The sequence below is a fragment of the Rattus norvegicus genome, chromosome 3 (assembly GCF_036323735.1).
Source record: "Rattus norvegicus strain BN/NHsdMcwi chromosome 3, GRCr8, whole genome shotgun sequence".
NCBI lineage: Eukaryota > Metazoa > Chordata > Mammalia > Rodentia > Muridae > Rattus > Rattus norvegicus.
In genome coordinates this window covers 179670084-179740533 of record NC_086021.1, presented here as the reverse complement: position 1 = coordinate 179740533, position 70450 = coordinate 179670084, and the positions used below count along the sequence as shown (strand labels likewise).

General features: G+C 48.3%; 2 protein-coding genes and 3 long non-coding RNA genes across 8 annotated transcripts in view; 2 read left to right on the top strand and 3 right to left on the bottom strand.

Moving 5' to 3' along the window:
* Positions 1-70, top strand: part of LOC134486492 (uncharacterized) — an 861-nt gene extending 791 nt beyond the window's left edge. Inside the window, exon 2 of the long non-coding RNA XR_010065503.1 lies at positions 1-70. This exon is cut by the window's left edge and continues 48 nt beyond it. This is a non-coding gene — a long non-coding RNA (uncharacterized LOC134486492).
* A 10562-nt stretch (positions 71-10632) lies between these two features.
* Positions 10633-18769, bottom strand: Pfdn4 (prefoldin subunit 4). Of its 3 annotated transcripts, none has more exon segments than NM_001399732.1 (6): positions 10633-10923; positions 10926-10993; positions 10996-11027; positions 12347-12487; positions 13365-13472; positions 18640-18671. In NM_001399732.1, coding segments are annotated over 6 exon segments (378 nt in total). In that variant the 5' UTR covers positions 18664-18671; the 3' UTR covers positions 10633-10918.
* Positions 18770-31450: 12681 nt separating this feature from the next.
* Positions 31451-45887, top strand: Cyp24a1 (cytochrome P450, family 24, subfamily a, polypeptide 1). Its single transcript, NM_201635.3, has 12 exons — positions 31451-32053; positions 32212-32402; positions 33157-33250; positions 35322-35418; positions 36953-37044; positions 37914-38025; positions 39240-39385; positions 41087-41253; positions 42291-42369; positions 43058-43255; positions 43356-43475; positions 44575-45887. The coding sequence occupies exons 1-11, from the start codon at positions 31796-31798 to the stop codon at positions 43464-43466; spliced, it is 1545 nt and encodes a 514-aa protein (NP_963966.1). The 5' UTR covers positions 31451-31795; the 3' UTR covers positions 43467-43475; positions 44575-45887.
* On the bottom strand, positions 41358-42195 carry LOC134486494 (uncharacterized). Its single transcript, XR_010065509.1, has 2 exons — positions 42015-42195; positions 41358-41584 (listed from the first exon to the last, which is right to left on the bottom strand). It is a non-coding gene; the product is annotated as an uncharacterized LOC134486494 (long non-coding RNA).
* Positions 45888-56946: 11059 nt separating the features above from the next.
* On the bottom strand, positions 56947-61709 carry LOC134486493 (uncharacterized). Of its 2 annotated transcripts, none has more exons than XR_010065508.1 (2): positions 58631-61709; positions 56947-57821 (listed from the first exon to the last, which is right to left on the bottom strand). It is a non-coding gene; the product is annotated as an uncharacterized LOC134486493 (long non-coding RNA). The 2 variants fall into 2 exon arrangements; XR_010065507.1 differs by having other exon boundaries at positions 60036-60518.
* Positions 61710-70450: the final 8741 nt, after the last annotated feature.

The window sequence follows — 70450 nt, the reverse complement described above, 5'->3', positions numbered from 1 at the left end:
CAAGCTGTGTGTCACCTCTCCCTTGCTTCCCACTCCTTAATGCCTTAACGTTGAATGATTTGAGAACGTTTGGTGTGATGGTTAGTGTCAATTATGGATTCTGGAGTCACGTGGGAGATGGGTGGCTGCGCATGACTGTTTGGGATCATCTTGATTGAGTGAATTGAGGCGGAAGACCTGTCCCCAGTGCGTGGCGCCATTCCTAGCCTAGGATCATAGACTATGTGAATGCAGAGAGGGAGCTGAGCAGCAAGAACTCATCGCTTTCCGCTTCTTGACTGTGGGTGCCTGTGACCAGCCCCCTAAAGCTCTGGCCACTCCGATGTCTCTGTCAGAAACAACTGGGCCCTGGAACGGTGAACCAGAATAACCCCTCCTTTCATTTAAGCTTCTTTTGTCAGGGTATTTTATCACAGCAACAGAAAAGGAATGATGACGGAAATAAACGGAGATGTCAAGCTTCTCCCAACCAGTCAGAATTCTGGCGTATATCCCAACATGGCAACAGCTGCCCAAAGCCGAGAGGCTGTTTCCTCCTGGTGATGAGCTAGGTTATCTGGTTACAGCCATTTCGCCAAATGCCAAGAGTCTAAGCAAGGGTGCTTTTAGCATAAAACAAAAATCCCTCTTTTATAGGAGCCAGCAACTTGGTTACTAAGTCCACTGAGTAGGTATAAACTGTGGTAGCCTAGAAAATTCGGTCACCTACAAGTCTCACTTAACTGTAGGAACCGGATGGGGGAGGGAAGATGGAGTCGCGTGATGAATCCCAGGAATCAGACCTGGAAGACCAGCATAAGAGTGCAATCTGAATTTATTACCCAGCACATAAACTCATATACAGTGTTTGAGCCAATCCCAAGCCTCTAAATCCTCAGCCAATCATATCTCACCACTCCGTCACTGTGCTCCAATGAAAGCCCTGACTGGTGAGGTAACTCAGAAGGAGCTGAGGAAGGGGAGTGGGAGGGGCATCGTCACCTGTTAGGACTTCCGTGAAGAAGAGGAAGTAGCCACAGCCCTGGCCTCAGTTCCTTTTTGCTGTCCCACCAGTGTTCCAGGAGCCATCTTTGATCTAATGCTGCGTACGGCAGATCAGGACACTTAGAGGCGTCGCAGGAGCCTGTGACGCCTCAACTCTCCATCCCACGTTTCCTTCCCAAGTTTGACCTCCACACCCCCCACAGCTTATCCAGTGTGCTTCATTCACTTAAATGTGCCCCATGGCTAACGGAAGTGTCTGAGGCAGACGAGCAAAGCAAGCCGTGATTTACTCCATTCATTGTGGTTAGTACCACAATCGTCCAACAATCACATGTGGGCTAACTCGGGCTCCTTGCATGGCAGTGGCTTTTCCGGGTATTGTGACCATCTCTTCTCACATTCCTTGTTCTGAGGAGCGGTGAAAACCCTCCACTCTTGACCAATCAGGAGGTGTGTATGAGTAGCAGCTGTAATGCGAAATTGAACCGCATTTTACACCGGCTGGCTGTCCTACACAGGACACACAGCTGTTGTCACACACACGGAATGAAGACAGGCGACTGTTGGCTTTGACTTTTCTCAGCCCTGATTTCAATAACGGCTCTTAAACGCTATAACCTCCCTTCTAGCCCACCACCCTCCAGAGGTAGTGGGAAAGAAAGGTTATTAGGATAAGGGGGAGGGGGACAGTTTAGAAATTGTTCTTCAGAACGAATCCCATCCACGTTGTCAGGAAATCAGCAGTTCAGTCTACAGGACTCATCAGTGGCAGTTCGATCCACTCGCAAACACTTCACACCAGCAGTCCAGTTTAGGAGTGTTGGGATAGCAATCAGGGATCACCAGCGGTGGCACGACCTAGCAGAGACAGCCAGGCCTCAGTCAAATCAGCATGAGTCAGCAGGAGGGACCAGGACCACCAAGGACACCAGGAGGAGTTCTTTGCAGTGCCTTTCTCGATGAAGTGAAGATTCGAGACCAAGAAGCATTGCAAAGCTAGCTATGCCAGCAAGTCCCCGTCACTGTCCATGGGGTCCTATTTATACTCCATTCAAGCATCTCGTGTCCTCTGTGGGTCTAGCCTCACCACATGGGTCTGCCTTAGCAAGGCCTGAGTCCGAGGAAGTGCCAAGAAGCCACGAGAGCGCCACCAGGAGTTTTTCGGTGTATTTCTCTCTATGAAGTCAGGGCAAACAGAGCTCAGGACGCAGTGAAAAGCAAGCCAATACACGTGTGTCATTCGCAAAGATTGTTTCATTAGGCCTTCTTTCACCCGTGACCACTTTTGAGACATCCCTTCGCCTGTTTGCTTTAGCAGAACACCACCCAACAAACTGACTTTAGGTTCCCACTAAATCGCCCGGGAGGATTGCCCGGGAGGATCCCATGCAGTGACTTTTCAAAGAACCCTTAGGTTCCCACTATAGGTGATCGCCCGGGAGGATCCCATGCAGCACCCGTATCACATTGACAGTTTCTCTGTGTGCCGTCTCCACTCGGTTCCGGTGTGTTGATTTGCCTTAAAAGACTTCCGTGAAAAGCTGCCAGCATCCTACTAGCAAAGAGCTATTTAAATCCCGTACACAAATCCGTATAAGGAGAGTGAGGGTTTCCTTCCCTCCCGCACTTTCTCTATGGCTTCCCGTAACCGTTCACGCGGTAAGCAAATAGGTAATTACTTTGGAGAGAACACGCATCCCGTGTCATGGTCTCCGCCTATTTAGATTGGCACCAATGAACTATTTAACCCGAGAGTAGACCTGGGCATTCTGCAGCCAGCCTGAAGGCGTGGCGTATTATTTACACAAGGACTTCGGGGGGGTCTAGAATTTTGTAATATTTCACTAATTATCCCTCTCTAATTCCGTTCTGTATCAGATCAAATCAGACAAAACACCAAAGCGTGGCTATGAGGCCAGCATCATCTGCACCATGGGGAGCTGTCTACAAACACCAATTTCCCACAGGACTCAACTCTGAAAGGAACGTCAGTTCACAGGGCAATGGCGTTCTTCGTGGTTTAACAGACCTTACAACTGTGTCGAGGAAACTTGGGGAAGGACCACCCGGTCTTTAGCAAGAGGCTGATTTTAGCGGCCTCACATGCTCAGTTCAAGTGTCGGAATGACCCTTGGTTTTTGTTTTGATTAAGAGCCTCGTGTAGCTCAGGCTAGCCTGGCGCTTCCAAGCCGTAAGGGAGTTCCTACCTTCGGAGGATGGGGAATACAGGTGCCACCGCATCCACTTTGTATTGTTTTAGCCCCAAATGCTACAGGATTGAGACATGAAGCAGGAGGTCTAAGTGGTTAGTGACAGGTGTGCTGGTGTGCAGTTATGTAACTCCAGCACTCAGGAGGCCGAGGCTTAGAGATAGGAAGTTTGAGTCCAGCCTGAGCTACATAATGAAATCCAAATCAGCCTAGGCTATGTAATGAGAGTCTGGAAAGATGCGTGCACACACACACACACACACACACAAATCTGGAAAGATACACACACACAAGTGTACAAGAGAGAGAGAGAGAGAGAGAGAGAGAAGAGAGAAAGAGACAGACAGACAGATGGACAGATGGACAGCATTTTAACTTTTCCTGTTTTGATTTTTCATTAAATCCAAGACATTCCAGTATCTTCAAACCCAAAATGCCCCTTCATCCCGCTGATTGGACACTTTATCTCTAGCAAGTATTTAAAGGAACTGAAAAAAAACAGATCCTTCTGTGTCAGAGTTCTGCCTTACAAGGTCCTTTTCAATCAGATCCCCTTCCTCCCCAAAGGACACCACTCCTCACCCGGCAATCCAGTGAGGACCCACTTCCCCACCAGCTAGCTACAGCCAGAAAAACATCTGGGACCATAGCCCTCACAACCCCAGGAAAGTGTTTTCCTTTTAAAAAATCAGAGGGTAGGGAAAAGTTAGCATAACAGAATCTGTTGTGTTTTATGCCCAGGGGTTCAGGCAGGTAAATTTACTTAGCACTCATGAATATCCCAGTGGAGGCGATGTGTTCAGAGTTCCTGCTGTAACCGACAGAAAATTCCTGAAAGCTATGCCTGCAAGCCCTGATCGACAGGTTAAATCTTCAGTCGTGTGGGGGAGGTTGGAATGTTGCAGGTTCAGAGTCTGATCATAGTTTCTCTTAGGCTAGCCTTAGCCCCAACTAGCCATTCCTTGCCTGTGTCCCTGTCTGCCCTAATGATCTGTGATTAACAGATTAAAAACCTCGGGGCTGTATTAACTTAACAAAAGCCCTATTTCCCACCAATCTAAGGGCTAAGAAAGCTCACAGGTATCATCTGAGGCTCACAGGTGAGGCTGTCTGCTTGGCTATATCATCTTTGATGCTTCCAATGCCTTGATTAATGCCTTTCTTTGTTCTGTTTCTGTACATGCTTCCCTGAACTACTGCCTTGTTGGATAATGGAGTCTGCAGTAGCCAAATGTGTGCTCCTTGGCTGCGGCCACTCACGCTTGGCTCCAGAATCAACTCTGATCACGTTGGGGGTGAGACTTGTGGTTCTGTGTTGGCACCACGGAAGTCACTTAAGAGTTGGTCCACACAGTATTAACTGTTGTGCACCCTGCACTCGTGTGAAGTCACCTAGTTGCATGGCTTTCAGTGGTCGCACAGAGCCTCTGGGCTTTCACAGGGCTAATCACAGTAGTCTCTCCAGCCCCCTTCCTTCCCTTCCCAGCATTTAATCCTCTAGAAAAAGCTCGTCTTAGTCAGGGTTTCTGTTGATTTGATGTAACACCATAACCAAAAGGCAAACTTGTAGCGGGAAATAGCAAAAAAGGAACACACCATCCCATGCTAGGGCCAGGTACTCTCTGGTCCCATCAGTCTTCTCCCCACCTCTATGTCTAGCCCCAACAGTGACTGCCCATCTTAAGTTCTCATGGTGGGTTGACGCCATGACAGCTCCATGCAGCGACTGCCCATCTCAAGGTTAGCTGTCACAAATCCCTGTCACCTGGCAAAAATCAAAACTCTAGAGGCTAGTAATTTATCGGTCAGATTTATATCAGTAAATTCTCACCCCACGGAATGTCCACACAATAAACTCAGAGCCAACTGATATTGATTAAAGATGCCCACTCAGATTGGACAAATCGTCCTGTATTAACCCATCCCTTCTATGATGTTCATAGCCACCTGAGGCTATTTAAAGCCACGCAGATCTGAGTTGTCCTTCTCTTCCTCCATCTTCCTTCCCTCTCCCCTCTTCGTACTCTGTCCCGTCTCTAAAGTTCTCAGCCCGCCTTTCTTTCATACAATTACAGGCTCTTGCCTTGTCTTGTGCGTCCCCTCTCCTGCATATAGACATCGACCCACACAAGCTGGGGAGGAAAGGGTTAATTTCAGCTTCTACTTCCAGGGAACAGCCCACCACTGAGGGAAGTCAGGACCCCAGAACTCCAACAGGGCAGGAACCTGGAGGCAGGAGCTGATGCAGAGGCCACGGAGGGGTGCTGCTTACTGGCTTGCTCCCCATGGCTTGCTCAGCCTGCTTCCTTATAGAACCCAGGATCACCAGCCCAGGGATGGCCCCACCCACAATGGGCTGACCCCGCCCACAACGGGCTGACCCCGCCCACAACGGGCTGACCCCGCCCACAACGGGCTGGGCCCTCCCACAATGTCACTAAGAAAATGCTGTTCAGACTTGCCTGCAGCCTGATCCTATGGAGGCATTTTCTTAATTGAGGCTCCCTCCTCTAACACTATCTTTAGCTTGTGCCAAGCTAGCCTAAAACTAGCCAGGACAAGCTTTTGCAGAAATTAAGAATATTCCTGATTTCCATATTGCCTAGGATAGCATTCATATAACCACTGTGTTGCCGTTTCCTTTTTAACTTTTATTTTATTTATTATTGTCTCGGAGGGTGGCTGTGAGGCAGCAGATGTGTTGACGGCAGAGGGCAGCTTTAGGGAATCCACCGACAGATCCATGTCAGATCTGTGTGGCAAGTGCTTACCCTGCTGAGCCTTTCCCCTGACCCATGGCATCCTTCTTACCTCTGGCTGTGCTCCCATATCTGTGCCTTCCCCAGCTGTGCTCCCATTCCCTGGCTGTGCTCCCATTCCCCTGGCCTTGTGCTCCCATTCCCTGGCTGTGCTCCAATTCCCCGGCTGTTCTCCTATTCCCTGGACTTGCCCCTGCTGGCTCCCCTGGGTCACCCACCTACTCCATATGTAACCTTCCTTTTAGGATCATGTTTGTGTATCTCTTCCACCCCCTTACTCTAATTCTGAAAAATAGACCCAAGAAATTAGAATTCTTGGCCAAGCCAGAGGACCTGAGTTCAACCCCCAGGATGTATGTGGTGGAATCAGAAAACTCCCACAGGTTGTCCTCGGCCCTCCACGCTGTGCACAGATCTCTCTCTCTCTCTCTCTCTCTCTCTCTCTCTCTCTCACACACACACACACACACACACACACACACACACACACACACACACGGGGGGAGGGGAGAGAGAGGGAGAGGGAGAGGGAGAGGGAGAGGGAGAGGGAGAGGGAGAGGGAGAGGGAGAGGGAGAGGGAGAGGGAGAGAGTAATTATGTTTTTGAAAAAGAAATTGTAATTTCCCAGGAGTCTCATGCTGGGGAAGGGAAAGGCTGAGGACCTGGTGCCAGCCAGAGGGAAGGCTCATCTCTGTGCTGCCTGCTCAGGGAGAGAGCTCCCATGTCCTGACAGTTCTTACACCACATTGCAGGGAAGACTGAACTGAAGGCAAGGACAGGTGGACACGAGATGGACAGGACGCTCAGTTGTGTATACCTCTTAGCCACAGGTGTGTATACCTCTTAGCTGCATTGGCTGCAGTCATGTATACCTCTTAGCTGCAGTCGTGCATACCTCTTAGCTACTGTTTAACACCAATCCCCGAGTCCGGATTCCAAAGACGGGGCTCATTGCTCCTCTTTCCGACATGGCTGCACGGAATGCATTTCCTTTCCCCGCTTTTGAGGATCACCTTTTGACTTGCATGAGCCAAGTTTCTCCGGGCCACCAGGATCCAGTCGTCTGTAGCCATGTTGGCAACAATGAAAACATTCCAAGGAGGCTCTTGTGCCCCTCATTTTGCTCATCGGTTTTGAGACAAATGTTCAAGAAATTGGCATTTCCCCAAGAGTAGCATGCTAAAAGAAGAAAGGGGGAAGAGGGGCAGCTGTAGCCTGTGCCCGTTTCCTGGACCAGCATCACAAAGCTGTGACAGTCTTCCTGACCACCACCATGCAGGAGGGACTGGAACAGAAGCAAAGATGGGTCTATGAAGACAACACTTAATTGGGGCTGGTTTACAGCTCAGAGGTTCAGTCCATTGTCATCATGGCGGCATCCAGGCAGACATGGTGCTAGAGAAGCTGAGAGCTCTACATCTTCATCTGCAGGCTGCAGAAGGGACTATGTGACACAGTGGGAGTTGCTTGAGCACAGGAGACCTCAAAACCATCCTCCACTGCAACACACTTCCTCCAACCAGGCCACACCTAATAGCACCACTCCCTATATGGCCAAGCATCCAAACTCGTGAGTCTATGGGGGCCGAACCTGTTCAAACCTCCACAGGCAGGAACGTACTGCCCTGAACCTCTTAGCTACGGGTGTCAGCACCCTCAAAGGCAGACTTAGGTTGGGGGAGGCCTGTTTGTCCCTCTTTCTGTTGCAGCCAGAGAGCAACACTGCTGGTCTCCCATTTCCCCAGTGACAGACCCGTTTCAGCCCAGCTCATCGGGGAGGTGGGGGCTGAGGATATGACCCTGGAAACACAGGTGACAGACACACTGTTCTCCCTGAGCCTTTTCTTTAAGGCCTTTCCTTCCAGCCAGCACCAGCTTTAAATCTGCATCCTGCCTCCTTCCCAGCCCTGCTCACCTCCTCGTAGGAATACGTTCACAGCATCCACAGTTTAATCTTTTACAGTCAGTAACAGCTGACCAGATGCCTCTAGCCACTCTGAACCCTAAGCCCTGAGGTCAAACAGCATGCCGCTCCTGTGTCTAGTTACCTGGTTCACTGACGGTCTGTGCCAGTCGGCCGGGGGTGGGGGGTGGGGGGAGAGCCCTCCAGTGGCGCTGCAGACTCCTTAAAGCACAGCATAGTTTGAACCAGGCCGGTTTTCCTGCTGTTTCAGAACTGCCCCAGGCTTGTGTTCAAGTTCACTTGTGTGGTTAAAACAGACTGCCTGGGGCAGGTCATTTTTCAAGAACAGTTTTCCTTCCTACAGCTCAGGAGGTTGGAGAGCAACAGGGCATGCAGCCAACATCCAGAAAGGCCTTCCTGCTGTGTCATCCAGGGAAGGTAGAAGACAGTCAAGGGGGACCACATGCATTCCATAGCCAATCATTAGTTAACAGGGACCTGTGTCTGAGGCAGAACCCTCAGGCCAGGTTGTTGTCTCTTGATTTGGAGAAGTTTTGATGAGGATTTTTTTTTTACATCTTATTTTTAATGATGTATGTGTTTCTGTTGGGGGGGGGGTGGAGGGTATTTGCACGAGTGTAGAGTGTGTGTGCCCTCAGAGGCCAGAAGATGACGGATTCCCTGGAGCTCAAGTTACAGGTGGATGTGAGCCACGCAGCATGGGCACGCGTCCTCTGTGAGAGCAGTACTGGTCCTCAGCTGTTAACCACTGAGCTATCTTCCCAAACCCTGATTTTGGCTTTTGAGACAGTCTCGCTGAGTAGCCCAGGCTAATTTGGATCTCACTGTATGACCTATTTCCTGATCCCCTCATTTCTGTAACAGCACGTTAACAAAAAGCTTGAAAAAGAAAAATCTTTGTGAGAGTCATTTGTTAGAATCTCCCCCCACCCCCTATACACACACACACACAATTTAATCTTGGCTTGGAATCCAGACCTGGTGGTGCATGCTTTCAACCCCAGCATTTAGGAGACAGAGGCCTGTGGATGGATCCCTGTGAGTTCAAGGCCAGCCAGATCGATATATGGAGTTCTAGAACAGCCGGAACAATGGAGACCACCATCTCAAAACTTAAAAAGTTTGCCTTGATGGAGGGTTGGCTCTGTGGTTAAGACTGCTTGCCTCTTTCACAGAGAACCTAGGTTTGCTTCCACACCCAGTGACTTACAACTGTCATTTACTCCCACTCTGAGGATCCAACCCCCTCTTCTGGCCTCAAGAGGCATTTGCACTTAGGTCAGCCTGTAAGCCAGGGAGGGTAGTACACGAATTAAACTCAAAATGTGTCTTGGTTAAGGATTTTAGACATTATATATTCATATCTCTTTGCAAACTCTTACCAAAAATATCACATTGAATCTCTTCTTAAATTATGTTAATACTGAAAGCAGCCTCATTCTGGTGACCCTTCCCTGGACAGTCTGGCCTACCAGCGCCATCTGCTGGGAAGTTAATGTGGCGGCCTCCCGAACTCCAGAACAGGCTAGTGGTGGTTTGGATGGGACCTGATCAGTGGCACTATTTGGGGAGGTTCTGAGGAGGTCCAGCCTTGCTGGAGGAAGTGTATCACTGTACGTGGGGGAGGGCTTTGAGAACGAGTGGCCTCCCCCCGACTTCCGGTTCAGTCTCCCTGCTGTAAGCTTGATAGGATCTCTCAGCTTCCCACTGTCTGTCAGGCTTCCGCGCCATGATAGACTAAGCTCTTCCTTCTGAAGCTGCCTTGGCCACGCTGTTTTCTCATAGCAATGGGAAATTTACTAATACACATGTCTTTCAGAGGAGGGAAGGAGAGCGTATACTCATCTCAAACGACAACAACAGAAAAAAAACCCACCAGTTGCCTGATTTCTACATCGTTATCAATTCAATGACAATGCACTAAAAATCTAAAACACGAATCGTTTGGTTTGAATGCTATCAATATCCGTAACACTGGGATACACACGTTCCACAGGTCTGAGACTCTGTGTTCTGTGTTTACCTGCATAGTGTTCGCAAGTGACCGCACTTCAGCTGAGAAGCACTGCAGGAGCTGTGGGCTGGACATCACTGCTCCCGCTTCACCAGTAGCCGCTCAAGTCGGGTGGCTAAGCAGCAGGACACATGGCTAAGTCTCCTTCCACTTTAAAAGGGGTGGGGGGTAGATATGATGGCATACACCTTCAGTCAGCAGATGGGTATCCTAAGTTCAAGGCCAGCCTGGTCTACATGTTGAGTTTCAGGCTAACCAGGGCTACATAGTGAGATTCTATCTTAAATAAAATAGCCTCGGAGGCTGGAGACCTAGCAGGCTATGCTCTTGCAGAAAACCTGGTTTCAGTTCCCAGCACCCAAACCCAGTGGCTCACCACCCCAGCTTGTGCCTCAGTCTGGCATCATGGTGCCAACGCAGAGCACACAGATTCACACACTCGTGCAAACACACACGCGCATGTACACACAGAGGAATAAAAATAATAAATCTTATTAAAAAAAAAGATATTTTCTCCTTGTGGGAAATAGCAGCAGCCACTTCACTACGTGTGTGTGTGTGTGTGTGTGTGTGTGTGTAGGGGTCGGAGGACAACCTTCAGGGGTTGGCTCTTTCCTTCTGGAGGTCCCAGAGATTAGGCTTACCAGTGAGCACTCTTCCCACCGAACCATCTGTCTGCTCCTGTGGTTCCTTAAAGATGAAAACTGAAAAAAGAACTCTAAAATAATAGATAGAAACGAAGACTGTTTAACCGATTTTAATAACATGACATAAAGCTCCTAAAATTGATACAATCATTATGCAAAATACATACGTGAATACTGTCTTCTTTTAAAAATATAAAATAAATAAGCAAGACATGTGAAAATAGGCGTTTCCATTAATTAAATGAAAATTTTTAAAAAAGAAAGTTTTCCTTTTGTTTCATTTGGAGAAGGGAAATTATCATTTAAGACAATATTCAAGTTTATTGAAACAAGGTAAAAAAAAGTGTTATAAAAGCTTTAGCTGTCGTCGGCCTCCAGGTTTATGTTGCTGCCGAACTTCGCGTACAACTGCACTTTCAGGTCGGCCAGCACCCGCTGGATGGACGCCACTCTGGACTCTAAGGCATTGATCTCTTCTTGCAAAGTTTTCTGGAAAAGAAAGTTTCAATTAACTAGCTTCAGCCGGATGACCCAGGAGCACACAGCCCGGAATAATGGCAAGAATTTGAGGTAAAAACTCCAAACCGGTCAGGAGCAAAATAACAATAATAATTCCATCAAAGCCATCAAAGCCCAAAGCTGGAAAATGCCACCTTTACCTCAGGCCAACACCAGCTCATGGCGCTGCTGCGGCTGCAACTTCAGTCTCTACTGAGATTTGAACTTGGGCCTCAAGAAGAGTGACCAGGGCTTTTAACCTCGGAGCCACACTTTTTATGTTCTTATTTATGTGTGTGTCTATGTGTGGGTGTTTGTACAAGAGTGTAATGCCCTGGAAGTCTCAAGAGGCTGTCCCTGGAGCCGGAGCTACGGCAGTTGTGAACCTCCTGGTGTGGGAGCTGGGAACGGAACCTGGGTCCTCTGGCAGAGCAGCCAGTGCTCTAACTACTGAGCCATCGCGCCAGCCCCTTCTCGGGGTTTATTAGATGTAATCAGTGGGAAGTTCTGTTTTGGAAGCCTGAGCAGAGACTAACATTTTAAGTAGCGTTCGGGCTAATGAAGCAGCAGTACTAGGGCAGCGGTCACTGACTTCTCTCACTGGGTGGCTGGAAGGGGTTAACGTCACACTCCTCTCTATGGCCAATGCAGCCTGACCCAGGCATGATCAAGCCTCTTCTCCAACACACGTTTCTAAACCGGAACCAAGACTTACATCTAAGATGGCTCACTGAAACACCCCACAGCATAGGATCAGAAACAGATCAATGCTACTCAGCCCACAGGAAGCAAGTCAATGCCCATCACAACATTGAGACGGCCTCAAATCCTCAGACGGTGGTGCGCTGGACACTGGTGTCGCTCCAGATCAGCGTGTGGGATAAACGAGCATTCGACAGAGAAAATGCTCCTCACGCAAAGTTAACTGGCCCATGTGGGGGGCAGTTACACAGACTGGGGGTGGGGGGCTAACAGAGAAACAGGTTCCCGGCTGACAGACACCAGACACCACAGCTCCAGGGTTCCTCTTTGCTTTGTAACACGCTAGAGCAGCTCGATGCTGTCATGGATGCAAAGCTCTGGGGGCCAGAAGACCTCGGTCGTGTGCCATTTTGGGAAGCCTTGGCCTCTCTGAGCTTCTGCTCCTCATTCTAAACTGTGCTGCTGAGGGACTGCTATGTGGGTTAAATGAAGCCACCCTGCAGAGCCTCGCCCGTCATCCCTCCACCTGTAATTATGCATTCTCTATGATGATGAACTTCCCAACTGGAGACTTGGATTTCCTTGCCCAGGGCAAGATTCCCACATACCTTTGCATCCTCTAACATTTCCTGGGTTTCTTCTTGAGAGTGGCTAATGAAAACGTCTCCGATCTGGTATGGAATCATCAAGCAGTCGTCGTCTGCCAGCATGACGTCGTCACAGGCATCCTCTAAATTCTGGAGGTGTTTCTATCAGGAGAGAGAACAGCCATGAAAACACGCTCAAGATTTCCTCACAGAACCAAGAGCAGACTCTCATGCAGGGACCTGGGCTCTCTGGGGACCAGTGTATAGCAGCTACCGTCAGACATGGAGACGTGTCACAGGGTCTCACTTGGGGCCAGCACAGCAACCTCTACCCTCTAGGGGTTTTAAAATGTACCAAGTCTCTTTTCTGTGAACAGCAGGGGTCCATGGCCAATCACTTCTCCTAACTTAACAGTTCCCCACACTGTGAATCCTGTCCCCCCAGAGAAAAAGCAAAGCACGGGAAAACGCACTTCCTCTCTCCACCTTGCTTGCTGAAGACGGTGCCAGCATCCCATACTCACGCCCAGTGCAGTGTCAGAGCCGGGTTCCCGCGAGAGCAGCATCGGCCCGTGTCCCTAAGTCTGTCTGCAGGGCTCCAGAGTCAGTAAGCACAAGTGCAGCTTTACCTGCAGCCCGATTCTCAGGCACGGCTACTCAGGCACGGCTACTCAGGCACAGCTACGGAACTGCACCGGGGAAACCTGCACTGGACCCAGCCTCACGCACGGCTACCCACCATACCTCTCTAAGAGCACAAAGGACTTCTTGAGCTGGGTTCAGCTTCCCACACCTAAGTCACCAACAACCATATAAGCCAGGAGCTGAGGCAGGAGAATTATGAGGCTGAGGACAGCCTGGACTACATGGCAGATTGTAGGACAGTTTGACAAAGCAGGACCCTGCCTTAAACCAATAAGCACAGGCTTTGTGTTACCTAACTAGTGTCACCAGAGGCAAGGAGCCCATGAGGAAGCTGCCACCTGCTGATGGTCAGGGCTAAGGGTGACAGGGTCAAGCAGACGTAAGCACCCAGTACCTTCTTCACTTCTATTTCCTCCTTTAGCTCTGTGATCCGACTCGTATTCCGAGCAAACTTGTTTATTTTTTGTTGATCTTCGAAAGTAACATTGACATCTTCTGCAGCCTGAAAAAGAGGTTGAACTTTTTGTAGAATGTCGATGGAGCAGTTACACGCTGGTACCTTACACTGTGACGAAATAACCAGGTACACACCCCATCCTAGGACAGCCGAGGGGCACGAGGCTGTCTGTAAGATGTCACAAATGTGTCAGGCTTACAATCTGCTCACGACTCCACGATCTTTACCTTTATTCTATGGGACCGTTCATGAGCAAATTTTTTTTTCTTTTTTCTTTTTTTCGGAGCTGGGGACCGAACCCAGGGCCTTGCACAGCAAGCGCTCTACCACTGAGCTAAATCCCCAACCCCTGAGCAAATGTTTAAAATACAAAGAGCCATTAACAATAATAACAATTAAAAAAAGCTGGTGTCGGTGTGCGCCTTTAATCCTAGCACTCGGGAGGCAGAGGCAGGTGGATCTCTGAGTTTGAGGCCAGCCTGGTCTACAGAGTGAGTTCCAGGACAGGAAGGGCTACACAGAGAAACCGTCTCAGAAAACCAAAAGAATAATCATAATGATAATGATAATAAAAGCCACTTTCCCAAAAGGCAGAGTTTCCCAAGCTTAGGACACTGTTTTCCCAAGATACCCTCAGATACCCTTAATGTCTGTCTTGCTGAGGCTGTTTCTGAGGTAAAATGTGTATGGGCGCACTGTGCTGATACGAATACGACCTCTTCTCCGACTTTCCTGCATACACTTGGATTCTGTATTTTACGGCTGGGAATCCACTATAGGGTGATGAAAGTGAGTTTCATATTTAATATCTGATGTGATTAAATCTGCAGACAAAGCTGAGTGTTTAGATAACAAAGCATCTATAAGATAACAAAAATGGCTAACACTACCTGAGGTCCTACTGCATGATAAGAACTCAACCCTGGAGTCTCGTGAGGACATCACCAATAGCACCACTTCATAGATGACCAGAGGCCATAGAGGTTAGATAATCTGGCCAAACCACATGGCCAGCAAATGGACACACTTTGATTCTAATGCAAGCAGTCTGTCCCCAGAGTCAAGTATGCATCTGCCGGCAGGTCCAAGAGTTCCTGGTCAGTCAGAGGATAGGGCAGGAAGTTCTCAGACTGCTTTAACTCTTCCAGGGGGTCCAATACACTAGACAAGAAAATCAATACTAAGCACCCCTTCCAGTGTCTTAGTAAAATAGGAACACGTGTACTTGACAGTGCCTGAAAGGACTGAAGACAGGCCCCACTAGCTGACGTGATACACATCTCAGCAATGAGGCTGAGGCAGGAGGATTACCAGTTTGAAGCTAGCTTTGGAAGCATAGAGAGATCATGTCTCCAAAAGCTCATGGTGCTGGGGAGATGCCCCATGGTTAAGAGCACTTGCTGCTCTTCCAAAGGATGGGAGTCCAGTCCTCAGGGCCCATATCAGGTGGCTCATAACAGCCTGCAACTCCAGCTCCAGGGGATCTGAGGCCCTCTTCTGGCTTCTTCAGGCACATGTGCAAACACATGGCATATACACACACAGGAGCACACATACACATCAGCAAAAATAAAACTTTTAACAAAGAAAAGGCTTTCACTATTCTACACTGATATATAATGACATTTATAGATGGCATATCATATTAGAATTAATAAATGCAGGGTAAGTTCACAAATCCACACTCCACCCATTCCTGGTCTCCTGTAAGCTATGACATACGGTGTGTATACACAAACTTCTCCAGAGGTTGAAAGGTAGCCTCAAGAGACAGCTCAGTGGTCCAGAGAAAGAGACAGTCATTGGAGTCTAGACTCCCCTTCACCAGGCTCTCGTCCCAACAAGCAATTGTGCATGCCCTAAGCCTGACAACTGTGCACACACTAGGTCTGCATCAGACCTACTGTGTGTGCTCAAAGAGCCCCTCCCATCATGAGTGCACAGTGGTCAACACTGTGGCTTCCATCAGCACAGGGAGGAGCACCAGAGACTCACAGACATCCTGGTTGCTTTGCCTATGGGAATTATCACTCTCCCAGACAGAGGACCTTGAAGACTCCCTGCTTACTTCTGTTTGCAGAGCCCCCAAGCCCTAGAATGCATTTCCAGGTGTGTCTGTCACCATGAGGACTTTATGGGCAACTCAAGTGAGGCTCTAGCAGGACCTGCCTGACTAGCAACAGTGGCAAGGAGGTTTCTGAATTAGAATCTAAATTATGATGATCAGACTCAAAAAATATTTGGGCATCAAAGAGCGCTGGAAGTTGGCTGTTTTCTATTTTCCCAAAGCAGGCACTTCTTGATACAGCCCTGCCAAACAGCAGCCACCAGCGGGCACTTGGCCCCTGGGACCCAGTTTCTTGAAGTTAGTTTTTCTCCCAGGGTTTTAAGACTGTAGTTGGGGCGGGGGTTTGGAGAGGGGTTGGTCCTCAGCAGTAGCTAAGAAACTGATACCCATGATCCCTTGGGGAAGAAGTTCCCAGAATACCTCGTTTCTTTCTAAGGTGCTAGGGACTGAACTGAGGGCCTTCTATGCTGGCCAAGCATGTCCATTCAGCTACACCTCAACCCCACTTCTACGCTCCTTGAACTGCATTTTGGCAGGAAGATAGTAACTTCTAGCTGGCGTGCAAGGTCATCAAGAAGTCGATTTAGTCCCCCAAACCATACGCAAAATAGGTAGACATTGCAGGGTGTCCAGTCTTTTGACATTGTGACATGATGCCATCTACAAATGGTTTGGGCTCCATTCACAGCTATCCTTGGGACCAAAGGGTGCAAGGTGAACATGCCTAGCCTTCGACTACATTCTCCGCAAGGGGTCGTAGCAGCTTTCGGATTTTCAAAGACACCTATAAGCTCAGAGGGCTAGCGACTCCTGTCTTAGGCAGGCGTGGGCGCAGTGACTACTGAAGAGGGTTATTTTCTACTCCAGATAGGAGTGAAGGGATGGCAGGAGGGGACTCCGAACCAGGCATGTGGAACTTCAGGTAATTTTCTCAATTCCCTGGAGCCACCCCCAATCTGTCTCCCTTGCAGGGATGGTACAATGAGCCCCAAGTGCATGGGGCCTGGGTATGCACTCACCCTTCGATCAAGGATAGCCAAGTACTTTGCCTGCTCCATATTGCCTCTAAGGTTCAGTAGAAGGCTAGCTCAGTAGAATGCTTGCCCAGCACATGCAAAGGCCCGAGCTTCACCCCCAGCACTGCATAAAGCCAGGTGTGCGGAGACAAGCCTGCACCCCAGCAGTCAGGAGGTAGAGGCAGGAGGACTAACAGTACAAGTTCATCCCCGGCTGCATGGTGAGTTTGAGGCCAGCCTGGGCTACGTATGAGAGACTTCATTAAAAGAAATGAAGGAAGAATGGCAAAATGATCATTGCAGATTTAAGGGGACTCTGCTGGTTATAAGAGACATGACTTGCTCCAGAGTCAAGAAGAAAGTAAACTGCCCTGGGCCCTGACTACACCCTGGCCTTGGGAACATCTTATGGGATTGTAAGAGAAAACAAACTGTAACTATTCCAAGTTCAGGTACTGAGAGTTGAGTCCCCAGCCAAAAAGTTCTCCACTTCAGTTGACAGTCAGATCTCTGAGGATTCCAGACCAGCCAACGCTACGGAGTGAGACCTTCCCTCAAAAAAGCAAAACCAGAGACGGACAATGTCATGGAACTACACAGTATAACGGACAGCTGAGGGCCCAATCTCCCAAGAGAGGCAAATGAACTTGTTTCCTACTTGGCCAAATCACCATGGCCCCGGACTGCATGCTGCTACTGTATGATAATTTGTGAGTGACAGATCAGGGTGAAGGACTTATTCTAACTCTGAAGCCTCCCCAGGCTCGGCAGCCATTCGCTCTGCTCTTAACAAACTGGAATGGCTGACCGTCATCCCTCGGTGGTCGGAGGCACTGACTGTGTGGTGCCAATAGCAAGAACATAAACAGGGACATCTATTAGGAAGTGGAGTGAAAGCAGCTGCCTTCAGTCAGGCGCCTCTCATCAGAGACAGGCAGGCACATAGACAGACAGACACGACAAGGAGCCTGAGAGAGAGAGAGGCAGAGACAGAGAGAGACAAAGACAGGCAGGCAGGCAGGCAGGCAGGCAGGCAGACAGACAGAGTGGAGCCTAGAATGTGAGTGCTGTTTAAATCCCAGATCTTCTGCCCTTCCGTTCCTCTTCAGTTAAATATGAATAAGAACAGAATCTCCCAAAAGGTTTGCACAGGATGACATGCAAACGCTAAGAACTGTGCCCAACATACTTTGAAGCCCCAATAGTTATCAGCTGTTTGCTTGTGTGTTCTTTTTTTCCTCTCTGCAATTCTTCCCCTGTATTTAGACATACCTGCACATCTGGAAACACTCTGGGGTCATAAAACCCACATGGGAGTTTAGCTTAAGTTGGTGGCTCGAAGTATGACGGAGGGGTTGCAAAGCCGTGTAGATTAGTTGCCTATCGTGCACGAAGCCCTGGGTTCACCCCACCAGCACACCAAAAGCTGGGTGTGGTGACAAACCCGGGTAATCCCAACAACTGGAAGGTGGGAGGTGGAGGCAGAAATTCAAAATCATCTTTGACCGCACAGGGGGCAGTGGGCCAGTCTGGTGTACACACACGTAAGTCCATGTCTTTAAAAAGTGTGATAAAACACCACACCAAGCCCCATGAAAAATCATCGGAGGGCGTTTTAAATTAATAAAGAGCTGTAATTTTGGGGAAACGAAATCACCAGACCCAACATCTTACCAGATGAGTCACCAGAGAATGGCTAACTGTAAAGAATGCGGGGCACAGTGTGGGGACCCGAGTCCTTCCTAAAGGCTAGGAAAAGCCGGGGTAGCCACCACACTGGCTCGGGCCGACTCCTCTCAGCGTCAATTAAACACTAGGTGCATGGAGCATAGACGGACATGGGCGGTTCCGGGCGGAGCACCGAGGTGCGGTACCAGACATCCCGGGATGCAGAAACCGATTCGGTGCCTGAGGAGATGCGCGACCCTGAGCAGGTTAGGCAGTTACCCTGACGTGAGCCAAGAGAACAGCAGCACCCCTGGACCTAGCACGGGCCCAGGCCCTGCGCATCCCGTGGCCCCGGCGCCTCAGATACCTCATCTCCTCAGACCTCCGACTCCCCAGCGTCCCGCGTCTCCCCAGATCCCCCAGCCCACGGATCCTCGGACCCCGGCTCGGCCGCACTCACCGCCTTCTTCATGGTGGCCGCCATCTTGGACTGAACCATAGGGCGCGGGGGAAGACCATCCAGGCGCGCGTCACCCCACGAGGTCCCTCTCGAGCCCTGCTGAGCCAAACTCCCCTAAAATACAGAAATATCTCCACATTACTGCCAACTATGTCTCTGACCTATGAATTCCCATGGCAAGGACGCAGAAAAAAACTATAGTCTGGAAAACACTTGGTACTTTCCAATTAAAGGGACAGGCAGCTTCCCTCTCGGCCGGCATAAATACCGAGTGAGGCCATTAGTCGGGCCTGGGATTCCAGTCACGGCCAGCAGGGGGAGCGCTTGGTAGGTACCGCCCAGCTGGGTGGGCTGGGAGGCTTAAATTCTTTTTCCCTTTCTTCAACAACCTAACACTGACGCTAGGGAGGCTGCGGGCGTGGCTTCGGCTCCTTTGGTAAAGTATTTGCACTCAAGATGAGATCCTGAGTTCTATCCACAGCCCCTACCACATAAAAGCCCAGTGCTGGCAAAGCTACAAGCTGAAGGGACTGGTATATAGGCCACCCTTGAAGTTGGCCTTAGCTTGTATGCCACTGACCACTGCAAGGGACACTAGGATGGGCTAAATGACACTAGCCAGGAGTAAATGAAACCAAACGTAAGTGACCCCAAAAGGATCTAGAGCAGTGGTTCTCAACCTTCCTAATGCTGAGACCCCTTAATACCGTTCCTTATGTTGTAGTGACCCCCCGCCCCACCCATAAAGGTATTTTTGTTGCTACTTCACTATGTAAATTTCCTATGGTTATAAGTCGTAATGTAAATAAATACCTATTTTCTGATAGCATTAGGCGACCTCTGTGAAGGGGTCGCGATCAATAGGTTGAGAACAGTTGATCTAGAGCGCTGTAACAGACTCAGACCCTTAGATGGAAGCTTACTGGATGGTTGGTTGGTTGGTTATTTATTTATTTATTTATTCATAGACAGAGTCTCTCTATGTAATCCTAGCTGTCCTGGAACTATACATGTAGACCAAGCTGGTCTCAAATTCACAGAGATCCTCCTGCCTCTGCCTCTGGAGTGCTGGGATCAAAGATATGTGCCATCATGCGTCACTGGAACGAATTATTTTACGTATTTAAAATTAGATTGGTTCAGCAATATGTGTTTCACTCACTCAAATATATTAGCCTGAGAAGGCTATCCACCCAGGGCCCAGTGGGCACCAGGCTTCCTCAGTAACCAGGGCCTTTGTTAACTTCGGGAAGCCATTTTCATTCTGCTACTTCGCAGTTGTAATACAGAATCGAATCTCAGTGGTACCTGGGGTCACGGTGGCACCGTTTTTGTTTTTGTTTTTTGTTTGTTTGGTTTGGTTTTTTGGGTTTTGTTGTTGTTGTTGTTGTTTATTTGTTTGTTTTTTAGGAACTCCTTTGTATATACGGAAAACCCCAGTCCTGAACTCTGTAACCCTTGGGCCAGACTCAGAAGGGAGAGCTAGTGTCTGGCTGCAGTGGTCAATGGCGATTCAGTAGTTGGTGGAATGTTGACTGGACCGAAAGGATACCAGACACTGGGGATGCTGCAGGTCAAACAGACAAAATACCCCGTCCTGGAGCAGCCTACTGACAGGAGACAGACCACAAACACACAGTTAAATAAGGATGGTGTGTCTAAAAGGGTGGTTAGTGTAAATGGGACTGACGGCCCCAGCAAGGAGGACACATGCAGCTTTCGTCAGGAGAGGCATGAAAAAGAAATAGAAAACATAAAATCAGTTGGAAGTGAATGTTGTCCAAGCCCTGGCTTTAGACTGTGTCACACAGGGATAATGAGTGTATTTGTCATCCCCCACCCACAAATCCTGTAGCATCAGTCTGTGCTTCCTGGGCTTGAGGAGAAAGAGTGAGCCACAGGAGCCCGCAAATCTCGCTAGCAGGAAGTAATTTGATCCTGTGCCTGCAGGAGGCGCCCAAGGACCACGACTGAATTCTCAGGCATTCAAGCCCATTTTCCCAATGTTTTGAACTTCTTTTCATCTTATCCTGGGAGTTTGCCCGTTTGTATTTGGCTCAAAATTTTTTGAAAGCTATTTTGTCCTGGCAGGGTTTGAAATTCTCCCGCCTTCCCACTGCACGTAGGGTCTAACTAAAACCCCAAAACCAAGGCCCTTCTCGCACTTTCCCTGCGGAGACCTGAACAAGCATCTATCTGTTCACCCCAGAAAGGAAAGCGATGGCGGAACAAAGTAAGGATGCCACAAGGGTCCAACTTAGTGAGCCAACGAGTTTATCTCACGCGGGACGCAATGGGCAAGGGGGATGGAGGGTTACGTACAGGAGTGTGAGGGGCTACTTGGAAGAACATGGAGAACCCAAAGATCCTCTTGGTCCAGTCAGCACGCCACCAAAATCTCCACTGACCACTGCAGCCAGACACTAGCTCTTGAATCTGAGTCCGGCCCAAGGGTAACAGCTCCCAGGATGGAGAGAACACACGACTCTTCCCTCCGGAAGATGCAGGAGCAGGACACCATCTTGGAGGAAGAGGCCAGACCCCTCTCCTCTCCAGTCATAGAACCTTCCATCGCCTTCACATCGGACTTGTTCATCTCCACAGCTGTGAGAAGTACATCTCTGTTGCTTCGGAGTTGCCAATAACCCAGTTATGGGGTTCCTTGTTATAGCAGCACAGACTTACTGATACACTTTCCTTAAACTTTTGCGCCCCCGCAAGCGTCTCTATAGCTCCCTGACCATTTCCTTGGGAGCTCTTTCTTTTCTGCTAAACCAGGGGCACCAGGGGAGGCGGACCCCGCCAGCTCATTATGGAGTAAATTAATGTATGAATGATTAAACGGAGGCATATTTGAGGATTAGAGAGCATTGTGAGATAGGAAATAGCTGCTGTTGCTTTTTTCTTTTCTTTTCTTTTCTTTTCTTTTCTTTTTCTTTCTTTTTTTTTTTTTTTTTAGTTACAATGTTTGAGAGTCCGTATTCGTGTTTGCGTTTCTTCTTCCGGTGCCTTGTACCCCACGCGCCTCACGTAAACTGCGTTGCTGTGGGCCCGTCCCCTGAATAACTACCTCTCATCACCAGATGGCGCCATGACTCCAAAATTTAACTTTTGTTCTGTGCAAAGTCTTAGGAACGGGCTGCAACGGACACGCAATCAAGCCACACTCTGGACCAAAATATAGTCTTGCTAGTTTCGACTTGTAATTTATTTTTTTTCTAGGAGAGGTACATCTTTTTTCAAAGATATCCTGAATCTGTGGATTTTTAGATCTCTATGGAATAGACCGTTCCGTTCACTGGCCTGAGCCATAAAGCTTAGTGGTAGAGTGTTTGACCCGCATCCACAATGCTTTGAATTCGGTCCCCAGAACCACAAAAAGATAAAAAAAGAAAGAGAGCGCGGGGACGGAGAGGGAGAGAGAGGGAGGCAAACCATTACTTAACCTGTTACCTTAGTGGTGCCTGGCCCTGAAACTGTAACATTGAGGAAAAAAAGTCGTCATTTAGAATTAGCAGCTGTTGCCTGATACCAATTCCCGGGTGTGATCCACCCAGTGGGGATTTGTTCAGAACTGTGTGTTCTCTCTCTGAGCTGGGCACTCCCCTCACAAAGCTCACAAATGATACAGACTGAAGTGGGCAGCTTAAGTATTTTTTGATCGTCTAAAGCACTTTGGCTGTTTTTCTAGGTCCCACTCTTACCTCCCCACCCCGAAAGTCAGACCTCAGCTTACCTTTAAAGAATACAAGTCCAGAGAATGCCAATCAGATCCCCCAACACAGTTCAAGCCCAGATCAAGCCAATCAGATTCAGCGGTGCAATGAAAGCACCCAGTAAAAAGTTGGGGGTGTGGATGCTGCAGAGAATGGGTTCCCAGAGGCCAGAGCACTGTGGGACCAGGCAGGACCAGGAGTTCAGTGCTGAAACCACAAAGAAAACATCCTGATTTTGATGAGTTGGGGGGGGGGGCTGTAGGAGCCATCTATCAAGGAAGGAGACCTCAGTGTCGTTCCCCGAGATTTGTGATCATTGCACGCCCCAACCCCAGAATCTGTGTACTTTCAGGCATTGTTTTCCTAGTTCTTCTGATGAATCCTGCTAGAGGGTGTCCTGCTGCTTGCCACAAAGCACCGTGGAGACATTTGTTTATATGTAGTAAAAAGTTACTCCTCGAAACTCCAGCCAAGGTTATCAAGAAGACTGGGGGGAGAAACGTGGCAATCTTATTGAGGTTACAGTGAAAGGTTAAACACAGCTCTGGGGGGGGGGATTCTATCTAAAAGGAAAAAAGAGCCCCCTCTGAACGTTGCTACAGAGTGTGTGGACACTTTGCCGACACTCATGCTTCCTGCTTTATAAGCCCCACACTGGAGGAACGTGTGCGGTTTGTAAGTGTAAAGTGGACATGGGTCATGATGAGGAGTGACAGGCCGAGACAGTCCATCAAAGTCCCTCTGTGCTGTGGTTCCAGAACAGCAGCCAGCATCATGAAAAGAAGCAGCCAGCAGTGGTGACTTGTAGGCAGTGCTCACGCTAGGGGGAAGAGAAGACAAAGAGACAGAGAGATCTCAGCTTATCTGGGCTGCACCAAGTGAGATGGGCTGGGAATGTGGCTCAGTGGGTAGAGCGCTTGGCTAGCGTGCACAAAGCCCTGGGTTCCATCCCAAAGCAACACATGAACCGGACGTGGTGGTGCTCCTAACCCCAGCTCTGGGGAGGTGGAGGAAGAAGGGTCAGAAATAAATGTCATCCTTAGTTACATAGAACATTTGAGGACAGTAATGCATGAGACCCTGACTCTCTTAAAACAAATGAACAACAACAAAAAAACCCTCTGAATTCAAAACTGTTATTCAAATATATATTACTGATACGCATGTGAAACTGGCTGAATATCCCTTTGTTTGGGTTGCTTTTATAAGAACTTAATTACTGTTTGAGATTAATGTTAGATGGCAATATATCTCCTACCTCTCAGAGCCTCACTCAGCCTGTGTTTCTAGCGGTTTCTACCATGACGTATGCCGCACTCAAGTACTCAAGTAAGCCTTTCCCTCTCTTTACTCCACAGATGTCACTCAATCCTCTCTTGTCCCTGTCCATCACCACCACTTAGGTCTTATAACATGTTCTTTCTTAAACATCCTAGCCCACAGTCCCGAGTGACTCCCTAAAACATCAGAGGCTATGCTGTGCTGTTCTGGGAGTGAGAAAGGGGGAGAGGAGGGGAATCAGGGTCAAATGAACAGGCTTCCTGGCCTGCTGCTGTAGAGGGGCCAGTGTCATGACTACACCTAGAGCTCTACACCCAGCATCTCATTCTAAGGTGACCTGAAGACTCCTTGGAGACGTCTGCTTGTTTCAGAATCGGTTGCTCTGACAGAAGCCTGATATAGCTGACCCCTGAGACAGAGGATGACAAATACAGAAGCGGATGCTCAAAGCAAACCACTGAACTGAGAACAGGGTCCCCGTTGGAGGAGTTAGAGAAAGGATTGAAGGAGCTGAAGGGGTTTGCAAACCCATAAGAACAACAACACCAACCCACCAGAGCTTCCAGGGACTAAACCACCATCCAAAGAGTACACATGGACAGACCCAGGGCTCCAGCTGCATATGTAGCAGAGGATGGCCTTGTTGGGCACCAATGAGAGGAAAAGCCCCTGGTCCTGCCAAGGCTCTGATGCCCCAGTGCAGGAGAATGTCAGGGCAGGGAGGTGGGAAGGGGTGAGTGGGTGGGGGAGCACCCTCATAGAAGAAGGGGGAGGGAGGATGGGATAGGGGGGTTATGGACAGGAAACCAGGAAAGGGGATAACATTCGAAATATAAAATAAAAAATATTCAATAAAAACAATTGATCACTGGGACTTACTGAATCCTCCAGGGGAAACCCCATTGTCATCATCACTACATAGCTTCCTTCTGTGACCTTAAGTCAGTTATGCTGTAACAATATCTGCCATTTCCCCCAACGTGTTCTCATCCTGTTTTAATAAATATCACATAGAAGTTTGTATGTACATTTTTTTCGACCCTCTTCTTCCAAGAGCTCCGTGTCCCAGAGTTTGATGCTTCAGCCTGGGAGAGTGAAACAAGCTAGAACTACCTTAAACAATGAGGCTCCTGAGCCTCCAGCACCCAGCTGTCAAGGGCTGACAGACATAGGCGAGGTGCCTTCCAGAGGAATCCAGCTCCAGACATTAGCTGTCGGACCTTCAGTGAGGACAGTCCTAGCTGGTCCAGCAGCCCTGCCAGAGTGAGGAACAAAGAGAGATTGCTGTTTTCTGTCGACCAAGTGACAAATTACAAGCCTGTAGCGACTCAGAACTCACTCTCAACAACAGAAGTCAGGAGGACGGAAGGTGGTTGGCTCTTCCCTGTTTCCTTCAGATCCTGTGTGATTTGACTGACGTCATTGGCAGAGAGTGTGTTCTAACTAAACAGGCTTTCCCTGCCTGCTCCTCAGGGACCCAGGGCTGGGGATGGTGCCTGGCACGCAATAGGCACCGAGCCAGGTTTGCTGGTGACTCCTCCAAAAGATTCCATTCTAACTGAAGAGAACAAGAACAAGTCAAGAGATCCCTGGAGATACACATTGCATTATTTTTCAATGGAAAATGCATGTGTAGACACACGGGATTCTAATTGTGCTATTCAATTTGCCTTGAAGCTGTAGTCAGTCCCTCCTTGTTGCCCCCACACAGCCTAAGAACCAAAGCAGAAGGGATCACCTACCTGCTATCCCCGGGTGGAAGAACCAATAGTAAAATCCGTTAAGGAAATATCGATAACATCCACAAACCCTCGCCAGCCGGCATCGTCGAGCCGTATGGCATTATCGGGGTATGTTCATATTTACTGCAAAAAAAATCTGTTATGAGAACAGTTAGGCAAGTTGCTAGTGCACAAAGTGTGACCTTGTGCACATTCTCCACCGACTGAGCACTTCTGTTTTTAGGGGAAAGGGACTCTTCCCCAATTACCTGGAATCGTCTCGCTGGACCTCTGTCTGATCACTCACAAGCAGCAGTGGATTCTCGGTGCCCGCTCCACCAGGAGTTTACTTTCCCTAACAACAGAAGCGCTTTCTGCAGCAACCACCTGGCAAGGGTGTATTTGCTGGTTCACCTTAAAGCCCTGGAAAAGTATAGTCATGCCTCAGTAATGCCCAAATAAGCCAACAGGCCCTCGGTCGCCGTGGCGGGTTCCCAACAAACAAGAGCAAACCAAACCCTGCTTCAGACCCAAAGTATCTGGCACTAAAACGCCCATCACAAGACTTCCCTGTATTACACAGAGATGGGATTAGCCAAGTCAGACTGTGCAGGAAAAGACACAGAACAGGTATCTATGTGGTGATGTAATTTAAGCTTTTATTTATGAAACATATATGGTACCAGCGGAATGTCAGAAAACAGTCCATAGGTGGAGGCTGGGAAATCAATCGGGCAGGGTTTCAAATCACTCTCAATTGCATAGTGAGATCAAGGCCGACCTGGGCTAAATGAGACTCTGTCTCGCCAAAACTAAACAAACACACAAAATCCCCGGGTTTTTTCACTGTCTGGTTTAACTCACCTCAGACAGTTGCAATAGAATCTTCCAAAGTCACCGTTCCTAATAACAGCTACTGGCTGTGGTGGTCTCTAAATCCACACTAGAGAGGCTGAGGCAGGTGGCTTGCCGCCAGTTCTGGGCCAGTCTAGACTATCTAAAAACTACCAGGCCAGCCTCAACTACAGAACAAGGGCCTGTATTATTTTTTAAAAAATCAGTAAGACCAATACTAACTGGGACTAGAGATGGCTCAGTGGTTAGGGGGTGTGCTGCTGCCTTGTGGAAATCAGTTCCCAGCACCCATACCAAGTGGGTCACAGTCACCAGGAACTCCACAGTCACCAGGAACTCCAACTTCCAGAGCTTGGATGCCTTCTTCCAGCTTGCATGAGAACCCACACACATGTGGCACATACATACATACATACATACATACATACATACGTATACCCAGGCTCACACCGAGGCACACATACATACACATGCAGGATCATACATACATACATACATACTTACATACATACACACACAGGCACATTCATACATACATACATACATACATACATACATACATACATACACAGGCACACACACACATACACCCAGGCTCACATACAGGCGTGTACATACATATACAAGCACACACAATCACATAAACACAAGCACACACATACATATATCCAGGCACGCACACTCACACACACACAAAAATGCACACACACACAGGCACATATGTACATACACACATAAAATAAATCTTTAAAACACCGACTTGTTCACAGCCTGTTATTCCTGATTTAAAACAGAATAGTTCTTTTGACCAGGAACCTGTTCAAAAGCCCCTGCCCCCATCCCGTGTGACTGCGTTGGAAGTTTTCAGATACCTTTATCCACACTTGGAATAAAACAGTGACTGGTCAACATGGCCTAGTTCTGCTCAGAAACCAGAAAGCAAGTGTTTTCACCTGGGCCCTTTGCTTCAGCCCATGTAGGGAGGAGTGTATAGTGACCTCCAGTGTCGTGAATGAGGAAACTGGACTCAGAGAAACCATCTTCCCAAGCCCACACAGCCAGTAAAGAGTGGAGACACTGTTTCAACCCAGAGGCGCCCAGAAGAGCGTCTGCAGGCTTTACCAATAACTTCCTCAGAAAACAAAAGATGCGTTGTTACTAAACTCTCTGGGTTTTGCTGGGGAAGGAGGAAAGAATCAATAATCAATTGCCTATTATTTGCTCACTGGGCGCTTTTCAACATAATCAGTATGCATCGTGTGGTCTGGGAAAGATAGTCGCTTACAATTTCAAGGAGATTTAAGTAATTGGGAGGAAACACTGAGGGGAAGAAGCCATGAAGATTATGGCTTTAGGGGAGAGGGGATGGGAAGAGGGGCTGTGTGAGAGGGGGCCTTTTTTTTTTACTGGTTTTCTTTGTTTTAATTCACTGTAGAGTTTACTGAATCAAACTCTATGACTTCAGCTCTTTGCAAGGCCCGGGCAAGGTTGAGGGTTGCAAGGCTGAGCCCAGCCTAAGCAACTCGGTGAGACCCTGTCTCAAAATAAGTCTCTAGGGATTCCACGGGAGGGTGGTTCTCTGGTGATCACAGGGCTCTTGGTTAGCACCACAGACTCACAAACCGCACCTATTTAGTTGAGCACGGAGATCCTGACTGAAACACCCGCCTTGGGGTTGGGGATTTAGCTCAGTGGTAGAGCGCTTGCCTAGCAAGTGCAAGGCTCTGGGTTCGGTCCCCAGCTCTGGAAAAAAAAGAAAAGAAAAGAAAAGAAAAAAAGGAAAGAAAAGAAAAACACCTGCCTTCTGGGTAGCTTCATTGCTCATGCGTGCAATGCATGAGCGCTGCAAGGTAAGTTCTCTCGCATCTCACTCTGCTACAGACGTTCTGCGGCGTCCTCCCAGGAGCCTGTGTTGGTACTCTCCCCATTTCCGTGATGTGTTGAGTGTGGCTGTGAGGTTGGTTCCACCACCTTCTGCTCAAGAAATGAAAAGTCAGCCCTCCGATTTCCCACAATCGAAAAGCGGCTCTCACCCTAGGTCAGCCAAGGTTTGAGGCTCAAAATTATATTAGCAGTCCATATATTTGAAAGGGCTTTGTGTTTCCCAGTACAGAAGATCAAAATCAAGCACTTGCCCTCCAACAGGTTCCATTCTACACACACACACACACACACACAGAGAGAGAGAGAGAGAGAGAGAGAAAGAGAGAGAGAGAGAGAGAGAGAGAGAGAGAGAGAGAGAGAGAGAGAGAGAGTCGTGTGTGGTTGCATAGTAGAAAGGCTAGGGTCTAATTAATCTTTGCAGGAGTTGGGTAGGATTTCCCAGAACAGCAGAGGTGGCCTGGGCTGGTCTTGGGAGTGGGATTGGCACTTAGGAGCCATGTCCAGACCTTTCATTAGGAATTCCTAAAGCTTCCTTGGATGCTCACAGAGGCTATGGAAGGAGGGGGGCACCAGGCCAAGGCAAGAAGGTTACGTTCCAAGTATGCTCAACATAGTCATTTTGGTGTTCTGAACTCTTCTAGGACTGATGAATGTTCTACCCAATGGACTTCCAATAAACTTCATGATGAGACTTGGGACTCTCTCCAGTGAACGCAAGACATGGACTTAGATGAAATGGGAGTTTTCTTATTTACTTCTATGTATACCTTAGCTAATAACATCCGTACTTCTGATTATCCATTTGTCATACACGATGAGATCTAGTGCTAGCATTCCGTGTGGCACATGAGTTTAATCCCAGCACTCAGGAGGCAGAGGCAGGCAGGTCTTTGAGAGTTCAAGACCAACCTGGCCAACATAGCAAGTTCCAGGACAGCCAGGGCTACATGGTGAGACCCTGTCTCAAAAACAAAGCAAACAAAAAAACGTTTAACGCTAAACTCCCAGGAAAATCCACTTCATCTGAAACCTGCCTCCTTCTTGATCACACAAAACAAAAAAGAAAAAGGAAAAGAAGTAGTAACCCCATGGCTGAAGTAACAAGACGGTTGTCACACACCAGGCTTCACAGCATGCAGGCACAAGTGAGAAGAGATGAGGACATAAATCCTCCCTCTAGGGGGCGCAGTTTTCCCACCACCCTCAGCAGCACCACACCACCCCACCCGCTGATCCCACCCTCCTCTGGGCACATCGTCATGGAAGGAATATTTCTAGTATTCTTACATCTTCATGTTTAAGAAAAAGCGATATGACGGACCAGGCGATGTTAGACGTGACATAAACCGTCATCCAGCACTCTAGAGGTGGAAACAGGGAGGATGAGGGGTTTGAGCTAGCCTGGTCTATGGGGCTCTCTCCGTCTCAAGAGAGCGATAGTCTATGGATGTCTATGCTAAAGAGTCAGGCTGGGTCAGAAACTGGGGGGTGGGGGGGTTGCAAATGCCATTGGGACCACTAATGTTTGCGACAATGGACTAAGCGTTTAATTCCTTAAGTATGTGTGTGGCGCGGGGTGGGGGGGTCTTTCACATGTTTTTGACGTTGAGCTGAGGTGAAATTTGCCCCGCCCTGCCCCCACGCATATACAACAGAGAGCTGCTTTGTCTGGCTTCAGTGGGAGAGGATGTGCCTGATCCTACAGAGACTTAATACACCAGGGTGAGGGGATATGGCGGGGGGGGGGGGGGGGGCACCCTCTCAGAAGGGAAGGGGAAATGGTAGGAGGAACCCTGTGAGGGCACGCGGGGAGGCGGCAGCACTCGGGATGTAAACACATAAATAAATTATTAATAAATAAGAAGCATTGGCGTGAAATTCCTGGTTTATCACAGGCTCTCAGAAGCATAGCATGTGGTACCCTCATGCAGCTATAAGGCCTACACTGTATTACATAGAGAATAAAATGTATGCTCCACAGACACACAAAAGACTGTGTAAGCTTACAGTGTGTGTGCCGTACACACTGCAGTGCATATTGTAAAAGATCTGATGGATTTCAGCTAAATATTATTGCTTATGTGCAGCTCTTGTATTTTTTGTTTTTTGTTTTTTTTAATTAGCGCCGACCTCTTAGGGGATATTTGAAGTGACAGCGTTGGAGCACAATCACAAATCGGATTGCAGAAGCTTCTCCAGAAGCTGACAGATGTTTACGGAAGACTTTGCTATTGCTTGGGTCACGGTAACCTCAGGTCAGGTGACTGGAAAGCAGGGGAGGAAGACTCTGCCTCCTGCCAAGGTGCTGGTGGCTTTGCATTGGAAAAGCGGGAAACAATATGAATCACTTTGAGTCAGCCGAGACCAATTTCCTTTCCAGAATTGGGAAAGCGAGCTCTGTTCTATCCGGCCGCAAAAGCAGGAGTGCGACTGTGGATAACCCTGCCTGCTTTAGGTGGGCTTTAGGGAGAAAGTGGGGCGCTTGGGAAGCTGTGCGTGCCTCTGCTCTGTGCAGGGTGGGCGGTGCGCAAGAAGGAAAGGCCCGAGGGACCTGTGGGAAACAGTCTAAAGGAAACTGAGCTATGCCCTGTAGGCATTGCACAGTCTCCTGAAGAACTAAGGCCACTAGTATCCTTTATTGAGGACACACACCTGTGTAGACCTTACATGCGTTCATTTATTCGATTCCCTAACAAGTCAACCCGAAGCATCGAGGAATCTGGTAAGGAAATTCTGCAAACCGCATTGGGCTTTCTTGCCTAATTTAAGACCCAAGGTAAGAAGATTATTTCCTCTCCCCCTCCCCTCTTTTTGGTATAGCCTAGTAAGTTTCAAGTCCTCTCTTCCTTCAGAAGCTCAAAAAGGCAACTTTCATCCAAGGGAAGTCTGGCTCAGGCTGCGAAAACCTGTCTCCCAGGATATTGGAAGGCGGACACTCTCCACTTGCTTGGCAAGCGCGGGCGGCCTTCCGCGCTGTCCTCAGGGACCTTGCCCGCCCTGCATGGCGATTGTGCAAGCGCAGCTTTGGGCTCCTGCAAGGCCAGCTGCAGCCTGCAGGAGGAGGGCGAGGAGGCGTGCTCGCAGCGCACCCGCTGAACCCTGGGCTCGACCCGCCTTTCTCAGGTTATCTCCGGGGTGGAGTCCACCGGTGCGTCTGCCGGGCCAGCAGCGTGTCGGTCACCGAGGCCCCGGCGCCCTCACTCACCTCGCTGACTCCATCCTCTTCCCACACCCGCCCCCCGCGTCCCTCCCAGCCGGTCCCCCTCCGCCCTGCTCAGCGTGCTCATTGGCCACTCCAGCATGCCCTGCTTCCATAAATACGAGGTCCCTATGCCTGGAATCTTGGGGAGGTACAACGAGGTACATCAAACCTGGCGGCATCCCTTCGACCCTCCTTGATTCCCCCGTGGCTTTAGGCCTTAGAAGTCTAATTTGCAGACTCTCCCCATAGCTGCCAACCCCGGCCTCTCTTCCCCAGCCCCTGTGGCCAGCTCAGGGCAGAAACCAGCGCCCTAAGCACCTTGCAGCATCCCGGGCATCTGCTTCTTCGAAGTCCCTCCTGTTGTACCCCATTTCGCCACACCCGGGGGTTCTGATTGCCTTTCTTCCCCAAACCGCCAAAACTTCAGAACCCAGCAACTCTTCCTAAACACCTTACCCGTTCCAGCCCCTGCTGAGTCCCACGGGTCGCCTGCTACTATGAGCTGCCCCATTGACAAACGGCGCACCCTGATCGCTTTTCTGCGCCGACTGCGCGACCTGGGACAGCCCCCAAGGTCGGTGACATCCAAGGCGAGCGCTTCCCGCGCTCCAAAAGAGGTGCCCCTCTGCCCGCTGATGACAGACGGTGAGACTCGAAACGTCACCTCCTTGCCTGGGCCCACCAACTGGCCACTGCTAGGGAGTCTACTGGAGATTTTTTGGAAAGGTGGCCTGAAGAAACAGCACGACACGCTGGTAAATAGTTTGTTTCCTATTCCCGTATTGTCCCCTGTTCCCTATTCCTTCCCATCGGGGCGGCAGGGCGAGCTTAGGTGATCCGTCAGCAGCGCAAGGCAGAGCGCCCTGGGCACCAGAGGATGCGCGCTGATGGCATTTGGCCCGCCCCGCTGCAGGCAGAGTACCACAAGAAGTATGGCCAGATTTTCCGGATGAAGCTGGGCTCCTTCGACTCCGTGCATCTGGGCTCGCCGAGCCTGCTGGAAGCTCTGTACCGCACAGAGAGCGCGCATCCCCAGCGACTGGAGATCAAACCTTGGAAAGCCTATCGCGACCACAGGAACGAAGCCTACGGGTTGATGATCCTGTGAGTCCCTTCTGCTGGGTGGAGGCGGTGGGGGGCTGGGCGTGCGGGACAATAGGAGAGGGGAGTGGTTAGAGTTCCTAGGAGTTTTCTTATGCAGAACGAACACAAAACCCCTGCTCTACCTAGAGCCTGCACAATCCTGAAATTGTGCTGTAGAGAGTGGGTTCCTCTCACAAGCCATCCAGTGAAGGGATTGCACGCATGCCCGCCTCCCCCAACAGGACACATCAAAAGCACCAAGCCCCTTTTATTTGGGCTTCACCTTCTGGGTGCCATCCTGGGCAAGATTTAACCCTAACGTCAAACCAAATATCTTAACGTTGTTTGACAACTTCATACGCGTTTATAATGTATTTCCGGTCGCTTTCATCACCCCATGCCCTCTCTGATTCCCCCTCCCACTCCCACTGAGATTCTCCCTCATCCCAATAACTCTCCTATTATCATGTCGTTTTTATTTGTGTTTCTGACTCTCTGAAGTTGCTGTCATGACCTCGGGTGGGGGCTATTTAGAGCACAGGCAACTTGGGAGCCTACACTACTGGTGAAAATTGACTACCCCTTCCATTAACCGCCATAAGCCATCAATCAGCTCACAGAGAGACACTGTGAGCCTCTCTCCGGTCAGTGATGGCTGAGATCCGTGAGAATTCGTTGAGAGCTAAGATTCCTGAGACCTTTCTAGGCGATCTTCGGGGTTCGTTTTTTTGCGCAGCTTCTTTTGCGAGGCTCTAAGCACAGCCCTTCTCTGCAGGGAAGGACAGGAGTGGCAAAGGGTCCGCAGCGCCTTCCAGAAGAAACTCATGAAGCCCGTGGAGATCATGAAGCTGGACAAGAAAATCAATGAGGTTTGCGCACTGGGGCCAGCTTTTCTGGGGCTCTCTGCGACGGAGAGCTGTTAACGGGGCGGGGGGTGGGACTTTAGGTCACAGCTCTAAAGTACAAAGGGAGAAGAATTGTGGATCGTGGGGGTTTCAAGCGGTTGCTGTGTCTCTCCGTCCGTCATTCCTTCCTTTTCTCCCAAACTCATCTGCTCCAAACCCTTCTAAAGTTCCCCCGGAGGGAACAGTTACAGGTTGCACTGGCGGTTCCATAGCCTCGCACCAGCTACCAGTGAGATCCAGCGGTGTTATTTACCTTTTCCAAGACGGTCTCCCAGGCTTTAGACCCCTTAGTCTACAATACTAATGAGATGATGCTTCTAAAGGACCTGGGCGGCAATATTTGAGGGGGAGGGGGCTTGGGGGGTTGCAGTCGGGATAGGAGAACAGAGGCAAAGAATCTGGGTGGGAGGGGTGGGAGGAGGAGCCGAGGGAGGGGCGGTTCCTGTAGAGAACGGTCTTCTGAAAACGGAGAGAAACGAAACGTCAGGATGCATCCAGAGATTTTGGATTCCATACTAATGAATGAATCTGAAAAGATTCCGGACAATGGGCAGACCTTACCCTTAAGAATGACTTTATGGGCTTGGGGATTTAGCTCAGTGGTAGAGCGCTTGCAAGGCCCTGGGTTCAGTCCTCAGCTGGGGGGCGGAGACAAAAAGATTGACTTTATACTTCGCCAAAGGACTTTAACAATGTCATTCCCACAACAGGGGACAGGATTAAGCCTTACAGTAATCTCTTTATATTGTTGTTCACATTGGACTTTATTTTGAATCGACTTGGACCCAGATGGGCTCCTACAGGATATAGAAACCCGGGCGATTAATATAACAGTAATGCAAGCCCCAGGTAGAGCGTTTAGCAAGCAGCATAGTTAGACAAGCAGGGGACAGCCGCTCCAGAGCAGCTAGCATGCTCTGTCATGCTGGGCACACACTCAGGGTCACCTTTCAGTAGCAATGGGGTTAATGTTAATAATCCACACTGTATCTGAAATCGCTAGCTTTTACTTTTTCTTTGAGACATGATCTTTCCGTGTAACTACAGTTCACTATGTAGACCAGGCTTCCTTCAAACTCATAGAAATCCACCTGCCTGCCTCCCTAGTGCTTGGGTTAAAGGGGAAACCCCGTGCTGATTTCTTTCATTCCTTTTTTTGTCTCTTCCTCCCTCCCGTGCCCCCGCTTTTCTAGTAAGGTAACAGAGTCAAAGTACGTTTAACCCGCATTACATATGCAAGCCAAACATGCTCTCCTCCATCAACTGCTGGCTCCAAGGCTGCTCATCCCTGGTCTCGGGTGTAGCTGGGCAGAGCCTTCATCAGACAGCTGGGCACGTGACCTAGCATCTCAAAGCTGCTTCTCAGCTGTGACATGAGATCCAGAGTGGAGGTGCTGCTCCAAACTCTGCCACAGTCCTTGAGCTGCCATTTTGTCTGGTTCCTCTCCACCCAGTGGTTTACCCACCCAGTCTTCCCAGAAAGGATATTTTTCTCTCAACGTATGAAAGCAGAGCTGGGGAGATGGTTCAGCTGGGAAAGTACTTGCACTGCAACCACTGAGACCCGAGTTCAAATCCCAGCACCGGGAGGTACAAAGAGGATTCCTGGAAGCTCACTGGCCTGCCAAGTCAGCCAAATGTCCCTGTTTTCTGTTCAATTAGAGACCCTGTCTCAAAAAAACTAGGATGGAGAGCAAATGAAGAAGACACTGAGTGTCAACATTGGCCTCCACACATGTGCATACGGACACATGCATGTCCACACACAAACATGAGACTTCATCACACACACACACACACACACACACACACACACACACACACACACAGAGTACCAAACACATATAAACAACAACACAAACAAGCCTGACACTTCCATTTCAGCGGCTGCAGGAAATCCACAGACCTGGGGAAGACACTGTGTAATTAGTGCCCATTGCCACCAAAGCAGAAATACCCTTGAAGAACTTCCTGAACTCGAACCTTCTCTCTCCCTCCTGTGACCAAGATGTGCCCTTCCCATTGCTTCCTTTAGGTCTTGGCTGACTTTCTAGAGCGCATGGATGAGCTGTGCGATGAGCGAGGCCGCATCCCAGACCTGTACAGTGAGCTGAACAAGTGGTCCTTTGAAAGTAAGTTGGCCTTGTAACCTTAGTCACCTAACTCTATAAGAGAGCTCAGGTCTCCATGATGATGTAGATTATCACCAATCAGGACAAGACCAGACAAGCTAAGCGAGCTATGACTCGTACTATAGGTTATAGATGAAGTCATTTAGCAAACATTTACTGAGCAAATTCTGTGTGGACAGCCTCTGTGCCCTCACAAAACTATGATTCTAAAGTGCTAAATACCGGTAGGGACATTTGCAGGAGTAAGAAGAAGCAGAGGACAGGGGTGAGAGATTCCTCTCTGTTAAGGTGAGCATCTGATCGGAAGGTCAGGAAAAGAGAAACTTAGAAAGGCCTCTTTGATGAATGTTCCAGAAAACGGAGCCGGGAGTGAAGGCCCCTAGCCCGGGCAGAAGTGGAAACATGGGGACTCTGTTCTTAGTATGCTGGCTTGAAGCAAGATAATAGCAGCTGCCCCCAGTCTTACCTCTGTACTCTGTGTAAATCAGGGGGAAATGGGAAGAGGAAAACATTGCTCTGTTGCCTTCTTGTTAATAAAGCAAAGAGAGTATGGGACACACACCACACACACACACACACATATACACATTCACACACACATATACACACACATACACATGCACACATATACACATATAGACATTCACACACACATACATACACATAAACACACACATGCACACACACATACACACATGCACACACATACACACATACATGCACAAAACACACATGCTCACACACATATACACATACACACATACACACACATGTACACACACACACACACACACACACACACACACAGGACACACTCAGTGGAGAAACAGCCTGCCTGCAAGCCAGAGGACCTGGGTTCAAACCTCACACAAAGCTAGACACGGTAACATAGGTCTGTAATCCCAGTTTTCCTATGGCAGATGGGAGGCAGAGAGGGGAGAATCCTGGGATGCTCACAGGCCAGCTAGCCTGGTGTATGACGACATCGCAATCCAGGTGGAAGCACATTCCACTAGCACATCTAGCACAGGGGACACGGGTATTATGTAATTCACACTTTCTCTGTGCAAAAAAAAAAAAAAAGTTTTCAAGACTAAGGGATCCTGTTTGAAAATAGGTTGATCCCAACAACATTATTAAATGGAAAACAGAACAGAGAAAAAGCCCTGTTGTGGGCTAGCCCAGTCCCTGGCTGCTACTAGAAACCCGTTCCATAGATCATCCCTCCCCAGCCCTTCCTCCTCACTGTGGCAGCACGGACCTCCAAGCCACTTGTACCTCTGTCCTCACCTGCCCAGGACTGACACAGTGTCAGTCTCACCAGGAGGTTTCAAAGCATGGGTCACGTGCTCCTGGAAATGACTTTGAGAAGAGAAGAGGGTGTCTCTGTCCTCCTCTCTCACTCCTTGAGATTTTGTTTTCTAGAAGAGACCACAGTCCCATGAGACACAGAACTCAGTCTTTAATAGGCAGCTAATCATAGACTCTGGCATGGCTACGGTTGAATCACAGTAGTGATTATTTTCATTGACAGGCATCTGCCTTGTGTTATATGAGAAGAGATTTGGGCTCCTTCAAAAGGAGACAGAAGAAGAAGCGCTGACCTTCATTACGGCCATCAAAACGGTAAGCAGGCCCCTGGACAGCATGACCCCAGTGCTAGAATTCGGAACAGCAAAGGTTATCCCTGTGTCTCCCAGGGAAGAATGTTCACACTTACTTATTTTTAATACTTAATTCATCCCCTTTTATACCTATACTTTAATATATGCATGTGCACCAATCACACACACACAAAAATCCATTGTTCATCAGTTTAGGCAAAGTTATTTTATGAAAAATACTATTTTAGATGTACTTAAGGTATCTTGATCAATGGTCAGTTGGTTAAAAGATACCTCTTGAAGTTTCTGAATGTTGCAGGTTTTAAAGTTTTGAATGGTTTGAGTGATTTGAGGTATTATAGATGTGGCGAGATTGATTTGGGATTAAGGTTATACAATATCAGAACCTGGAGCGAATAGGCAAATTATTGTTTTCCGGTTTTTCCTTCTTTCTTTACAATCAGGTCATTAAAAGCTGGGTCTGGTGGTACAGGGGGACCATACCAGCCGCTCGACAGGCTAGGTGCTGAGGCAAGAAAATTGCAAGTTTTAAGCGGGCTTTGGCTACAGAGTGAATGCAAGCACAAACAAGACAATTTATCGATACTTTGTCTCAAAATAACAGTGAAACAAGAAGGATACAGAATATATCTGTATTAGATGCTTCTTCTAAGCAACCAGGAAATCCTGGGTTTGATCCCCAGTACAACCAAACATAAGACAGATACATTTTTATTAAAGCCATCTTTGAGATGAGCAAGAGAGATGGTGGGCCTTTGACTCCCACCCTTGGGAGATGCAAAAGGGGTCTGAGTAAAGATCCTCCCCTTCTAAGGAGAATGCTGTCTTAGAGAGAAGATGGCCGGGTTCGAGTTCCTGTGTTTCTTACAGATGATGAGCACGTTTGGGAAGATGATGGTGACCCCCGTGGAGTTGCACAAGCGCCTCAACACCAAAGTGTGGCAGGCACATACGCTGGCTTGGGACACCATTTTCAAATCAGGTGAAAGGGATACCCTGCCCACTGCCCATTGCCATCCAGTGACCTTGACTCTGTGTCTAGGAGAGGCGTATGCAATCTATCTGACTGAACCATCACGATCGTCCCATAGTGTTGCTTCCCCTACTTTCTAGAGTTTTCTATGCTCACACGCACAGCTGGAGAAAGCAGGAGGAGGTAGCTCTCTTAGCCCACTCTGCAAGGGGCTCAAGGAAAAGCTTCCAAGGCAGACTCGAGTTCCTGCGTGGTGCTTTGGCCCTGTGTGTCACCTCCTTTACATCCTCAATTGCTCCATCTCTAAAGTAACGAATGACACTAACACCCACGTTAGTACAATTATTAATATGCTCAGCACAGCATAAACATGGAGTGTATTATGATATTTTGGTGGTTAGGGCTATTTCTGCTCCATGACTCAGGGTGTTCCATTGTATGCATGTAGAGGTTTAACCTTACACAAACCCACATAGCCAACTCTTCTACGGGTCCCCAAGCAGGCTAGGCCATGCTTCAAGACTAAAGATGCCACACCCTGCCCACTATCTCCATGGTGTCTTAGTTTGGTGTCTGCCCGCATAAAGAATTGAAGTGAGACAGTTGTCTGAATGTGTTTCATAAATGCCAAAGGCTAAGTGTTACCAGTATGTCCAGACACCGTACTTGCGTATGTGCCTAGTGATATCTGTGCCCGAGTTTGGAATATGCACATAAACGCAGTTCTCATTCCCCCTCATGCTGAGCCCCTCTGAGCTCTGAGCTTTTGTTCATCAAAATGTGATTACAGACCAGGAGCTTGATGGAAATGAAGCCTTCAAGGCCATACTTACATGGTGGTGCGTGCCTTTAGTACCAGCACTCTAGAGGCAGAGATAGGCATACATCTGTGAGTCTGAGGCTAGCCTAGTCTACATAGTTCCAGACTAGCTAGGACTACATAGTGAGTCCCAGTGGAGATGGGGATGGGGATGGGGGGAGAACTTCAGGCTCCCTAATCACTGATTCTGAATCAACACTTTTGGAAGATGCCCAGTGGATGCTGAGAAGCAGATCCAAATCAGACTTGACCAATCCTTTCCAGTGTGGGGAGAGTATTAACTAGATACTTGCTGATCTAGCAAATCGTCAGTGTCCCTGTCATGACTCGGTGTTGCCAGATTTTCTCGGGTTTTTTTTCCTCATCTGAATTTTCAAGCCATCTCCTTTCTCTCCTCTGGCAGTCAAACCCTGCATCGACAACCGCCTACAGAGATATTCCCAGCAGCCCGGGGCAGATTTCCTCTGTGATATTTATCAGCAAGATCACCTTTCCAAGAAGGAACTGTACGCCGCTGTCACGGAGCTGCAGCTCGCTGCAGTGGAGACGGTAAGGGTGGGCTGGGAACATCTGTTGGGTGATTCGGTTTCCATGATGAGTTCTTTAGCAGCAGCTGGAATCATTCGCTCCACCAGAGTTACCAAGCATCAAACGCCTCGCAAAACCTCACAGGAGGGTGTGGTCGTCCTGTAAGCTCCAGCCAGCACAGGGCAGAACTGAGACAGGAGTTTGGAAATAGGTGCCCATGCTCTGACAAGACACTTTAACTATTTCAAACGGAAGGGCTGGAGAAACTCAGCTGGTGAAGCACTTGCTGTCTGTGTATCTGTGAGGACCTGAGTTTGGTGCTCACAGCTTAAATTTTAGAGCCAAGTGTGGTGGCTCATGCGTGAGATCCCAGGGCTGGGAATGTGGAGAGAGAACCCTGAGGTCAAGCAGACTAGCTAGTCCAGGGGAAGACCCTGCCTCAGAAAATGAGGTAGAGTCAACCTCCAGAGCTGGCCAATTTATGCTTTGACAAGTGGACTGGCGGAGAATGGACTTAGCAGAAAGAGCCAGTTAAAGATGTGCATGCCCATCCCCCACCCCCCAGCCGAGGTCATGGCGGGACAGCCTGAGCCCTTGAAGTTTCCTGATCGACTTTCCCTGGAATTAAGCTCCACAGACTGATTACCCTGGATGTGGTGAAGCGGCAGTCACCAAGCTCCATGGTGCGCTGTTTGGCTCTTGTGGTGAGGCGCTACCTGATATGGTCGTACACCTGGACTATTTCTTTTTCAGTCCTGTTTTTTCCGAAAGTCACATTGGGTGGACAGGAGGGATTTGATTGCCTTTAATTTGGAGGCCGCGCCCTCTTCCTGTTCTGTAGTAATGACATCCAGGGTGTATTTCAGGCGAGACCACTGGCCCTCTGACGTGAAGAAGCCTGCCCGGGAGGCATGGTCTTCCAAAAATAATAAATGCCAGTTGGTTCTGAGCCACCCTGCTCTCTGCTCCTTAGTGGGAGTGGGCCATGGCACTCAGTCACCGCGCCTTGGTGTCTGCAGGGAGAGGACGTGACCCTTAAAAAAAAAGACCATTGGCCCTGTCAAAACCTGCCGGCTTCTTGGCATAGTCAATCTGATGTTAGAACTCATTTCCTCTTCTATTCTTTTTTGGCAAGGGTGTCACATTCTCCTGCGAGGGCATTTTAACGTGTGGCTAAAGCCTTGGTAGGGCCTTTTCGTGTTCATGGTTAATTTAGGGTGTAGCCAAAAGACCGTTTAGAACAGTCCAGAAGGGCGGGGTCTTGCAAATTTAATTACATAGAGAACCTCTCACAAGCGCCACCAGAGTTTCCTGTCCTCTCTTCACTCCATTTTACATAAGCTTTGCCCATTAAACAGGTTCAAGCCCAATTTTTATTTTGAGGCCGTGATGGATTCACACCTAGGTCTGAGGGTGGCACACAGAGAGGACGTCTTTGTACGTTGCTCCGGTCTCCCCCTAGTGGTAGCCTTTCACATAGCAGTAAAATGTGGCACAATCGGCATAGAAAGGAATCTGGGTCGACCCCAGATTTACCCACCTCCCCTGGCCAATTGTATGCAAATTTGTTTGTGCTCAAGCAATTACACCCGACTGTAGCTTAGGCAGGGCCTTTCGTTCGCCTGACTGACGGCGGTTTGAGGCCGGTCATGCACAGACCCTAGCTCACTGGTTTGAGACCAGTCATGAGCAGACTCTCATCCGTGGCCCGTTGCCTTTCAGACCGCGAACAGCTTGATGTGGATTCTCTACAATCTATCCCGGAATCCTCAAGCGCAACGGAGACTCCTTCAGGAAGTTCAGAGCGTGCTGCCTGACAATCAGACGCCACGGGCGGAAGACCTGAGGAATATGCCCTATTTAAAGGCCTGTCTGAAAGAATCCATGAGGTACGTACGGGCGCACCTCTGGGCCAGCACACGAGAACAGGTTCTCTTTGGCTATGGCGACATTCTGTCACTAGAAAAGGATTCTCTTGGAGGCACAGCAAGGATTCCTTAAGGTGCCCCTCCTGGTTTATTATACACATCTATCAAACTAGAGAGAAGGGTCTTGGCGTGTAATGATGTTTTTCTCACTCGCTTTCCAAATCCTGTGGGCCAATCCTATCAAATCCTAGAAAGTGAGTTTCTTCCTCTTCAGAGCAATAGCAGCCCGCCTGTTATGGACGCTGTCAGTCATAAGGGGGTCAGGTGTGATTGTCGGGTTCCAGATGAAGGCCTAGCAAGAGGACAGGGAGATACATCTTTGTCTGTGAAGACTCTTCCTGGGAAGTGACCCTCCTCCCACCCTTTGCTTAGGAGGAAGCAGCACTGCCTCAGTGGGCAGCAGCAGAATTGAAAAAGAACGCCAGACCTCAGGCGAGGCATGAGATGCGTACAGATCGAATGGATCGGAATAATCGATGAGCCACTTATTAGCCTTAGAAGGAAATCAGTGTGGTGAGCCACTAGCCAGCCTTATAGAAGGCCTTATAGCCAGCCTTATAGAAACAAGAGATACATACTAAGAAGATGGGATTTCTTAAAAACAAAACAGAACAGACCTCGGTTCTTCCATGATTGCATACAGAGTATTTGATTACACCCACCCCCTTTCCCAGCCCCGCCCAGATCCACTCCCTTCCTCTGTCACCCAATTCTCTGTCTACCTTTTTCACCATCAAGTCTAATTTATGTTGCCCATATATATTCTTGAGAGCGGAGGGAGTATTGGGAGCTACACCCCTAGGAAAACCTGAGTTTCCACCTCACAAAGCCTGTCGGTTCCCAGAGCTCCTTGTGAAAGAGACAGGGTATTGTTCTTGTCCTGACTGTGACATCTGACAGAACTCCCGATTCTCATTGTGTCTGTATTCCTAATGCCACGTCAGACAGAGTGAGGTTGGTGGCCACATTTACAATTCCGATTTTGATTTTTTTTTCAGGCTTACCCCAAGTGTGCCATTTACAACTCGGACCCTTGACAAACCAACGGTTCTGGGTGAATACGCTCTACCCAAAGGAGTAAGTAGGCTCTGCCTATCTGTTCCCTATCGAAACTTGGGAAGATTACACTTCTCAAGTGTCTGTCGCATCTCCTGGAGGCTTTTTGCTGGGAGAGCATTTGTTCTGGAAACCCATAGAAGACAGAGAAAGCATCCTTGTGGCTACTAAGTACAGAATTAGGGAGGGTGACTCCTGAGATGCAAACATGGTGGTCTGTGAGTGGTCCTGAGTGACTTACAGGGAATCTGTCAGCTTCATCCTTCCTCATCTCAAAATGGGAAGAAGAGAGGTAGTTGTGAAAATGGAACACAAGAAATGCAGAGTTCTGGGGTTGGTGAGGGGTCTCAGGGCAGGCAGAGCACTTGCTACACAAGGATAGGGTCTGGGCTTGGATTTCCAACATCCTTTTGAAAAGCTGGATGGGGCTGTTTGGACCAGCATGGGGGAAGGGGCGGGGACATGAGGAGAATCAGTGGTCCTCCTGGCTGCCAGTTTAAATCCAAGTTTAGTGAGAGAACCCGTGGCAAGGGAATAAGGCAGAGAGGGGACCCCAGATGTCTTCCTCTGGCCTTCGAATATGCATGCAGGGACATGTACCACCCACATGTATGCACATATGTTATACCGTCCCTAACGTATGTCAAGCAATAAATCATTGTATTTTTTCTACTGATTAAACAAATCATCTTTTTCTGTGTGTTCTTAGACAGTGTTAACCCTCAATACCCAAGTGCTGGGTTCTAGTGAAGACAATTTTGAAGATTCTCATAAGTTCAGACCCGAACGCTGGCTTCAAAAGGAGAAAAAGATCAACCCCTTCGCTCATCTCCCATTCGGCATCGGGAAGAGAATGTGCATCGGGCGCCGGCTGGCTGAGTTACAGCTCCACCTGGCTCTCTGCTGGGTAAAAGTCCTCACTGGGCTCCTACAACCCCATCATGGGCCATTCCACAAAGCGGGAGGCAAGGGGGCTGACTCTCCTTTTATCTCAATGTGTGTTACAGATAATCCAAAAATACGACATTGTGGCCACAGACAATGAACCTGTGGAGATGCTGCACCTTGGCATCCTGGTACCCAGCCGGGAGCTGCCAATTGCGTTCCGTCCACGGTAGGATGCTGAGGTGAGCGTCTGGGACCCTGTAGCCTTTGGGCTCCTTACCCGACCAGGACTGAGCAAAGTTCGGAAGTGTCTGGTCTCAACCTTATTTATTTTCCTCTTCCTCTTCCTCTTCTTCCTCTTCTTCTAAAGATTTTAATTTGAATGTGTGTGTATATATGTGCCACAGGAGTGTGGGTCCCCACCGAAGTTAGAAGAGAGCATCAGATCCTCTCTATCTAGAGTTACAGACAACTGTGAGATGCCCAAATGGCAGGTTGCTGGGACCCAAACTCAGGTCTTCTGCACAAGCAGCAAGTGCTCTTAACCATGGGGCCATTTCTCCAGCCCCACCTAATTTCTCTATCTCTCTCTTTTTAAAATTATTGAATTATGTTTCTTTTTTCTTTTAACATGGGCCCAAGTATGTCACTCAAGCCCTGTGCTAAGAAATTACTTCTGTAGTGAAACACGATCTTGTTATTTTGTCTTTTTTTTTTTTTTTTTTTTCGGAGCTGAGGACCGAACCAGGGCCTTGCGCTTGCTAGGCAAGTGCTCTATCACTGAGCTAAATCCCCAACCCCGAAACACGATCTTTGTACGTCTGCTTGGTGTCTCCTAATGCACATTGCAACGGAATCAAAACCATCGATGTGACCCAAAAGTAGGGTGGAGAAACTTTATTGTGTGATGTGGAAGGTGACCCACCCAACCCGTGGCTTGACAGTCACATGTTTGTGCTTGAAGCCAGCTCTCTCACTCACCCTTTCCAACAGTATGACCAGGGTTTGCGCAGGGTCAAGAGGAGGGGCCACTGAGGCCAGTGGATCATTTAGAGAAGCACAGTAAGGAAGTTTCTGAAGGAGGTCCCAAGAAATACAGACATTCCATAGTGTCCGTAGTATGTCAAATTCTGAGGCCACATGAAGTGGCTTTCGTAGGAGACCGGCGTAAAAATCGTTAATGACAAGCCCCCAGCCTCAGCAAGGCCAAAGTGCACACGTCGTCACTCAGTAAGCTACGCTTTTGGCTGATGCCCTTGATAATTTTAATTTTAGCCTTTTGTTTTCCGACGGCTGAAATACCCTTTGTGACATAGGATGGGTGTCTAATTGATTTTACAGGTTTATTTTCACCCCAATCAAGACCAGCAATCTTCCCCTTTCTGCAAGAAAGCTGCTTATGGCTTCAGTATTCCTAAGACGGCGAACTTCAAGGACCAGAGCATGGGACAACCTGCGAAACACGGCGCACACAGCCTTCTGCAGAATGATTCTGACAATGATGTTTACTAAGCCCATTACTCAGGGAAGCACATGGGGGGCGGAAATGCCAGGCACCGCCCACTACACTTTACCACGTGTTTACATTAGCCAATCAGAGCCCCTAAGAGCCTGCGATCGCTCCATCTTTGTGACGTCAACGGAGGCTGCTGGTCAGCCACTTTAGTAAAGGTTATTAAGTGTTTCTGATGCAAAACCCAAAGCGGCAGCGTTAATTCCCGTTTACATTTCATGAAGAAAGACCTACTATGCTTTAATTGTCTCAGTGGGACTGACAAAACGTTTATTATACTCGGTTTCGTTCAATATTTGAGGAAACGCCTGCTGTAAACCGAGCTAAACATTAGGCTCTCGTAAAGCTATTTTTCCTGCTTACAAGGGGAAACATTGTTGGAAATTAGAGAGTGTCTATTTTAAGAAGTTCTACAGTGAAGCCAGCTCCTTGCTTATGAATGCCTCGTTGGTGCGGTCAGTGGACTCTAATCTCTTATTTCATTGGTACCTTTCTCTGTGGTTTCAGGGTGTGGAGATAGACGAATCAAAAGTTTCTAAGTTGTGCGTGTGTCGGCGCATGCATGGGAATGGCTGTGGGCCTGAGGGTACTTTGCTTCAGTCATGTTTTTATATAAAGACATGAGGTACCCAATTTAGTATGGAACTTGTCCTGAAATGTAATCATAGGGCTTTCTGTGCCTTAACTTCATCTATTCAAATCGAGGACTGTAATGTATGCGCTCTACCCATGCTGCCTGTAATGTACAGTGGGACTTGAACCCCTTGGAAAAGCACAATTTCGTAAGCGCAAAACAGTTATGCACTACTGACAAAATTTTAAAATGTTTACATATAACGTGCATTTTTTTCAACCAGTACTGTTTTTCTATAGAGGTTTACTGATTATTTCTATATATTTGATAAAGATTTCCCTTTTAGGTTATGGTTTTAGAATAGTCTGAAATATATGTACATTTGAATGAATATGTGTGTGTGGATGACAGGTATATACTTCGCCTTTCTTATAAAATTATATTTAGAGTTATAAATCCAGAAACTAAAGATGTAGTTTTGTGGTAAAGAGTTTTGGCCTGGTCTATGTTGGCTCCTGGGTTCAATCCTCAGCACTACTAAACAATAAAAAATAAAATAAAGAATTACACCTGTATCGTCAGATCTCATTTTTCTAAATATTTGCCCTTTTTAAAACTTGTGTCACCTCTATTTGGGGGAGCACGCCTGCCACATCACACCTGGGGGAGGTGGAGGGGGGAGACACCTCAGAGTCAGTTCTCGCGTCCAGCCTTTCACGCATGCGCGGATGCCCAGGATCAAGCACCTTTAACCGCTGACCCCGATAGCCAGCCCTTGTATTTTACATCTTCGAATTTTTTGAAAGTAAGAATGATTTTTTTTAAATGTAAATACCCGAAAGATCTTTTTACTCTTTTCTGTGCTTCACGTGACCATTTTTGAAAACTTGAACTTCGTTTGTAGGAAATGTTGTGTGGCCATTTTGTAAGCCTTCAGCACTCTCGGGAGAGTTTAGATTTTTGACAGTCCCTTTGCTGAAACAGAGTCGATCCCTCAATAACAAAATAAAGTCTCGTGCCCATATCCCCACCACAATGTCAGTGTTTATACGATCGCGAGCCCGTGGAGGATATTTTGTATTCAAATCATGTAACCAGCAAACCCAGTCATGGCTGGCCTCCTAGACACATTATCAATTCTTCTCTGCGTTCTCTATCTATTCTCTCTCTCTCTCTCTCTCTCTCTCTCTCTCTCTCTCCCTCCCTCCCTCCCTCCCTACTCTGTCTTTCGCCCTCTCCCTCACTCTCTCTCTGATTTTCTGTCTCTCTTGCTCTTGCTCTGTTCTGTTCTTACGGAATGCAGACTGGCTTCAAATGTGCTATGAAGTCAAGCTTGATTTTTTCAACTTTTAATCCCGCCTCCATCTCCTGGGTGCTGAGATCACAGCCATGTGCCACCGTACCCAACTCTTTTCACATACCAACCTTGACCCCATCTCACTACTATGTAGCTGGCCCTCCAGTCCTCCACCACAAAGATCCAGTTCTATAAACTGCTCATTCCTGCACCATGAAGTGTAAACCCACTGACTGGGTAGCTCGGCCCACATCCGCTTTCCCGGACCCTCTGCTCTCTTCCATTCTTTCGGCATCACTCCCTCCAAATCATGCACACCTATGCACCCTTGCTTCCCTCCCGGCAATTCTCTGTCCCCTCCTGTAAACCACAGAGCTCTGTTCTAGCTTCCTCCAGGTGACCCAGATTCTGTCCACAGACTCTGACCCTGGGAACAGGACTCATTAAAGCTATGATTCCTCGGGAGTCCTAGAGACATCTAGAGTCCTGAAAGTTAGGCTGTGTCGTGTGAATTTCCTCCTAGGCCTGCCTGCCTCTCCCTGTATTCGGGGACGGTGGCAAGGCCAGCTCAAGGATTGTCTTTAAGGAGGACTACAGATGTCAGCCACCAGGAGCAGAGTACATAGAGACCAGAGAAGACCCACGGGTAGGAAAAGAAGCAGCAGAGGGTCAAGCTGGGACAAGGACAGTGCCAGCCACCCCTTGCTTGTTCAGGAGAAGGTCACCTGGCATTGACCCCGATCTCGCAGGTTAGAATCATCCTAACAACTAGTGTTTAGGAAATATTCTTCCGGGTAGAAGAGAGCGGTTGATAGAGAAACTTCCAAGAGACAGAGTTAGGTAGGCTGCAATGGCCGTTTAATCAGCTTTAATCAGTCATTCCTGTTGGGAGCACAGAGCTGACTGGGAGAAGTTCATTTGGATCCCAGTGCAGGCACAGCGGTAGACAGGAGATGGACTCTACCCCAGCCTCATTTCTGGTGCATCTCTCAAACGGGATGGTGTGATGGTTTGTATGTGCTCTGCCTGGGGAATGGCACTATTAGAAGGTATGGCCCTGTTGGAGTAGGGGTGTCACTGTGGGCCTGGGCTTAAGACCCTCACCCTAGCTGCCTGGAAGTCAGTCTTCTGCTAGCAGCCTTCAGATGAAGATGTAGAACTCTCAGCTCCTCCTGCACCATGCCTGCCTGGATACTGCCATGCTCCTGCCTTGATGATAGTGGACTGACCCTCTGAACCCGTAAGCCACCCCAGTAAAATGTTGTCCTTCATAAGACTTGCCTTGGTCATGGTGTCTGTTCACAGCAGTAAAACCCTAACTTAGACAGATGCTGATGACAGAGCAAAGAGAAAAATTGGTGTTCTGCTGTGTGGTTGTAGGATGTAGGAATGGGACATGGGTGGCCCCTCCCCCTAACCCAATCACATGCTTTTCTTTCACGGGTGGAGAATCCCTCTGAGCCAATCACATATTCTGTTTTCACCGGTGGGCCCCTCCCCCTGACCCAACCGCATGCTTTGTTTTCAAAGCAAAAAAGCCCAACCCTGTGGACTCAGAGCTACAGTCTAAGGGTATGAGGGCTACTGTAACCCTTAGAAACCGTGCCTCTGCTTTCTGATTTCCAAACCCAAAATCCCCAATGTCCTTCTGCTCTGTAGAAACACCCTCTACCTCCGAGACCTTCAAAGTCCAAGCCGTGTAGTGAGAAAAGCCTGACTTCCAGAAGAGATGGCCTCACTGGGGCTTCTGCCACAGAGAAGCCAATTTTCAGTTATATGGTGGGAGGTGCCCGCTATTAAGTGGAGGCTGATATACTTAGCGCCCTTGTCTTCTCACGAGGCTTAGGAGAAACTGGGATGCATTTTGCTCAGGGCTTGACTCAGAGAAAGAATGGTGTCAGACCTCATACGTTCTGGATCAAAGACATGAAAATGAAGTGCACACATTTATTGGGCAAGGCATCAGATGAGGTGCCTCAGGCCCTGGAGGCAACGGGAATTCAGGCACAATCAGGTGTCTCTAAAGTAGATGAGATCTAAGAGGGTTGGGAGCAATGAAAACTGTAATTCTCCTGGAAAATTAACAATCACTGTTTTTAGTCCCGGAATTTTATGCTATATACTAAGAACTAAAAGTCCGCATATCAAATTTGACATAGAGTATGTGGTTCAGTCACAGATGCCCACGTGCAGTTTTTCTGAGTCCCTCCGTTTGTTCCTCCAGTATCAGCTGGCATTCTGTCAGGAGCTTCCTTCAGTGCTAACTTGCTGGAGGTGTTTGTGACTAAGCGGGCTGTAGTCTGTCGCTGTCCTTCAGTTTAATGCTCAGATGGTCCCGATTTAGTCAGGATGATCTCTTCAAATAGATCCCAGTGAGCACTCGGTTGTAGGGAGCGGCGAGGCAAAGTAAAGATGGCGCTGACAGCCAGCCCCGTCTGAATGTGAATAACTTACCGTGCATGCGCAGGCTTGTCCCCTGTCAGGGCAGCTGTATGATAATGAGGTGAATCTGGCGCCCTCCTGTGGTGAACAACAGTACTGCGCATGCGTGGGGTTTTTGCACCTGATGTCAGCCTGGCTGGGGCGGTACTATGCTAATAAGGTTCATGCCGCACCAATCCCTGGAGGACAAGTAGTGGGGTGACTCGTGCCCCACCAATCCCTGAAAGAATATTAGCATACTGTTGTGTATATAAGGCGAGCGGCTTTGAGGCTCGGCGCGGTAACATTTGGAGCGGTAACACTTGGAGCTGTAACACTTGGAGCTGTAACACTTGGAGCTGTAACACTTAGGGCTGGCTGCCGCCGCTGCCGCCACCGCCTCCCTGTATCAAGAATGAAGGTGTCCTGCAGTAAAGGCTGTTGAGAAGAATCCAACCGTGTCTCGTCTTCCTTGCCGGCCAAGGTGGGCGCGACACTTGGTATTGATACCACGACCCATTCTTCTACACCTGCCCCAGCCCAGGAAGCCTCTTCCCTTTTAAAAAGTCAGTGGAAAATGGCTTTCAGAAGTCCTGGGTGTGGCAGTCTAGATACTGTGAGCATGGCTAAGGAAGTGGAAGGGACTGGGGGAGGAAGAGACAGACAGACACTCAGAAAGCCTGGGAGAATGGTATATCTGAATTCTTTGCTTTGTCCTTGGAGCTTCTCTGAGATTGTGTCAATAAAATAAATCTCAAACACAATGAAGATCAGGCCGGCAGTTCTGTTAGGAGTCAGGGAATGAGTGCAGACTCAGTAGCTTTGCTCTGAGCCCCAGGTTCCCCACTGTGGGCTGCTGGGCGGGTGATTTTGATCTCTCTGTGTTTGCATTTTCTTACTTTCATAGACATCGCAGTGTTCTTGATAACGTTATTGAGAGAATGAATTAAAGAACAATATGCCCGCACCCCTGAAGCCTACCTCTCTCTTCTAAGGGCCTTAAGTGTCCGTCTGTCGGTTGAGTTGACTGATTTATTCCTGCATTAAAATTTAACACGTGAAAGACAGAATGAACCGGTGCCTGTCCCTCAAGGAAAACAGATCCAGTCTGTATGACTCAAAAGCCCAGAGGCAAACCACAAGTGGGTGAGTGCCTGTAATACCAGGACTCAGGCGGTAACAGTGAGAGGATCAAGAGTTCAATGTCATCCTCAACTACCTAGGGAGTTCAAGGCTAGCCTGGCTACAAGAGACCCTGTCTCAACAAAACACAAAACAAAGTGAACAAACAAAAACAAAACAAACAAACAAACAACAACAACAAAAACCAGAAAAGCCTGCAGTCAGTGAATGATCCCAGATCCAGTTCCTCACTCAGACAGGACGTGAGCTTCTGGCTTCTGGCCTTGACCAGGCTTCCCTCGTTAGGTCTCTTGCCACGCCAGACTCCTAACACCTGCTGACTTTTTTCCTTTGATGTTTCAGTTCTTGGTGTATTCACCAGCAAACCCAAATGTACTAATATCCAGTGTGTTGTTTGGTGTTACCAACCTGACAGAGTCTAGAATCTCCTGAGAGATGGGCCTCCAGGTAGGCCTGTTGGGGAATGAGACCTTGACTGTAGTCATTGAGGTGAGAAGACCCACCTAGTTTGGGTGGCACCATTGCCTAGGCAGGATCCTGTTGTACCAGATGCATCATCAAGCCCATGGCACCTTTACTTCCCCACCACGGCAGGCTATATCTTGTCAGAGTTGTCTATGAAGTGGGAAAAAGAAAGAAAAACAACTGGTTAACATGACCAATATTTATTAAGCATTTTCTAAGCATCCTAGGCCCTTCCCACACCTTGTCTCAACTCTGCCTGTTGTATGAATAGCTTGGACAAGTTAAGCATCTTGCCCAGCGAACTGCCATAAGCAGGAACCTTGTGCTTGCACCCAGTGCTCCATAGTACCTCTTGATTTTCCCACACTCCGTGGCACTTGAAGTTCCCAAGTGGGTCAAGAGCCTGTCAGCAAGTGTCGAGGATAAGCTGGCTGGCTGGAAGCCAAGACTCCTATTCTGATTCAGGTTAATGTGTTGACTTGTCTCTAATCTCCTGACTGGGACCTTGACCTCAGTGGCAGAACCACTTTGTGCCAGCCCACTTCACTGCTGTCAAACCTCTTTTATCAGTGACACTTGATGCTTGTAGACCTCTCAGTCATCCTGATGTCTCAGCACTGGACCGTCTACATAGCAGCCGGGCCAAGTACCAGTACCGTCAAATGACTTAGATTTGCTCAGCAGAACCCTTATCCTGATGTATTCATTTTTCCCCCGGTAAAAACAACATAAGATGATATTAAGTAAGCCTGGAACAAAATGGTGAGGTGCCCGGGGTTGTCCTAGACTGTGGGAGCTAAGATGCCAGGACATAAAAATTGATATAGAGTGACATCTGTCTCTACATACTCAGAAAGAGAATGACTTATTTAGTCTTCCGTATCATTTCCTCTTTTTTTTTAATTTTTTTAACCATTTTCATTGTGTATTCATATTGCGTTTGTTTCCCTTTTAATAAGTAAAATGTATTTTTCAGTTCATTTATTGTTAAGACTTCTTCGCTTATTTGCTGGGATCTCTTCACCCAGGTGTGGTTCACAGGGGGCTGTAGACATCTTCTGGCTTGTAGCATGTGCTGGTTGATGGTCGCTGTCATCTTGACAGGACATAGACTAACCATGGAAAGGCACCTTGGGTGTATCTTTTAGTAGGTTTTCAGTTGGGTTCGATTGAGTAGGGGGGGGACATGTGTGGCGCCACCTTGTGGACTAGAGTCCTGGGCTGGATAAAGAGGCGACATGCTGAGAACTGCTTCCCCCCGCTGTGGACACAGTGTGTCCCGCCCCATCACATTCCTGCTGTCCTGCCCTGCCTGCAGTGATGGACTACACCCTCAAATCATGACTCCGAATGAACCCTTCCTTCCTCAAGGTTTTTGGGTTTTTTGTTTTTTGTTTGTTTGTTTGTTTGTTTGTTTGTTTGTCTCAGGAGTGAGAGAAGTCACAAACACACACCAACACCAACTGGTCGGTGACAACTTCTTGAAACAGCCCTGGGAAGCCTCTGAAATTGAGGTGGGAAGGCAGGACAGAGGTCCCCAAATAGTGGGTAATGTTTGTCAACAGTACCAGAAGAGGAAGTCAGCCTGCTTTTCTGTTTTCTCACCCAGAACAAAAATATTCTTCATAGCAAAGATAGAGCTACAAAGTATCAACTTACCTTTATCAAGAACCCACTGAGTCTCTCCATGTAACTGAGGCTGGCTTCAAACTTGGGATTCCTACCTAACCTTTCAAGTGCTAATGTGTGGTACCTCCCTTGGCTTCCAAACATAGTGGATTCCAGGCTGGCCAGAGCTACACAGTGAGACCCTGTCTCAGAAAAACGAAGCAAAACACAGCAAACCAAAAAGACAAAAGAGTGACAACAACAACAAAATAAAATCCATCTACAAACCCTCTTATTTCTCACGGAAATGGAAAAAATTAAAGCAAGAAACCCAGAAACGGATAAAAGGAGAAACACTTGAGTTCTGAGGTCGTGGTGATGAAGGTTCTTATTACAAAACAGAAGCAGGTTATTAATTCAAACGAACAACCGGAACCCTAAACACAAAGGTACATGGGGTCCATGTTCCCGAGGACCAGCACCGACTGGACCACAGCTGGGGGAAAAAGCTCTCCGTGAGATTCCTAACCCTGCTATTCAATCTGCTCTGTCTTCTTAAGAGTTTCCGGAAAAATCCTGCTGAATCCTCCTTTGGACAAGCATCGTGTCAACTTGCCAAAGCGTTCCAAGGTTCACTAGCAAGTGACCTGGAAAAAAATTCATATTAAGACTTTAAAAGTCTCCAAGTGCCGGAAAGGCTTAAAATAGTTAACTCATCAACCGACCTAGAGTGAACTGCAGAAAGCATGTCCAGCACACTCCTTGTACGGACCAGAGAAAGAAAATCAAAAACACCCCAGGAAGAGGGGACAGTTCCGCTGTGTAGGTCAAAACTCCCCGGGCAATGAGTAACTCCAGCAGTGACTCCTACCCTGGCGATTCTAACTAAATCGCATTTTACCCACAAATCTCTGGATGACTTTTATCAAGAGACCTTGGAAGTTTGCAAAGAACACTGAACTTGTCAAAAACAAAATGGATGAACTTCTTAACGCTTTATCTGTGCCTTAAAACATGACTTGAATCTCACTCGTAAAACTGCACAGGTAAGGATGGGGGCTCATTATATAATCTGCAGTGCCCAGAACAAAGTAAACATGAGAGATTCTAAATTTTTAAACAATTGAGAATTTCAGTATGGTAACAACTACGCAGCGAACGCGGTCTGAGGTCTCTGTAAACGCATGTGCTTACGAGCTAGCCTGCTCCAGAGCGCATGCGCCCACGAGCCAGCCTGCTCCAGAGCGCATGTGCCCACGAGCCAGCCTGCTTCAGAGCGCATGTGCCCACAAGCCAGCCTGCTTCAGAGCGCATGTGCCCACGAGCCAGCCTGCTTCAGAGCGCATGTGCCCACGAGCCAGCCCTGTTCTTGTCCCTGTGGACACTAAACCATCTCTTCAATCCTCTCATGGCCACTGCTTTGATCAGATCTTCTTTTGGAGTCATTTCAATAAGTTGTTTTATTTTATGGGAAATTGTCAGCCTCAGATTTACAAACATGTCACACAGTTGCCTGGTGTATTCTTTCATTGTTCCTGTAAACATTATTTGGGGGTTTCTACACCACCTTAGATCACTTAGTTCCCAAATAAAAGACACGAAATCTTTACATTTATAATAAGCCTTAATGCACTAGAACTGGGCAGACATCGACCCTCTATGCTATTTTCTCAATTTTCCTGTTTACCGTGGGAGAAGGGGGAAGGCTATGATGTAAAAGCTCACAGGTAAAGGTAAACCAAATGGACACTGGAAATGTGTAGCGATTGCCATGGCAACAGATGCATGGGTCCCTGCCGCCTATGGGCGACATCACTGTCATCGCTGGGTTTGAAGGTGATCTGCAACCAACCTTAAAGCCGGTACCTGATACCAACACCTGCCTCAGAGCATCTTTGCGACTTACAGGCCGTAGACATCTTTATTAAACAATCAGAAATAATCTTGGGGACAAGGTTTACACAACAGAAGCAGGTATATTTGAGGATCTGCTTGTCTTGGAGCAACCAGATCTTGGGGCACAGAACTTAACATTTGAATATACAGCAGCCACAAACGGAAGACACCGTTTTAAAGCAACCCTCCACAAGCTCCTGCTGTTTTAATTTTTCACTCAATGAGGTTTCCCCGCCATATCGGAAATGTCAAAGTACTTTCCCAGTTCCCACACACCTGCGTGCTCAAAAGACCTGAGTTCTTTTTTTTTTTTTAAAGGCTTATTTTTTTTTTTATTTTATTTTATGTGAGTGCACCGTAGCTGTCCTCAGACACACCAGAAGAGGGTGTCGGATCTCATTACAGATGGTCATGAGTCACCATGGGGTTGCTGGGGGTTTGAACTCATGACTTCTGGAAGAGGACCCAGTACTCTTAATCACTGAGCCATCTCTCCAGCCCCTGAGTTCCTAATAATAGCAATTACAGTGGTTTTAACCTCTTCCCGTAGGCTTTCCAAAAGGATCACGAGAAGAAATGATGTGAAAGGAGACCCGTGTCTCAGTCAACTCAACCCCACCAATATGTCACCCGCCTCATAAAAATGCATGACCACTTTAAAATCCACAGTGAGAAACCTACTGAGGTCCTACTTCCTCTTGTTAAGCCGGCCCTCTCCAAACCCTCTCTCTTGGCAGTGCACGCTTTACTTTGCTCGGTTTGAATTTGCTTAATAAGTTTGTACTTAAGCCGTCTGTACTTTTTGGTTAAATCCTTCAAGAAGATAAGAACCTCTACTGGGAATAAAAAAAAATTGCAAGACTTTACGTTTTCTGGGGGCCTAGAGAGGTGACCCAGAGGTTTCGAGTGCTTTCAGTCCTTCCCAAGGACCCAAATTATGCTCCCAGAACCTATGTCTAGCACGTTACAACCTCCCGTAACTCCAGCTCCAGTAGCTCTGGTGCCCTCTTCTGGCCGCAAGCAGGCACTGCACTCACAGACACATAACCCTCATGCACACACCCCATAGATGGATACGCGAAATACAAACTAAAATAAAATAAATCTTAAGAATAGAAGCTGCTGGGGTTGGGGATTTAGCTCAGTGGTAGAGCACTTGCCTAGCAAGCGCAAGGCCCTGGGTTCGGTCCCCAGCTCTGAAGGAAAAAAAAAAAAAAAAAAAAAAAAAGAATAGAAGCTGCACGTTCAATGAAGAATGCCGCATGGAAGTCGCTCTTGTTGATCCCACAAGCAGGGGGACGCCACACAAGAGCTGTAATACCTGCTGAGAGTCACTGAAGGCTGCCCCATTATGCTGTCCATGAAGAAGTTAGTCTAGCAATACCGAACAGCCATTAGCATTCCCCGAAGGGGTTGGGGATTTAGCTCAGTGCTAGAGCGCTTACCTAGCAAGCACAAGGCCCTGGATTCGGTCCTCAGCTCCGGGAAAAAAAAAAAAGACAAAATAGCATTCCCCGAAGCACTCAGCATGCATTCCTGAACTTTAAATGTCCAGTACCAACAGGTCAGTACTGCTACCAACACCAGGACTAAAGCGAATAAGAGATTCGCAAAAGTAAAAACAAACAAACCAACAACAACAAAGACTGAAGCCATCTGTCTGGCACAAAAGGCACTAGACACTGTTCTCGAGTTTTCAGTGTAAAGCCCAATGTCTTAAGCATTATTGTTTCATGGGTTCCTTTCTTAGGATTCTGTATTTGTGTCCATGTGTGCACATATATGTGCTCGTGTACGGTGGAGAAAGACTAGCATCAGGTATCTGCCTCAGTCCGTCTCCATGTTCCTTTTGGAAACAGGGTCTCTCACTGAACATGGAACTCTCTGATTGCTCCTGTGCTATCTCTGAGGTTACAAAAGCAAGCCACTGTACCAAGACCTTTTATGGGTGTGTAATGGTTATCAAACTCAGGTTCTGATGCTTGTACCGACAGGACTTTATACACTTAGCCATTGAGCCAGCCCCTCATAAGAGATTTTATATATATATACATATACACAATATAATATAGCGCAGCCACTTGGCCTTAGCCACACTAGAAGCCAAGGGCACCCTCTTTGTTATGTCACTAGTGATTGTCACATGTCTTCTGGGAGGTGGCATCCCTCTGGCTGGGAGGTATGATCTAGAGCTCTGGGATTAGCATTTTCCTGTCTTTAAATGCCTTTGAAGCTTACTAGAAATCTCAGGAACCAGACACAAACTCTACCCATGAAGAGGAGAGTATTAAAAAGAACGTGCGTTCTTTCCGAACACATGTATTATCTCCCCTGAGACCAATGTGCCAGTCTTTAAAACTGTTCACAGTGGAAGCCAAGAACTCAAAGATATGTAGGAATAAGTCACCAATTGTTGGGGGTTAAATTTCTTAGTGTGGCTTGGCAATGGAATAAAGAATTGGCTTTCTGGCCAATGTAGGCTGACCAAACTGAGACCCGTTGAGGTAATCAAGTTTATGCTGACCCAAGTACAGTTTGCCTTGACTCCATCCAGAAGGAATCTTCCCAGGTGTCTTAGGCAAAGATTGCAGAATGCACAGGCTCTCCTGCCAATGCTCAGATTCCTCCGGAGATGTATTGATTAGTAAATAGTGCCTTCCAATACAAGCCGTCTCTGTGGATCTTAGGTCAGCGCTCTGAGTCAATGGAGAGAAACGATTTGTGAACTGAATGTTGTGGATGACTCGATTCAGACAGTGGCTTTTAGAGACACGCTTATTTCAATAAGTTAATACATTTTATTTTGTTTTTTTAAAGATGTATTTATTTACTTTATGTATGTGAGTACACTGCAGCTGTCTTCAGACACACCAGAAGAGGGCATCGGATCCCATTACAGATGGTTGCGAGCCACCATGTGGTTGGTGGGAATTGAACTCAGAGTCTCTGGAAGAGCAGCCAGTGCTCTTAACCCTGAGCCATCTCTCCAGACCCATTTTATTTCTTATTAACGAAGTAGGAATATTTGGTTAATGGGATCTAAATGCTATTTTGAGGGGGAAAAGATTCACCTCTTCCACCCACCATGACTACAATCCCCCTGTCTACTGTGACTGCAGTGCAATTTTTGGGGCCAGTGAGATACGCCTTAAATTTCCAACAAGCTCTGATGATCTGTAGAAAGCTGAAGCACCAAGCTGAATAGTTGTCTGCTTGCTTGGTCTGATTGCTGGCCCAATCTCTTTTTTAGCCATGAAAACTGGAGCTCAGGTAGACTTCCGAGCTGCTGCACCATAACTGACCCTCCAAGCTAGCATGCGTATGATAGACTACTTTTTAGTGAGTGACAAAGATTCTCGAGCTTCGGCTGTCTGGGTGGCTCCTAAAATCCTCACATTCGGAAATCTGAGACGGAGGGTTCGTGCCTTCAAAACCAGCTTGAGCTGAATTCCAAATCCCAGGCCATCAAGTCCCCGCCTCAAGCAGACAGGTGAGCAAACATGGGTCTTACTTTCCAGAAGATCCAGAAGAACTTGAAACCCCACTTCTCACTGTCCACTTTCCGACACGAATCCCGGGATCCTCATCTCTTGACTTTGAACCCAATTGCGAGTTTTTGGCGCCACGACTGGACTCAGACGTCCCTGCTCACACGAGAATGAATGCTGAGCCTGCCGGATTTGACCAAATAGAGGGAAAATGTTTAGGACAGACAGGCTGGCACCCGGCATCCTGGACGAACACTACCAGGCCTCAAGAACCTGGGAGTTCACTCTCCCCTCAAGTCAACATGTGCTGAGGACACGGAGAGAAAAAGGACCGTTAATCACACAGGGTGTCTCCTTACCCCTGGAAGAGATAAAAATCCACGCCTGTGTTCCACCTGGAATGCTGAGAGCAGAGGTTGTCAGAGACCTGGTGACATTTTGCTCTCTGTGGAGGCAGCTCTCACCCACCTTTTGCTACCCAAATTCCCCACAATGATAATCCCAGACTCTTCCCTCCCTAGACTGTTAACCAACCTTAGCGGAGAGGTCACGTGTGCTTTATGGCCTTCTGGCCTCTATGCTATGGGTCAGAGACCACACTAGGCCTTAAGAAGGGGACTCTCCCTGAACCTAGAGCTCACTGTGTGTAAGGCTGGCTGGCCATGAGCTTGCTGGAGCCACCCATGTCCATCTGGCAATGCCAGGCTCACAGGTGCACGCAGGAACACCCCTCTTGAGTACTGAGGATTCGAACCGGCGTCTTCACACTTGCAGCTTAAGCATCCTACCAAGTCAAGTCCCCAGTCGCTGTATCCTAGCTCTATAATCTTCTCTTCACGGTGGGCTATGCCTTACAGACAAGCTTACAGGAGAGAAGGCTGTACCATGGGTTACAGAGACAGTAAGCAATACACCCACGATCCAATATTCCTTAGGACCCCAGAATACAAGCTCGCAGTGACATTGTGTCTTTACATCTGCCCCAGGCTTACCACTCAATATCTGCCATAAACAACTCAAACAGTCGCGGCGGGACTGCGTGTAAGTCTGCGTTACAATCCTCAAGGGGGTGAGAAGAGCAGCTGTGACTTCCTGTGGGCCGCGCACCAAGCCGAAGTAGACAGAACCTTCACGAAGCTTCTATTCCACAGCGTGATGAGGAGGCCCCAGCGAAACGCGGTACGCAATCAGGGTGCAAAGGAAGCACGAGAGGACGGAGAGCCGTAGCGGCAGGGATTGCTGTCTTAGGTGCAATGGGCAGAAGGGAAGGCTCTGACCAGGGCTGAGAACTAAATGAAAAGGGGGAACAGCCCTGTGGTACCTGTGGGGCGCACGGGGAGAGGGGGAGCAGGAAGCACACTGCGAAGGATGAAGAGGAAGCTGAGAACTCTCTGCGGCTATAGAAAAGAAGATGCAGTCCAAATGGGAGGGACCTTCACAGGTGGCCAAGCGTGTGGTCTTGGGAGCTTGGGAGGCCACCATATTGAGTTTTTTGAATTTGAGAAGCTATTGAGAGGGTTACGACCGCCCCATGTTCTGGGTGTGTGCAGAACGGGTTACAGCAGGGCAGGAATAGAGACTAGAAAACACACTAGCAGACGAAATGGTGACTGATCATGAGCCCAGAAGGAGGTGACCTGAGCTTGCACCTCACTGGTGCTGATGGAAAGATGGAGACAGTAGTATTTAATAAATGGGAGCCCCGAGGTGAATTTGAGAAGCAAGCCAACAGTATTTAGTGACAGAAAGATCATCAAGGCTTCCGTCACCACCACCAGCTCCCGGCATTCCTGAGGGCACCTCCTCCTCCCCTTCAGCCTCTTGTTGCTAGGCACAGTCACGTGACCCCAGCACACGCTGTAGCTCCTCAGTAAGAAACCAAGTTAATCTCTCTAAGGGTTTGGCCATTTTGAATTTTCCAGGAGAGCCTATCCTGCTTATTCTTGTTGCTAATCCCAGCACCTTGCACGGTGCCTTCCCCACACGGAGATCACCATGAATGAATCACCTTTCCATGAATGAGCAAGTGAGGGAGAAAGGGAACGGCTTGAGGCTGAGCTTACAGAAGCAAGACAAAGTACTGGCAGGAAATGCCGGTTGGAGTATAACTGACCACCCTGGGAGAGCAGCCACTGAGAGGAACAAAGGCACCTTTCACCCCCGCGCCGGATTTCAGTCATTCATGACTCAGCACTGGGAGGGAAGCCAGACACAGCGAAGCATGATAGTAGCCCTGAACGGGAATAGCGTGGTAGCCCCTCTAACAAGTAAGGATACAAAGGCATACAGGTGAAAGGGACTTCGTATGCTATCCCAGCACCGACCCCAGCCCATTTGAAAACCCCCTACGGGACAGATCATGGCTGCTTTCCACACTCAGCAGCAACGACTAGTTACCTAGGAATCCTTTCTTGGCTGCAACTTCAAAGAAACTCCACTCAAACAGGAGTGATCTTACATTGTTCCACGCCCATCCTGAGGGGTGCTCAGAATCTAATAACGATCACGATTGCCAACTAACACGCCCCCACCCCAGCAGCCTCACACTGATGATGGGGCTACAAGCTATCCACACACAGAAATTGGTGTTTCAGTCATTGAAGACCAAATGCAGGAATAGTGTGGATTTCACACACACACACACACCGCTATGTGCTACTCAGAATCTGTGGGCAGGCAACTCTGACTGGACGGTGTGTGAAAGTGTCCCTCTGTGACTGAATCGTGATCTTTGTGGTCAGAACTCTGTAGCAGGTAGGACGGTTGAACGAATGTTCCTAGCATCAGGGAAGGCTTTGAGGGGGAAACAGTTCAGGCTAGTGTCGATGGAAATTGAAGTTCTTGCTTTGAAAGCTGTTGCTGGAGGAATAGAGAGTTTGCCCTTCCGTGTGGACCTTGAGACGATTAAGAACCAACAATGCTCAGTGAGCAATGGCTGCCCAGATCAGCTCACGGTCAGCTCACGGAACAGGACCTGCAAGGGGCTTTCCATCCTGAAGGCATTTTTCATTCCCTCTTTCCCGAGTCTTTTTTCTTTTCAGACACAGAGTTGGCCGCAGAGATTAAAATATACCCACCAGTGTTTGATGAGGCATAGAAGGCAGATGGTGTCGACCGGAACTCTAGTCCCTGCTTCTCTCTTCTTCAGGTGCAGTAGACGTTCCAAGACTCGTGTGATTAAAAGACATCACTAAAATACGCTTTGCATATTTACAAGAGGAAAGTGTGGTCAGGCATCGGGGACCACCCCTGTAATTCCAGGAGTCTTAAAGCTGGGGTGGGGTGGGGGTGTGACAATTTCAAGACTAGCCTGCACTCCAAACCAAAGCCCAGAGGACTGTTCTTCAAACTAAGTATTTGCAGAATGCAAATATATATATACATACACATGTATATGTATATATATTTACAAATCACATAAATATTTTCAGGATGCAAATATTTGAAGCTTGGCTTGACCCCTCTTCCTAGCAATTTTTAAAAATGTATATACACACACTCCTTTTCCTTGATCCAAACTTCTGGATGAGTTTTAAAGGAAGAAAAGAGTGGAAATGATTTGCACTTTATCTCTGAAATGACAGAGTACATAGTCCGTCAAAAACAACTGAACAAGGGATGGGAGACGGCTCTGTGATAAAGAGCACTGGGTGCTCTGGAAGTTTTGTTTCTCCCACCCAAGGCTGCTTGCTCACAGGCAACTGCCTCTAACTCCAGCTCCAGGGGATCTGGCACCCCCTCCTGGAACCTACAGGTACTGCACTCATGTGCTCAGACACTTACCTAAAACTACAATTTTAAAAAGAAAAGAAACGGGGTTGGGGATTTAGCTCAGCGGTAGAGCACTTGCCTAGCAAGCGCAAGGCCCTGGGTTCGGTCCCCAGCTCCGAAAAAAAAAAGAAAGAAAAAAAAAAAAGAAAAGAAACGAAATCGAAGAGAAACAGAACAGAGTCTGGGTTCAGATGTGTCCATGTTGAACTACTATTCTAAAGAGGAACCTAAAGCCATCTTTTTATCTATTTATCTTTCCCACATTTCTCTTAATTAATATATTTTAATTAACTGTCGGGGTTAATTTAATTAGTCGTGGCCTGTTTGAATGGTGCATTCCCTTGAATCCATGCCCAGGTATTTACGCCATGCCTAGACTGTTGAATGACAGTCACGTTCTTCTTAAGGATTAAGCCTCATCAACCTTTTTCAAAGCCATCTTGGGCTTACTCTGGCACCAGGAGACGGAGACAAAAATCAACATCATCTCATTATGTGATCATCTCTGGCAAGAGACGACATGATTCTGCCTTCGTAGGAAAGAATGTTGCTTGTGTGGAGAAACCAGGTCCAGTGAACCCGTTCACCTACCAACCCCTCCGCCACTCTAGTGAGTCAGAGGGAGACCTCCATGTTGGTGCCTCTGGCTGGGTAAACAGGTACAGAAGTGTCTAGGACCTTTGATATCAAGATATCAAGACTTTGATGTCTAGATATCAAGGACTCGGAAGCTCCTTACCTAGAATGATCTGGAGCACAGGAAAATCTCAGGAGGAAGAAGGCTGCCTCTGTGCTGTCCACACTGGGCAAAGTCGATGTGGCCACCATAAGTGTCCTTAGAGTTTGTCTTTGGGTCACCACAACAGTAATGGAGAGAAAGCATCTCCCCTGGTGGCCCAGCAGAAGGCTTGTGATTGATACTAAACATGAAGGTGGGGGAGGCCAGGGTGGGAAGTAGATAGAGGAACAGAAAGTTGTGAAGAGTCAGACAGGGACAATGGAACCCTAGTCATGTAGAAGGGTGCCATGAAGCTGCCAAGTCACAGGGGGTCCAGGGACCTTCGTATTCTAAGCCCAGGAAGATATATAACAGATGTCAGGGGCTGAAAGTCTCAACAGTCAAATCACAGAGCTGTGACAGCACCCAAGCACCCAAGGCCTTTTCAGAAACTACAGTCCAACGGGCATAGCTTGCAGCCACCCACTGCAGCTCCTGCTTTCAGAAGATGAGGACAGCCGTAGGTGGAGAGGGCTGGATGGTTAGTGACTAATGGCCAGAGCAGTAAGGCTCTACCGGAAGCACCCAGAGCTATAACTATCTGGCTTCTAGTGTCTTCCCTGACTCTTAAAGATCAGACTTGGAAGCTTCTGCATCTGCCTGTCCAGCCCTTACACCTCAGGCTCTCAAGGGGTGGAGATGGCCAGTGTCAACAGCAGATGGAGCACAGCCAGTTGATTGGTGACAAGAGGATTTAATAAGAGTGCTGGGGGTGCAGGTCTGCAGTTGTGTAAAATATCACAATATAGTCAGGGTTTGCATTCCTGCACACAACTTCATGACCAAGAAGCAAGTTGGGGAGGAAAGGGTTTATTCAGCTCACACTTCCACACTGCTGTTCATCACCAAAGAAAGTCAGGACTGGAACTCAAGCAGGTCAGGAAGCAGGAGCTGATGCAGAGGCCATGGAGGGATGTTGCTTACTGGCTTGCTTCCCCTGGCTTGCTCAGCTTGCTCTCTTATAGAACCCAAGAACATCAGCCCAGGGATGGCACCTCCCACAATGGGCTAGATGCTCCCTCCTTGATCACTAATTGAGAAAATACCTTACAGCTGGATCTCATGGAGGCATTTTCTCAAGGGAGGCTCCTTTCTCTGTGATAACTCCAGCTTGTGTCAAGTTGACACTCAAAACCACCCTGTACAATGTGGATGTGCACCGGTGTCCTCAAGAGAGGGTCCTTGGGTTGAGATTCCCAGGCTCATGATCCTCCTCAGTGGATACCACCACCCACACAAATCTCACCAAACCCATATTAAACCACCAATAAATGCAACACCAAGAAATCCAACCTGGACACTCCAGTTCAAGCATTCCCGTGCTAACCCATAATACCATACTCTCTAGCAGAGAGGAAACAGAGAAAATGACGAATGCACCTGCATTTAGTGGCACCCAGTTGGAATGAGAAACGGTAAAGGGAAATGAGGTTCCCAGTAAGGAACGATGCTGAGATGTTGTCCAGTTGTTCCTCACACCAGCAGGATACGAGGTCAGCCATTCCATCCTCCACACGGGCTTAGCCTAAGCACACCTCCAAGGACAACTGTCCAGAGACAGAATGAACTTTAGCACAGTTCTGGGGGGGGGGGAGATGTTTCCTCCTTTGAGCCTGAAGATCCCAAACATATATGCTTCGTGCCAAGCCACACTATAAGGAACACGTCTTTTATCAGGACACACCCAGCCAGTAACATGGGTCCTTGCTGGCTCAGTAACAGCTAATGAGAGAAACAGAGTTCAGGGTTCACTGATTACCGCAACGCCGTGCAAAAAGTAAACTCCAGTTACGACCTTTTTGTTACCTGCCTTGGGTTGTGAGCATTGATGGAAAGAAGGAGACTAGCTGCCTCAGTGAACAGCTAGAAACACAATGTTTCCAGAGAGTGCTGGAGACTGGACTCAGTGGTAAAAAGTGTGTAGTGCTATTCCAAAGGACCCAAATTCAGCCCCTACGTGGGACAGCTCACAACGGTCTACAACTCCAGCTCAGGGGATGTGACACCCCTGGCCTCCTCCAGCACCCACACTCAAGTATACCTAAACACACACATGCACGTGCGCGCGCGCGCGCGCGTGCGCACAAACACACACACACACACACACACACACACACACGATAAAAATAAAACAAATCTTTTAAAATATGCAAAGACATTAGAAGTACAAGATCAGTGTTATGGCTCAGCTAGTAACAGCACTAGGCACACAAGCCTGAGGTCCCAAATTCAATCGCTTGGACTCCACATAAAAAAGCTGGACGAATTGGTACAGATTTGCAATCCCAGCATCCCTAGGGTGAGGTGGGAGGCAGAGACAGGAGACTAAGCTGCAAGTGACAGAGAGACTGGCCTGGAGGGCAGCTGAGCAGAAACAATGTGAGGCCCTGCATTAGCAAGGTGGAGGCAGAACACTGACTCAGATCTGTACACATGCGCCATGGCGCCTGTAAGTCATGTCCTCTCTCTCACACATACACAGTAACAGATAACGTAAACATTTAGCAACAAAGTAGCATTAGCAATACTCAATTATGGACCTGAATTTTGTGTGTGAAACAATGTGTTACTCCTATGGCCACCTGCATGGTGCTTAGGACAGGTGTGCACCACCACACCTGGCTTCTGACAGGTGTGCACCACCACACCTGGCTTCTGACAGGTGCGCACCATCACACCTGGCTTCTGCCATGCTGGGAATGAAACCTGGGCCCTGTGCATACCAGGCGAGCATTCTGACAACAGACCTAGCCCTCCCCCAGCCAATTAATTTTAATTTAATTATTCATTTATTGTCATTAATTAATTTCAATGAATTTTCACATTCTAAACAATTCAAATTATGATAATCTTTCAACGTTTCTTCAAAATATAATGCCTCGTTCAATACAAACAAAATATATGTGCCTCATAAGTGTGACTTACTTAGGACAGTCAACATTCATGTTTGGTGAACTGGGGTAAAGCGGGGGATTATCATCTAGGGAAACCATCTTACGTTATATGAGTTGTGTGCACTCATAACTCAGTTCTCAAGTCCGCAGCTCCAGGGGAAAGACTCGGAGTCAGGCTGGGTATTATGCTCCGTGTTAAAGATGCTAAAAAAAATAATATACAAGCACAATTCAAGACTTAAAGTGAGCTAGACGTGAGAAGTGGACTGACCCTCCCTGCTGGCGCTGTATTCCCAGTACAGGGGGAGAAGGCACCACAGAGGCCTCCGCAGTCCGGAGAAGGAACAGAGCTGGGAGATTAAAGATTTGCCAAGCTGTGGGCTTTTTTCTCATCTATTTTTGGGTTCTGCTGAGCAAAAAGCCCCTGCACTTTCTGAACCTGGACTCTGAACATCCTCCCTCTAGTTTACTATAAAAAGAAAATTCTTTAATAATAATTAAAAAACAGTGCTGGCATGAGAGTTTAACATGTTCTCTGGCTCTCCCAGCCCCTGAATTCCTGGCTGAGGAAGCACAAGCTGGTGAATGACAGGAAGGGACAGAGTGGAACATTATCTCTATTCAAGGTCTGAAGCAGGGTGAAGACCGCATGCCAGGGGCTGGCTCAGTAACCACATGGCAGGGAGGGGAGAGGAGACCAGGAGGGGAGGAAGGAAGGGAAGAGAGGGAAATGTGTGCCCTGTTTTGGGACTGAGCAAGGTTCTAGAAGATTCCTCAACAGGAGTTGCTGACACAGACCTCAGAAATCCTTTGCCTGTTTCACATGATGTGTGTTACACTTCCAAATTCTTCAAATTCTCAGGCCTCAGGAGTTTCACCTTCTGTGTTAAGGTTTACCTTTTGTCTTGGAAGCCATACCTGTGTGTGTAGGTGTGAGCTGGCTTCCTGCTCACTGCCGCCTGACAAAAGCTTCCTTTAGCCACGCTCAGTTTCATATTCCCATGTCCTCCCCTGGTCCATGTCCTCCAACTCCCTTACCAAACCCTCTACACACCGGAGATGCCTGCAAATGCCAAAGGCCGTGTGTGTATGTGTGTGTATATGTATGTGTGTATGTATGTATGTGTGTGGTGTGTGTATGTGTGTACATGTGTATGTGTGTATATGTGTGTGTATGTGTGTGTATGTGTGTGGTGTGTATGTGTGGTGTGTGTGTGTATGTGTGATGTGTATGTGTGGTGTGTGTGTATGTGTGTGTATGTATGTGTGGTGTGTGTATGTGTGTGTATGTGTATGGTATGTGTGTGCATGTGTATATATGTGTGTGTATGTGTGTGTGTATGTGTGTATGTGTGGTGTGTGTGTATGTGTGTGTATGTGTGTGGTGTGTATGTGTGGTGTGTGTGTGTATGTGTGTATATGTGTGTGTTGTTTGTTTTCTGCTATGCTCCCCGTCTTATTTACCTCAGAAATGAAGAATATCGAAAACAAAAAATAAAGTTGAGAACAATCACTGCACATCTGTAGACCCTGAAACTCTCGAAGGAAGAAGCCCTCGCCCCCGCCCCACCCCCAGTCTGAGAAGACGTTACTGTATAACAGAGTGAGACAGTGCAGGAGTTCCTAAATCTTGTATTCTTGAAGAGACTATTTTAGGTTTGACTGGATTTTGGTCTTGATAGAAAATCCCATGGAAAATTACAGAAAAATACTCAGCTCTATTCTAGGAACCTGAGGTCAGATGCCTCAGGCTCTTAACTCCTGTTAAATCACTTGCTCGTGCGAAACCTCCCCTTACAGCTGTGGAGTGAGAAATCAGGCTATGATTTTTGCTTTTAAAACACACACACACACACACACACACACACACACACACACACACACACACACACAGAGCTCCCAGGGACTAAGGCCATCCCAAGAGTACACAGGGATGGACCTAGGGTTCCAGCCTCATATGTAGCAGAGGAGGGCCTTGTCGGGCATCATGGGAGGAGAGGCCCTTGGTCCTGTCAAAGTTCGATGCCCCAGTGTAGGGGAATGTCAGGGCAGAGAGGTGGGAGGGAGTGGGGGGAGCACTCTCATAGAAGCAGGGGGAGATAGCAGGTTTCTGGAGGGGAAACTGGGAAAAGGGATAACATTTGAACTGTGAATAAAAAACATCCAATAAAAGAAAAAATGTTGGGGAAAAAAACCCTTACTGTAAACACTCAGTGCTACACTTGGGTCCCAAATACCTGAGTGTAGTCCCAGCTGGCTGGAATAAGACTTTCAGGTGTCTGTAAGCCTTGTCTGAGTGGTCATCTCCTCGGGCTCGCCATAACTAGGGAAGATAAGGAGATCAGTGCTCAGCTGAGCTTTTGTGGGCTTAAGCATTTCTGCGGAGTGCTAGATTTTCTGGTCTGGACTCTCGTTTCTAAACAGGTAATCCCAACAACCGGAGAGAGTAAAGCCAGTTGGGGAGGCAGACTGCAAAGTCAAGAACTGCCTGAGCTCAAGGTCAGACTGAGCAACTTTGAGACCCATTCTTGGAGCAGAATGAAAAGCAGGGCTGAGATGCCCTTCCATAGTAGAGGGCTGCCTAGGGATGCAAAACACTACGCGGGACCTCCACTGCCAACTGATTCTGTACGGTCCCTGGCTGGCTCTGGAGATCAGCGGTAAAACCCTTGCCTTGAGCGTGAAAGGACCAGATCCAAGAGTGGGTGGGGCAGAATTTTAACTGTCATGGAGCGGGCCTGAGCCCTGCAAGCCCCCAGGTACCCCACAGTTCATCTGTCCGTGGGTCCTACGTTTCTAGTATGAAATCTGACCCACAAGTTCCCGCTTGACTCTGAAACTCCATTCACTTTTTTTTTCATTCACCCAAGATAATTAGGATCTTTAATACCTAACCTCAAACTAGGACTGAACTTTAGTCTCAGGAAGGCTGCTAAAGACGGCAACTCCCAAACAGAGCGCTGCAGGGGGTGGACCTGTCAGCTATCGCCTGCTGAACCACAGTACCTTTGGTTCATCCAGGAGTCACTGGGTTCACATATTGCAAAACCAGACCTGAGACACTGTCTTGCATCCTTCCTGGGCAAGCAAACAGCACAAACAGCTTTGAGATGCCAGGGGAGGGAGGGAGAGACACCCACCAGCTAGAACATTCTTCCAGATGACTACTGAGAATCATGGGTAACGAGGCAGTCAAGATGTTGAGAGTTATCTTTCCTTACTATTTTAATATTTTCCTAAAACATGAAGAATAGAAAAACGCAAGAAATCACAGGGTTAGTAGGTCCGTACGTTTGGTGTCTATGCTGCAGGTGTGTTTGGGGAAGCAGAGCAGGGGAAGAGCATCACTCTTGGTGGTGCGCGCGCCAACATTCTAGAGTGAGATGCATGTTCTTCTCACGGCTGATTCGTGAAGTCAGCAGGATGGGCAGGAAGTGGGAGAGATGGGGAACAACCCCAAAGCCCCACGTGGTGCCAGAAACTGCACGTCTCCTCGCCGTCTCTCAGTGGTGCGTGTGACCCACCTGAGAGACGGACCCACCTCCATGAAGTTAAACAGCTATATGTACAGGCTAGGGTTTGAACACCAAAAGGCGCTGATGCACAGGAACTACAGGGGCTGTGGCAGAGTCACCGTCTCACACCAAGGAAAGAAGCCCATAGACCCATCCACAGTCCGGGTGAGCTGTAAGAGCCTTGCCACTGCTGGCCTCTGGGGGGCTCTTTCACTTCCGGTTTCTAAATGGCGCACACATCCACTGAGGGCTAGCCCAGTCAGGAAAGAGAGGAGAGGAATTCAGAGGGATACAGACCTTCCTGAGTTAGTTAACCTGGGAAATCTGTCATCCATGAAAGATGTGTCTGCCCCTGACCACAAAAACCTCTGAAGGGATGTATTTTTACATTCTCCCATCCAACCACTCCACTCCACAAACACCGAGCGACACTTCCGGGGCCCAGGGAGACACTGGGGACTGCAACAGTCACAAATCTCTGAAACATCCCGGATACTGATCTCCCCGATTCTTTCCCGCTCCGCTGATTTCTCTACAAAGTTGTAGCAGATGTTTTAAAATCCGGATTAGGCCAGGCATGGTGGCGCGCAACTTTCAGCCCAGCACGTGGGAAGCGATACCAGCAGAGCTTTGTGAGTCTGAGGCATCGGGTGAGCATAGACACACACACACACACACACACACACACACACACACACACACACACACCCTTACATGTCTTAAAATGTAACTTATGGGCTCCTACATAAACGCTCGTGGAGTATATCTATCTCTGAGGTGTGGGGCCAGGCTAGTGCATCTCAGTGGGCTCGCCAGGGAGAAGCAGGCTTAATAACGTCTGCCCTCTGTGCACTGCACGTGTAGGCAGTGACGGTGCTCATGCACTGGTGGTGCATGTCTGAAGCCTCAGCTCTTGGGTAGAGGGAGAAAGAGCTCCAGGCCAGCCTGGGTTACATAGGGAATCCCTTTTTGGAGACACACAGGGAAATCTGTCAAGAGCCTGAATTCTCCGGTAGGCATCGTCACAACAGTAAAATGTTACATGAACTAGTGAGGCGGAATGAGTTAACTGCCACGGTTCCATCAGGGAGAATAATCGCTCTCTATCCCTCCCGGCGTCCTCCCAATGGCTGTGATATAAAGGACCCCCAAACTGTCCACCTTCCATGAGTCTTTGCCTGCTAAGTCCCGTGCGTGGCATTTCACAACATGCTGACCCTGAAGAGCCGGCAATGCTCTCCCCAAGGGGACCGCCCCGGGATGACTTACACACCTGCTGAGTCATCACCTGGGATTCGCTCCTGTTGACACTACGCTTCGAACTCGGTGCCCTGTGTCCTCCTCTGCTGAAGTCACACTTTAACTGGGAAGTCACTCCCTGACCTCTCTCAGTAGGTCAGGGACCTCTGTACACACTTCACTTCCTCTAAGCTAGAACGGGCTGCTGATTCATTGATGAGGGCTGCAGGGAGCAGATGAGTGGCAGGTGATTGGCCGCAGGAGATGCCACGGACTCCATCTCTGAGTTCTGCTCCCAGATGCTCCTTTGGCCTCTGAAATGTGGGTTCTCAAAGGCACGGGGCCACCTGGGGGCTGATGAGATACCAAATGCCACCCGGCCTGTGTGGCAACCCTCACTTCTAAACCTAGAAATGAAGTCTCAGTTCTGCGATCCGGATTCTGTGAAACCAAAACATTTTTCGAAAGGAAAGGAAGTTTAGAACTGCCCCCCAGAATGCTCCAGAAGGTACAAAAGGTCAAGAAAAACTCAGGAGGTGGGGTGCGTGCCTTTAATTCCAGCACTCAGGAGACAGAAGCAGGAGGATTCCTGCCTGTCCAAGGCCTGTCTGAGGT

What these genes read in the sequence shown, in the direction of transcription:
- Cyp24a1 (NM_201635.3), top strand. Translation starts at nt 31,796, where the DNA reads ATGAGCTGCCCCATTGACAAACGGCGCACCCTGATCGCTTTTCTGCGC. An exon ending in AGCTCGCTGCAGTGGAGACG is followed by an intron (nt 39,386 to 41,086) that starts GTAAGGGTGGGC and finishes GTTGCCTTTCAG; the next exon opens with ACCGCGAACAGCTTGATGTG. An exon ending in TGTCTGAAAGAATCCATGAG is followed by an intron (nt 41,254 to 42,290) that starts GTACGTACGGGC and finishes TTTTTTTTTCAG; the next exon opens with GCTTACCCCAAGTGTGCCAT.
- Pfdn4 (XM_063282972.1), bottom strand. Translation starts at nt 18,678, where the DNA reads ATGGTTCAGTCCAAGATGGCGGCCACCATGAAGAAGGCG. An exon ending in CGGCCACCATGAAGAAGGCG is followed by an intron (nt 13,473 to 18,639) that starts GTGAGTGCGGCC and finishes CCTCTTTTTCAG; the next exon opens with GCTGCAGAAGATGTCAATGT. An exon ending in AAATGTTAGAGGATGCAAAG is followed by an intron (nt 11,028 to 12,346) that starts GTATGTGGGAAT and finishes TTTCTTTTCCAG; the next exon opens with AAAACTTTGCAAGAAGAGAT.